The sequence below is a fragment of the Chrysemys picta genome, chromosome 12 (genome assembly GCF_011386835.1).
Source record: "Chrysemys picta bellii isolate R12L10 chromosome 12, ASM1138683v2, whole genome shotgun sequence".
Classification (NCBI taxonomy): domain Eukaryota; kingdom Metazoa; phylum Chordata; order Testudines; family Emydidae; genus Chrysemys; species Chrysemys picta.
Genome location: NC_088802.1, coordinates 13821818 through 13889772, shown reverse-complemented (window position 1 = coordinate 13889772; position 67955 = coordinate 13821818). Strand labels below are relative to the sequence as shown.

Sequence of the window (67955 nt, the reverse complement as noted above, 5' to 3'; positions counted from 1 at the left end):
AGAGAATGTTCAGTAACATCAGCTGAAGGCACTGCCCTCACTCTGCCCCTTCCCCCTCACTGTTGGCAGGTTGTCTCTGCACAGCAGTATGGTGAGGATAAGCACATTAGCATTTGTGAGGTGCTCAAACAGTGCAGTGATAGGGGCCAGGTAAGGACCTGGAATTGCTGGAAGTGCAGCTGTTTCCTGTCACATCAGATAAAAAGGGTTTTCTGCTATCTAGCAGTACCTGCTGCACCGAGTGTGAGCAGAGTAGCTCCGAGTGAGTTAGCCATGCAGCATCCACACCGTGAGGTGGAGGGATTGCAGGTTGGGGTGACAGAGGCGGCCATGGTCTTGTGAGATCAGGTCCAGCCAAAGCGGGAGTGGAATCGGAGCATCTACCGATAACTCCAGCAGCGTGGTGTACCAGTGTTGCCTGGGCCATGCTGGGGTGACCAGAATCATATGTGCTCTGTCCCTGCATACCTTGAGCAGGACTTTGTGGACTAGAGGGAACTGAGGGAAGGCGTAGAACAGCTGGTCCTTCCACGGGATCAGGAAGGCGTCTGACAGCGAACCCGGGGAACTTCCCTAGAGAGAACAAAACATTTGGCACTTCCGATTGCTGCGTGAGGCAAACAGGGTCAACCTGGGGAAACCCCCACCTCAGGAAGATGGAGTGAATGACATCTGGACGAATCGACCACTTGTGAGACTGGAAGGACCTGCTGAGGCAATCTGCCAGTGTGTTCTGGACCCCCAGGAGAAAGGACGCCACCTGATGGATAGAGTGGGCTATACAGAACTCCCACAGTCAAATGGCTTCCCGACAGAGGGGGGACAACCGGGCTCCCCCTTGCTTGTTGATCTAGAACATAGCCACGGTGTTGTCTGTGAGGACCACCACGCAACGTCCATGTAGACGCTCCCAGAATGCCTGACACGCCAGGGGTCCGCCATCAGTTCTTGTACATTGATGTATAAAGATAGCTCAGCTGCAGTCCATAGACCCTGTGTTTGGAGGTCTCCGAGGTGGGCGCCCCATCCTAGGGATGAAGCATCTGTGACCAGGGTCAAGGATGGTTGAGGGGAGTGAAATAGGACCCCTTCGCATACTGTGCTGGGATCCAACCACCAGCAGAGAGAGGTTAGGACCGTTTCCAGGACGGTGACCACTACACTCAAGCTGTCCCGACCTGGACGATATACTGTTGACAGCCAGGCCTGAAGTGGGCGGAGCCGCAGTCTGGCATGCCTGGTCCCATACATGCAAGAGGCCATGTGCCCCAGAAGGCTCAGGCACGTTTTCACCATTAAGGTTGGGATACTTTGAAGGCTGCAGATGAGGTTCACCAACGACTGGAAGTGGACCTCTGGTAGGAGAGCTCGGGCCAGTCTGGAATCTAAGACTGCCCCAATGAACGCTATTCTCTGGGTTGGCTCCAGAGTCGACTTTTCGATGCTGAGCAGGAGGCCCAGCTGATGGCTATTGTAAGTAGAATGTGGGACTGTACTTGTTCCCTGGTGCGACCCCAGATAAGCCAATCATCGAGATACGGAAATATTTGGATCCACTGCCGACGAAGGGAGGCTGCCACGACAGCCATACATTTGGTGAATACTCTGGGGGCCATGGAAAGGCCAAAAGGAAGGACCGTGAACTGATAGTGTTTATGGTTGACCACAAATTGAAGGAAACGTCTGTGCACCGGATGAATCTCTATGTGGAAGCCCATGTCCTTCATGTCAAAGGCGGCGTACCAGTCTCCAGGATCCATAGAAGGAATAATGGTCTCCAGTGATACCATATGGAACTTCAACTTTACCATGAATTTGTTGAGTCTGCACAGCTCCAGGATAGGCCAAAGCTCACCCTTTGCCTTGGGGATTAGGAAGTAATGGGAGTAAAACCCCTACCCTTTAGCTCCCTTGGAATCTCCTCGATTGCTCCCATGGTCCAGAGCGTTTGGGCCTCCTGTATAAGGAGATGCTCGTGAGAGGGGTCCCTGAAGAGAGACGGGGAGGGAGGATGGGAGGGAGGTGAGAAAGAAAATTGGAGAAAATATCCCTTTTCCACCGTGCGAAGAACCCAACGGTCTGTAGTTATGAGAGACCACGCATGGTGGAAATGGGAGAGATGATTCCGGAATGGAGGGGAAGGATCCTGGATGGTGATTGGTACACCGTCCTTGGGCGCACTTTCAAAAGTTTTGTTTGGGCCCCGCCGGTGGCTTGGGTGGGCCTTGGTTCTGACCGGGCTGATGGCCAGTGGATTTTTTCCTGCCACCTGGCCCGCGCCTCCTATAAAAATTCTGCCTCGGCAAAGAGCGGGGTAGGACTGCGGGTTAAAGGGTCTACGCTGGGTGACCGGTGTGTGCATTCCTAAGGAGCTCATTATAGCCCTGAAAAAAGAACAGGAGTACTTGTGGCACCTTAGAGACTAACAAATTTATTAGAGCATAAGCTTTCGTGGACTACAGCCCACTTCTTCGGATGCATATGATATATATATATGCATCCGAAGAAGTGGGCTGTAGTCCATGAAAGCTTACGCTCTAAGAAATTTGTTAGTCTCTAAGGTGCCACAAGTACTCCTGTTCTTTTTGTGGATACAGACTAACACGGCTGCTACTCTGAAACCTGTCATTATAGCCCTGGAATCTTTGAGGCTCTGGAGCCTAGAGTCCATTTTGTCTGAGAACAGGCCTTGCCCTTCAAATGGAAGGTCCTGCAGGGTTTGCTGCAGTTCTGGTGGCAGGCCCGACATCTAAAGCCACGATATGTGGCACATGGCTATGCCCGATGCAAGGGTCCTGGCAGCAGAGTCTGCAGCATCTAAGGACGACTGTAAGGAGGTCCCCTCCACTAGGGCCCCAAACTCATCCCTGGACTATGGAGGCACTAACTCTTTGAATTTTAACATGGAATTCCATGAATTATAGTCAAAGTGGTTCAGGAGCGCCTGCTGGTTTGCGACCCTGAGCTGCAGCTCCCCGGAGGAGTAAATCTTGCGCCCGAACAAATTGAGATGCCTGAAATCCTTCAATTTGGGCGCCGGAGCCTGCTGCCCATGCTGCTCCCTTTTGTTCACCTAGGCCACCACTAGTGAACATAGCTGAGGGTAAGTGTATAGGTACTCATACTCCTTGGAGGGAACAAAGTATTTCCCCTCCACTCCTCTAGCCATTGGAGGGATGGAAGCAGGTGTCTGCCAGATTGTTTGGCAGTGGTCTGGATAGTACGTATGAGGGGCAAAGCCACTCAGGACGGAGCCTACACTGATAGGATGTCCACCACTGGGTCCTCCAACTCTACCACTTCCTCCACTTGGAGGTTCATATTACGTGCCACCCTATGTAGGAGGTTTTGGTGGGCATGAAGGTCTGTTGGAGGAGGACCCGAGATTGTTGTCCCCACCACTGCCTCATCTGGAGAAGACAAGGAGGATGCCACGGGGGCTAGAGGGTCTGGTGGCACCTCCTGTTGTGATGGGTCCTGCTGCCCAGGGTCTGGAGCTTGCCCAGAGGTCAGGGCTGCAGTTTCCATACCACCTGGAGCAGGACAGCTTATGGTGGCCTTTGGCACCCGAGGTTCTGAGTGGGCTGAGCAGGAGGCCCCTATCAGGATGCCCTTGGCTTGGTGGTACGCCCACGGGGTCCAAAAGGACCATTGTGCAGGTCCTTGACTGGGATCATGGCTCTCCTCCTGCCAATGTCCAGCATCACCCTCGCCGTGGGCAGGAGCAGAGTAGCCTGGACATGAGCTCCCCTCAGACTGTGACGAGCGTGAGGCAAAATGTGAGGGCCAAGGCGGTGCTGAACGCGACTTCGTCGACTCTCCAGGACGTGGTGGAAATCAGTACCGGGTCGCCGGTGAGCAGTGCCGCCGAGACGCTGGGAAGCGGTGCCAGGACCGAGACCAGTGCTGAGGTCTGGCTCAGTACTGAGATCCAGACCTTGACTGCGACGACTACTGTCTGCAGGAGCGGTGCTGGGATCAGCTCCGGGAGGGAGATCGGCACTATGAGTGGTGCTGGGAGCGACGTCGGGAATCCGATCGGTACCATGAGTCAGAGCCATGTCGTGAGCCAGAGCAGTGCCATGAATATGACCGACAACACGAGTATGAGCAGTGCCATGAGGGAGAATGGCATTGGGACTGCGAGCGTCATCAGGACTGCGAACGGCGTTGGGAGCAGGATCGAATCCGGGACCGGTGCCATGCTTTCGCCAGAGGAGTTGTCAGATGGATCAGGGTTGGCTTGCCCCTGGACGGTACCACAGGGGCCGGAGGTGGTGCCGCAGTCTGCGGTGATGCTGATTCCATCAGGGCAATGAGGTCTCGCACCGCTGCGAAGGTTTCCGGCATCGATGGAAGCCAGGGCTTGACCACGGTACGCGTCGGGGAGCCTGTGTGCACCGGATTCAATGGCTTCTCCCTCGGTGCCGGAGCCAATGGTGCCAACATCGGCACTTGCACCCTAAGTCATTCTGTAACTGGACACGACTCCGAGGTTGGCCTCAGGGGTGCCGGCGACTGCTAAGGCAGATCAGTCATCTCTGGCCTGTGGTGCCGCTTCTGGCTAGGCAAGAGAGATCGGCATCAGACCAATTGCATCGGTTGTGGTGCCAGAGAGGTCTGGTGCCGTGGGTCTCTGTTAGAGTCTATCTGCGGTGCAGTACCTCCTGATGTTGCTGGGGCGCCGCGCACCGAAGCGCCCGGTGCCGGGTCTCAGCGCACCACTAAAAGCCACCTCCATTAGGAGCAGCTTCAACTGAAAGGCCCGCTCCTTTTTGGTCCAGGGCCAGAACGCTTTACAAATCTTACACTTGTCAGTCTGGTGAGACTCCCCTAGGCACTTCAAGCAGGAGTCGTGGGGGTTGCCTGTTGGCATAGGCTTGCAGCAAGCTGAACAAGGCTTAAAGCTCGGAGCCTTGGCATGAGCCCAAGAGGCAGGCAGGGAGGAAGGGGAAAGACCCCTTCCAACCCACTATTCTAACTCTGTGTACACAACAACTGTAACTATAACTATACCAACAACTATAACTACACTAACTATAATAACTATATGTAAGCAGAGTCAGGATGAGCTCTACCCTGACATCTGGTGGTGAATTATGGCGAGGGTGGAAAAGAACTTCAGGGGCTGATCTTGTTTGCATAGGCACACCCACCCACCTAGCCTGGGACAATAGCAACTGAAAGCGGTTACTTTGGCTGGTGTGGGATCCCCAGTTTCTCCGTTATTGGGGCAGGAAGAATAAAGTGTTGTTACCCTGATTATGTGAATTAAGGCCAGTGGAACTGTTGTATGACAGAGGGACTCACCATTAACTAAGTAGCACTCGCTAGACAAGGGGCATGGGTTACAAAACCCAGTGAATTAAGATAGAGAGAAGGAGGGAGAGTGGGGCTGGGGCTGGGGCTGGGGCTACGGCTACCCCTGCCCCTGCCCTTCTGAGGGTCTGGAATACTAATTGCACTACTCTCCACGGTTGAATAGGAGAGCTAATTTTATTTCCATTAGGAATCTAGCTAGAGATTGCTGAGCTGAATTCACTTTGGGCCAATAGTTTACCAGTACTGAGGCTCCCCTACTACAAGCTGAAATCGCTGAGTGCTGTGTTAACTAGTGGGGGAGCCTGAAGATATATTGCTAAGCAGCTGGCAGAGTGGAGCAGTTTGCGGACGGTTGGAGTGGCCCACCGAACAGTGAGCGAGTGGAGTAGAGCAGTTTGCGGGGGCGGCTGGAGGAGTGGCACAGTGCGGCTGGTAGAGCGGAGCCATTCGTGGTGAAGGCTGCAGCAGAACTCCACAGAGAGGCAGGGCAGTCAGCCTCGGACTACGTAAGGTGCCCCTTAACACCCCGTGTGCCCCCTCCCATTTTCACCCAGGCTGGGGTGGGGTAAAACTCTGCAGATAAACTTTTGAACTCTGGGGCAGCACTGACTAGGGGCAGAGACTTTTGGGTTGTTGGACTTTGGGGTGATTGGACTTAAGACCCTGAGGGGAAAAGGACACTGCCAAACTTACTTGGAGGTGGGTCTTTTGCTCATGGTTTGTGTTATGAATCCTGTTTGTGGTGTTTCCCCAACATAATGCCGCATTGTTTCCCTCCTTTATTAAAAGGCTTTTGCTACACTCAGACTCCGTGCTTGTGAGAGGGAAAGTATTGTCTCCTAGAGGTGCCCGGGGGGAGGTATGTAATTGTCCAGGTCACTGGGTGGGGGCTCGAGCCAGTTTTGCATTGCGTTATTGAAACGGAACCCCTAGATACTGAACCCTGCCCTTGTTGCTGCCAACTCAGAGTGGCAGAAGGGTTTCATATACAATATATAGGAAAAAGAGACACTAGGGAAAGTGGAGAACAGCAAAGCCGCGCTCCACAGTTCCAACGATCGTCACAGGCAGTAAGAAGGAACTGAGGGGGCGCTGGGTCAGCAGGGGTATATATCCAGGGCTATAAAGGCACCACTCCAGGGGGCTCCACAGCTAACCCACCAGGTGTTGCGAGGGTAAAAATTTCTCCAATGATCATGCACATGGCGTGCATGCACCTAATTGGAATCGATATGAGCAACACATCTTGAAGAAGAACCATGCTCTGAAGTGTCCCTAGCCTCTGTTTGCCAGAAGCTGGGAATGGGTGACAGGGGCTGGATGACTTGAAGATTCCCTGTTCTGTTCATTCCCTCTGAAACACCTGGCATTGGCCACTGTCAGATGACAGGATACTGGGCTGGATGGATTATTGGTCTGACCCAGTATGGCCATTCTTATGTTCATGAGACTCATTATAAAATCATGAATGTTGGCAACACTTTTGACACGGAGGCTTTGTTAAACTGAGCCAGAGGAGCCTTAGCGTACGTCAGAATCGGGCCACTGAAATATTGATTAAGCAATTTTTGGCCTGTGAATTGAATATCCCTAGACTTGGAAGGATTCGACTTTATTGGTAGATGTCAGTAAATGTTGATTTCACTGTACACAGACAAACCATGGAAAAATATTTCCATTGATAATAACCAAAATTTACAAATAGGCCCAGTAAGAAAAATGCTGCTTGAGAACTTACTATAATTTAATTTAAGGATATTGACTTAGTATATTTTGACATGTGAGGCTGAATTTGTGTTTTAACGGTTACAAAGTTTTAACTTTTTGAATCTCCGTGTCTACTGTCATAAACTAATTATTGTCTGACTAAAATAGTGTCTGAATACCCCCCCCAATTTCCCACAACTGTGAACAATAATATTGATAAAAACTGAAACCGTGAAAGTTTAAATAGATAAATACAAAAATATTTTTACAAATAAATATTAATCTTATCTGTCAAAATTACATATTAAATCAAATGAATTCTGCCAAGCCTAAATATGACTCCTTAGACACGCAGTTCTGTCAGCTCATCAAGACAAGGGGAAGCTGATGTCCATGTGAAGCCCCAGTGACTCCCCCACACACACACAAGCAGAGGGGGCTGATTGCAGGATCAGAGCCTTATTGCTACATTTCTCACCAAAGCTATGGTTACCATATTTAAAAAAAAAAAAAGAGGACACTCCACGGGCCCTGGCCCTGCCCCTTTCCCACCCCCGGCCCCACCCCAACTCCATCCCTACTCCGCCCATTCCCCCAAAGTCCCCGCCCTAACTCCCCCTCCTCCCTCCCAGCCACGCGAAAAGGACTGCCCAAGCGCTACCGGCTTCACAGTTTGCCGGCAGCCGTCAGACCCTGCGCCCCCAGCCGGCGCTTCCCCAGCACAGCTGGAGCCCGGGAGGGGAAGAGCCCAGCCGGGGGCGCAGGGTCTGGAGGCTGCCCGGCAAACCCGTGAAGCCGGTAGCGCTCGGGCTTTGGGCAGCCCCTATGCCTCCGGACCCTGCGCCCCCAGCTGGGCACTTTCCCTCCCGGGCTCCAGCTGCTCTGCTCCTCCCCTGACTCTTTGGCTCTGTTTAAGAGCCAAGCTGCCCGAGCCAGCACTACCGGCTTCGGGCAGCCCCCTTGCCTCCAGACCCTGCGCCGCCGGAGCAGAGCAGCTGGAGCCCGGGAAGGGAAGTGCCCGGCTGGCGACTCGGGGTCCAGAGGCACGGGGGGCTGCCCGAAGCCGGTAGCGCTGGCTCTGGCAGCTTGGCTCTTAAACAGAGCTGAAGTCTGAGTCAGGGGAGGAGCAGAGGAGCCGCGGGAGAGGAAGTGCCCGTCCGGTATTTTTCCCGGACATGTTCAGCTTTTTGGCAATTCCCCCCGGATGGGGGTTTGATTGCCGAAAAAACGGACGTATGGTAACCCTACGTGACTGGTGCCCGGGGCTGGGGGCGCAGCTCCAGCCCAAGAGGGACGCAAATCCGGACAGTGCCGGCTCCCTGCAACGCGCTGGCGTCCACAACCCCCCCGGGGGCGCCCCCCAGCCCTGCGATGGCTGCCGAGCGGTGCCCAGAGACACCCCCCACCCAAAGGACAGGGGCCCGCGCCCCCCCTCCCCCGACGGCTTGCTGCCTCACGGGGCAGGTTGGTCGCGTCGCAGGGGCCGCTGGGAGTTGTAGTTCTCGGCCGCTCCCCTCTCCCGGCTCTCCCTGGAGCGTGAGGCCCAGCCGGACTACAGCCCCCAGCATGCCCTGGGCAGGAGCCGAGTGTTGTACCGAGATGATGTCACAGCGGGCGACCCACACACACAGATTCGGAGATCCTAGCCTCCCTATTTCCCCGGACATGTCTGGCTTTTTGGCAATTCCCCCCGGACGGGGATTTGGGGACCAAAAAGCCGGACATGTCCGGGGAAATCCGGACGTATGGTAACCCTATTTGCCAAAGCCTCCAGGGCTGGAACATTCCGGGTGATCTGGCTTAGGGTTACCATATTTCAGCAAGCAAAAAAGAGGACGGGAGGAGCCCCGCCCTAGCCCCGCCCTGCCCTAGCCCCGCCCCTGCCCCACCCACTTCCCGCCCCCCTCAGAACCCCCAACCCTCCCCCCCGCTCCTTGTCCCCTGACTGCCCCCTCCTGAGACCCTCCCTCCATCCTAACTGGCCCCCTAGGACCCTACCCCCTACCTGTACCCTGACTGCTCCAACCCTTATCCACACCCCCACCCCCAGACTCCCCCCCCAGAACTCCCAACCCATCTAAACCCCTCTGCTCCCTGTCCCATTGACTGCTCCAATCCCTCTCCCCACTCCTGCCCCCTAAACAGCCCCCCCACAACTCCCAACCCCCCCCTCGCTCCTTGTCCCCTGACTGCCCCATCCTGGGACCCCTGCTCCTAACTGCCCTCCAGAACCCCATCCCCTACTTAAGCCTCCCTGTTCCTTATCCCCTAACTGCCCCTTCCTAAGACCCCCCGGACCCTACCCCCTACCTGTACCCTGACTGCCCAAAACCTTATCCACATCCCCCCCAGAAAGCCCCCCCGAACTTCTGACCCCCCCATCTCTTGACTGCCCCTTTCAGAACCTCCCTGCCCTTCTCCGACCCCCTGGCTCCCTTGTTGTTGGCCTTCGGTTCGCCTAAGGTCTCTGTGAGCTTGCTCAGGAACTGCCTGAGCCCTTAGTCCTGGCACGCTGGGGAGTGGGGGAGGAGGAGCAGGGGAGGAGCTCCAGACTGCCGGAGGCGATCTGCGAATGCAGGGAGGGAGGGAGTGAGCTCTGCTGCATGGGGGAGGAGGGACTCTCTCTGGCTGTCGGAGCCCCATGTAAGTGGCACCATCCAGCCGGCTGCCCTGTTAGCCATGCGCGCTCTGCATGGGGGGGGGGGGGGGAGTCTGAACATTTACAAATTCCCCCCGGACGCTATTTTTAGCTCAAAAATCCGGACATGTCCGGGGGAATCCGGACGAATGGTAACCCTAGTCTACACTATAGTCACTAGAGTGGCACAGCTACAACACTACAGCTGTGTCCCTGAAGTGCTGTAGTGTAGATGCTTCCTACGTTGACAGAAGTGGTTTTTCCATCGCTCTAGTTAATCCCCCTTTCTGAGAGGCTGTAGCCAGGTCACCAGAGGAATTCCATTGTCAGCACCGGGGTTAGGTCTATCTAGCTGTGGCACTCAGCGCACACAATGTTTCACAGCCCTGAGTGACATCATTAGGTTGATCTAAGTGTTAAGTGTAGAGCAGGCCTAAGAGGGGTTTCCCTGGAGCTGGCTGAAAACACAGAGTCTGAGGGACTGGCTGGCAGCTTGGGGTGCTTGAGGCAGAAAGCCAAGAGAAGCAGTTGTGAGTGTGATCCCGGGAGGAAACTGTGAGACAGAGCTGGCTTCAGGCACAGGGTTCCCTGGAAAGGCAGACATGGAGTTCTGAGTAAGGAAACTGCCGGCTGCTGTTTGTTTGTCCCGTGTTCAGGGCACAGGAATGTGTGGACATTGTTTGTAACTAATAAAGATTGCACCAAAAAAATACCTAACTCCTATAATCAATTTCTCCTCCCAGTGGAAGAACCTAGCAAGGCCCCAAACACTGGCTAACTGCTGAGGACAAAGGAGCGATGGTACAACCCAAGTCACAATCTAGACCTGTGGCAGCAAATGCGTTGTTGGGAAACATTTGCGGGAGTTCCAGCAGCAAAGAGCCTGTGCAGAGGAGCAGATTGCTGCTAACTGCGGACTTGAGCATGTCCAGCTTTGTGTGCCGAGCAGTCCCCATTGTCCCTTCTCTCAGGTGCAGGGAGATGCCCCCAGCCAAGGGTCCCTGCATGCCAGACTTGGAGGGGGAGCACTGGAGGGGGAGCATAACCCTGACAGGAGGAGACTGACGCTGGGAAGAAGGGTCCTGCACCTAGAGCCTGAAGGCATGTGGCCACCAGTAGAGCATGTGTCCAACCTGCAGCATCCCTGCAGCACAGCCAGGGCCTGGGCAGGAGGCCTGGGACATGTGAGAGACAGACTGTGAACTGCCCTGACATTCCAGAGACGCTGGTTGTGGTTCTCCCATGCCCACAGAGCAGGGTGATGTGTTTTCCTTTCACCTTTGCCATTTTTTTCCTTGATTTTTTTTTATTACTTGCTGTTTAATAAATTGTATTTGTTCTGAACTCTATGCAATGGTCAGGGAAGAGGTCAGGGAAGCTTCCAGAGTGGAGAGAGTACCCTGGACTGGGGACACCCTAGCCCCTGTCCTGAGTGACCATGACAAGGTTGGGGGTTGAGCCCCACAGGAATCCTGGGCCCAGCCTTGTTGGGGTTACAAGAACTCTGCCACACAGAACAGTGGAAGGGGAGACCTCGAGGTTAGGCAGGTCTCTGGGTAAAGGGAGTGGAAGCGAGGTCTCAGATCCTTTTGCTAGCCAATTCCACCGGAGTGGTGTATAAGCCAGGGAAGTTCCCCACAATAGCGGGACTGTTCCCCCACTTTCTTATGTGCACATCGAATGTTTTTTACTAAAATTAAGTAAGTATTTTAGGCAAAAGTGTCAGAGCGGCCACCAGCGAGAGCTGTTGGCTGTATTCTGAGGCCACCAAAAAATTGGTGGTGAGAACCCCTGGGATAGATAATTGATTTGTGATGATCCCTTCTGACAGTAAAATCTATGATTCTAACAGAAGCCAGACACACAGAGGCCAAGCACAGTGTGGGGATATCACTAGGACCCAGGAGCAGCTGGGTGGCAGCGATCCCTGGGGTCAGTCTCGGCAGCAGGAAGTGACTCGTAGCCGCTGCGGGGACTCTGGCTCCAGGCTCCTGGCGAGATCCCCGAGCCCCGGCGGCTGATGCTGGGAGCCCGGAGCCCTGGCTGCAGCCGGGAGAGGGGAATCTCCAGCAGGGCCCTTCCCGCTGCTCCCCAGGAGCCTCTCCCAGGGCAGAGCCCCCAGCCCGGCCAGGCCCCTTCCCGGCCCGGCCCCTGCCCCAGGGGGGCCCGCTCGGAGGGAAGGTAAGAGACCCGCCCCCCCCCCCCCCCGGGCTGCAGGGGGAGGTTTGGCCCCAGGCTGCTCCCAGCGGAGCCTGGCTGCGATTCCCTCCCTGGGCCCAGGAAAGCTGCCGCCAGCTCCCGGTGTGTGCGGGGCGGGGGGAGCCACACCTGAGGGAGGGGGCGGGATAGAAGGGGGTGAGAGCCAGAAGGGGGCAGACGAGGGACAGGGGGCATCGGCAAGAGGGGAGAACAGGGAGGCGTGAGGGGGCAGGAGGCGGGTGAAGGGGGATCCAGGGCAGGATGGGGTGGGGGGGACGGGGCAGAGGTTGCACTGAAGGGAGGATGGGGCAATGCCTGGGAATCAGGCTGTGGCAGGAGGGGGATTATGACACTGAGGGAAAGAGGCGGGAATAGAGGGAAAATGTAAGTGGGGGTCACTCCAAGGGAAAGGGGGGATGTGTGTGGGGGGAGGCTGGAGGGAGACTGCAAGAGCAAGAGGAGACCCATCTGGGGAAGGGAGAGCCATGGGGCAGGAATAAGACAGAGGGGTGGGGAGCGATACAGTAGCAGCTCCCCACCCCATGAGGTAAGGGAGGGTGAGGGGGCTGCCCTGCCCAGCAGCCAGTGGGGATTTGTTCCCCTACAAATGGCCAAACCAACAGTGGGGGCTGGGCAGGGTGACCATTCGTCCCAAATTGGGCAGGACAGTCCCAAAATGCAGAGTTCAAGTCCCAGTCCCTGGGCTGAATGACTCCAGGACACCATTTGTCCCGATTCCCTGTGCCAGGGCTGTGCGCCTGCCCAAAGCTCGGGGCAGAGCCAGCCTGTTCCCTGTGGGTGGGGCTGAGATGGGTCTTAGCCCCGCTTGGCCACAAGGCCCTGCCCCTGCTCCTTCTGTTTCCCCTTCCTTTCCAAGGTCCTGCCCGCTAGCCAGGCCAGAAGCTAGTTCCGGGCCATAATAAGCATCACCAAGGCTGCAGTGGGGAACCCAGACCCTTCAGCTGCCCTGGGCAGCGTGCCCTGTGGGGTGGGTACACAGGGCAGGGACTGCTCTCAGGCACCCCAGCTCCCTGCGCAGGGGAGGTGGAGGCCTGGGATTCCCCACAGTGGTCCAAGCTCCCTGGGAAGCTCTTAGCCCATTCTGGCCTGGCCAGGGGGCGGGGCCTCAGGGGAAAGAGGCGTATTGGGGGTGGGACCTTGGGGACAGGGGGTGAGGCCATGGAGGGGGCGGGGCTTCTGCATGTGTCCTGCTTTTGCTTTTTGAAAGGTGATCAACCTAGGGGTAGGGGGCAAGTAGGAGACTTCCCCTGAAGGGCTGAGAATTTACAAGGCAAATGTCCACCCAGAACCCCTCCCTTGCCCCACACACACCCTGCTCCCAATTTCATATTTGTGTTTAAAGACAATCTCATCATTTGGGGGGGTCTGACTCCTGGGCTAACAGGACTGAACAGAGGCTGGTCTGATTTCAGAGCAGGATTTGGTGTCCAACCAGAGACACTGTGAGCCGCAAGGAGTGGAATTGGGGTTTGGTTCGGGTTCAGTGGCAGTCAGTGTGTTCATTTCCAGTTCAAGACACCCCAAAATGGTTCTATTACCAGGTAGTGCCCCAGAAGGGGGAGGCGGTGTTTGAGAGCGAGCTAACCCAGGGTTGTGAGTTCAATCCTTGAGGGGTCCACTTAGGGATCTGGGGCAAAATTGGTCCTGCTAGTGAAGGCAGGGGGCTGGACTTGATGACCTTTCGAGTTCCCTTCCAGTTCTATGAGATAGGTATACCTCCATATATTATGTGGCTTGCTTCAGTGTGGGGAACTGAATTTGGGGCATGGGGCCTGCCTCAGGTGGGATAATTGGAGGGAGGAACAGCCCCAAGGGGTGGGGGTGGGTGAGAGGAGGCCTGTATAAGGGGAAGAAGAATTCAGCAGCTTTTTTCCTTGGGCTTGAAGAGTTAGTGTGGACTGCCCCCTTCTCTTCTCCTACTGGGACAGGCCGTTTTGGTAGCAATCACATGCCTGGTGTTGTTTAGTTGTCTTGTTTTATAATGAGTGAGATCAGAGTAAGTTTTATTTTATTTTGTCAAATATTGAGCTGAAAAATTGCTGAAGCTTTATTTTAACTAGTAGACTCCCCCTCTCCCCCCGCAAATTCGACTCAGATTCTGGTTGACTGAGTAAGAGAAAAATTAAGGTTCAAGTCTGGTTCCAGTTCCATTAAAAAATATGGGTTCAAACTGGTTCTCTGGTTCTATTCCAGTGTGAGTCCTGGTGGGCAAATGAAATCTGCAGCTGCTGAACTGTGCCTGGGATCTGCGGGGGCAGCCCAGGGAGGCCCAGTCATGGGGGGGCACCTCTGGTTACTGCTAAGGCAGAGGAGGCTGGTGTCTGTCTGTCTCTCTCTGCTCATGATATTCGAGCCCCGGAGTTATTTGAGCTTCCTGGGTCCCCTGATGATGCCTCCTCCCTTGTGATCCTGGAGCCCAGACTGAACAGCTGCTGCTCCCCCAGTGGGGTCTGTGCTGGGGAGTGACCTTCATTAAAGTCCTCTCTGTGCCCAGCCAAGATGGGGACTTCCCCTGGTGGCTGCAACTAGCCCCCTAGGGCAACCCTGGGCTTTTCCCACACCAACTCCTGAGCTGGAGCCTGCAGGGAGGAGAGAGAACTGAGGGAAAGGGCTGGGGCTGGGAAGCACAGTGACTCTGCACAAAGGGCCCCTTTCAGGGACCTGCTGGTGAGTTTGTACCGGAGGGGGAGGGGGTTCCCCATGAGTCTGTGGGTCCCCAAGCTGCTGCCCCCCAGTGACACAGCCAGGCTCACCCTGGAGAGGAAACACCCATGGAAACAGGACAGCCACCAGTTCTCCCAGGCAGAGGTGGGAGGGAAGGAGACAGGAAGGGGAGGGGTGAGACCGAAAGGAGCAGCAGGAGCAAGAAGTGGGGAGGGAGGTTCCCAGCTCCCAGCCCTGCCGGGATCCATTCCGTGATCCCCCGGGGCCGACTGACTCTCCTGGGAACAAGGGGAGGAACGGAAAGAGGAAAAGCCAGTTCCTATCCTGGCCGAGTCACCATGCTGCTGGGGGGATGCGCTGCCCTCGGGGCCAATGTCAGGGGGGATCCCCCAAAGTGGCTCCTTTGATTCTGCTCTTTTCTAGACTTTGTCTTAGAGACTCTGTCCCTGGGAGGGTTTTAAAAGTGTCTCAGGGGGTTCAGTGCTGGTGGGAGGGCCCGGGTCTGTGTTGTAATAAAGTGACTGAGGGTTTTCCTAGCACAGCAGAGTCCAGAGCGTCTGTCTGCAGGGAGAGAGCCTGGGGGGAATCGGGGTGTGAAATGGACTCAAGCCCCTTCTGAAACCTCTCCCATCGTCCTTCTCGCCTTGACAGGCTGAGGAATCACGTCCACCTTTCGCTTCAGATCATCCCATCTTCCAGGAGACAGAGAAGGGAAATGGCTGTGATGGAGCCAGCTCAGGAAGGGGATTTTCAGGGAGTTGCAGGAGGGGATGCTGTAGGGGGGGGAGGGGCAGGAAAGACACAGCGTGTGATATACCCTCTGGGACACATTGAAACTGGGCCTGATTTTCTAAAATAGGCCGACTGGCAGGGGGAACATTTCCCCATTTCTGAAACAGGAAACACCCCCATGAGCAGGGCTGGGAAAACTGACCAGACTCCCAGTGCTGGAGCCTAAACTCACTACCCAGATGCTGCTGTAAAATATGACGGGAAACTGTGGGGATTCCTGTCCTGGCTCAGAGTTCTGCTTCCCGTGTCAGCCTGTGGCTGGTAGATGTGTGGTAAATGAGAAGACCCTTCCCTGCTCCATCTGCTGTGGGGCGACAAAGAGCTCACACCTTCTCACCACCCCCTGAAGCCTCCTGGCTGCTCAGATTAGGGTGGAGGAAGGAATCTGCTTTTCTGGACCTGCTCCCCTGTGACTAGTGGGATTGTGGCTGGGGCAGCAGGAGCTGAGTGGGGGACTCTTGTTGTTTCAGATGCCGGTGACCTTCGAGGATGTGGCTGTGTATTTCACCCAGGGGCAGGGGGCTCTGCTGGACCGCGCTCAGAGAGCCCTTTACAGGGACGTCATGCAGGAGAACTATGAGATGGTGACCTCACTGGGTAAGGGATTCCTGGCCCCTTGGTTATTAGAAGGTTATGGGGTCTGCGTGTCTGACTCTGGTCAGATTCTTCCATGGTCCGTTAGATTTGAGGAGGAGGGTCACATAGTCCACAGCTCCACTGTGAGAGACTTTCATCTCCATCTGCAATTCGAGGGAACAGAAGAGTTAGAAGCCTAATGGACAGGTTAATTCATCCCCATCTCTCCAGCCTTCAAGGGGCCAGAAGCAGGAGATAGTCCTGCTTGTATTATTTCTTCTTCACACACCGTTCACTGGCCCTCTTGGGACTAGCTCCATCCCTGGGGAGGGCTCTCAATGCTGCAGGCTCAGGGGGTGCTAGCACAGTTTTTACAGTGGGGGTGCTGAGAGCCATTGAACCAAACTGTAAACCCTGGATATAATGGAAACCACTTCAAGCCAGGAGGTGCGGCAGCTCCCCCAGCACGGCTAGTTCCAGCACCTATGTGCTGGTTTGGAAATAGGCAGGAGTTTAACACCAGAGCTGGGTGTGCCAGAAAGTCCCCCAGAGCGCATCTACCCTGAGAACTCCTAGTGAGGGTGTGACAACACCCCACCCCCACCCCCAGATATCTGCTGCTCCCAAAGGGTCTGAGTTACCACAGTCCCTTTTAGGGTCAGGTAAAACTCAGGGAATGTTTCCTGTGACAAATACTCTGTAAGACTCCTGACCTTGCCTGATTTCATCCCCTGCGCAGGATTCCCCATTCCCAAACCTGACCTGATCGCCCAGCTGGAGCGAGGGGAAAAGCCATGGATCCCGGATCTCCAGGCCACCGAAGAAAGGAAGAGCCCAAGAGGCACCCACACAGGTGAGGAATCAGGGAAACTGAGATATAAACATATGGTGATTGAAGGAAAAATCTGGGACTCTCAAAAATGAGCTGTGAGTGAGAGCCCTCACTTCCACCCCATCTCACCCAGGTGAGGGCTGCAGTCAGCAGGTGTTGTATCATGAAGGCAAAATCAGTCACAGCTTCCCACCCATCCTGTTACCTGTCGGGAATTTCCTCCCTGTTTTTACTTCCCTGGGAGTGTTTGGGTGGGATTTGGCAGCAGAATCCAGTGTCTCCATCTCCCCCACAGTCACTGTGTTGTGTTTTCCCTCTTTGCTATTCCCCTTTCTGTCCTTTCTCCCCGGCACAGGCAGTGACTCCTGTCTGGATTCTCTCTCTCCCAGCAGGTGATAGGACAGTGAGTGAGAGCAAGGAGGAGAATCAGCAGCAGGACGGTCCTGGGAAAGTGAAAACACAGGGGACATTTTTGAGAGCTGAAGGGAATTTTTCCCAGTGCTTGGAACAGGGAAATGCCTGGGGAGATCGACACAGATCAGAGATGCAGCTGGAAAACTATCCCGAGAAGAAACTAGATGAATCCATTCAAGGTGGTGGAGGATGCAAGGATCCCAAGGAAGCCACAGTCCAGCAGAAAAGTCACAATGAAGAGAAACCCTACAAATGTTTTGACTGTGGAAAAAGATTCCGTTTTAGTGCATTCCTTATTAGACATCGGAGAACCCACACAGGAGAGAAGCCCCATAAATGCCTGGACTGTGGGAAAAGTTTTGGTGAGAAGTCAAACTTTATTATGCACCAGAGACTGCACACAGGAGAGAGACCCTATAAATGCCTTGAGTGTGGAAAAAGATTTAGTCAGAGGTCACAGCTTATGGCACATCACAGAACCCACACAGGAGAGAAGCCGTATAAATGCTTAGACTGTGGGAAAAGCTTCAGTAGGAATCCTTATTTAACTATACACCAGAGACTGCACACAGGAGAGAGACCTTATAAATGCCTCGAGTGTGGGAAAGGTTTTATTGGAAGTTCATCCCTTACTAAACATGGAAGAATCCACATCGGAGAAAGACCCTTTCAATGCTATGAGTGTGGGAAAGATTTCATTCTTTGGTCACACCTTATTAAGCATCAGAAAACCCACACAGGTGACAAACCCTATAAATGCCTTGATTGTGGGAAAAGTTTCATTGACAAAACAAAACTTACTAGTCATCAGAGAATCCACACAGAAGAGAGACCGCATAAATGCTTGGACTGTGGGAAAAGCTTTATTGAGAAGTCACTACTTATTATACACCAGAGAGTGCACACAAGGGAGACATCTTTTAAATGCCATGAGTGTGGGGAAAGTTTTAGTCAGTGGTCACTCCATATGGCACATCAGAGACTGCACATGGGAGAGAGACCCTATGGATGCCTTGAGTGTGGAAAAAGTTTTAGCAAAAGTTCATACCTTACTAAACATGGGAGAATCCACACAGGAGAAAAACCCTATAAATGCTTTGAGTGTGGAAAAAGTTTTAGCCAAAGTTCATACCTTACTAAACATGGGAGAATCCACACAGGAGAAAAACCCTATAAATGCCTTGAGTGTGGGAAAAGTTTCCATTTCCAATCAGGCCTTAATATACATCAGAAAACCCACACAGGCGAGAAACCCCATAAATGCTTAGACTGTGGGAAAACTTTCAGTCAGCACTCACACCTTACTCAACATAGGAGAATCCACACGGGAGAGAAACCCCATAAATGCCTGGAATGTGGAAAAACTTTTGTTCAGCGCTCACACCTTATTAAACATGGAAGAATCCACATGGGGGAGAGACCTTATAAATGCCTTAAGTGTGGGAAAAGCTTCAGTAAAAGCTCAGCGATTACCAAACATCAGAGAATGCACAATGATGTAAGAGATCCTAGAAATAGCTTGACTGCAGGAAAAGTTTCAATTTGACTTCACACATCAGTGATCAACACAACAGAGAGACCTTGAATGTGAGGGAGGCTTCATTTGATGCTCCAGGAGTATCAGGCATCAGCAAATCCGCACAGTGAAGAAACCTCTTAGATGTTCTCAGTGTGGAAAATGCTCCAAGTGGAGCTAACACCATGTTGGACATCAGAGACTCCTCCACACAGCAGGGCCATTCTCTGAGTGCCCTGATGAGGGCTGGCCATGGTGACAAATCCATTTCCTCGTTCCCACACACATCAGGGGCATTTGGCTCTCAAGGATCCAGCTGCCCATCACTGCGGTGAGGATCCAGCAGCAGCCGAGCATCAGCTGGTCAGTGACCCTCTGGCTCTGCCTGGTCTCAGCAAACCCCAGGCAGAGGAGGAGACGCCCTGATCAGCCCCTCCCCCCTGCTGCAGCCCTGGCTGCTGAGCTGATGGGCCACAGGTGGGGGAAGGGAGAGAGAGAAACTCCTCCAGCCGCTCCCTCTGCCTGGCTGAAGTTCCCTCCTCTCCCTTCCCCTCCCAGCTGGGATCCCCCTGCCATGGAGATGAGGAGAAGGACACTTGGGCCAGGCCCCACCTTCACTCTAGACCCCTGTCCCCATCCACCATCTTCCACCAGCCCCTGGGCTGGGCTCCCCCACTGACCTGGAGCTGTCCCCTGCAGGACGAGTGTCCCTGGGGGCTGCTAACTCCTCCACTCCCCGAATCCCCCAGGGCTTCAAATCAAATATTGAGGGACCAGGGCGATGGGTTTTGGGAAGGGAACTGGGGATTGAATGGTTGGGGCTAGTGGAGCTGGGAAGCAGGAGGAGCTGGGTGCTGAGGTATTGAGTGTTTGAGGATCATGGGATAAGAGGCGAGCGAGAGCCAAAGGGGTAGCGAGGTGCTGCTTCTCATCACTCACCTCCTCGGCCCCTTCTACCTGCCTCCTCTGCATTCAGACAGCACCATTATCAGAGCCTGGTTTCCACAGGGCCTTTTCTTGGAAGCCTGGATTTCCCACCTCTGCTACTGCAGTATCAGCCTCTGAGAGGGAAGCAATGTTTCCTATGGATAGAGCCCTGGCCTGGGACTCAGGAGACATAAGCTCTATTCCCAACTCTGCCAGCAGCTTGCGGGTTGACTTTAGAGAAATCTCTGCCTTACAGTGAGGGAAAAAATTGGGCGTGATAATATCAGCTTCCGAGTATCTGTCCAAGGCAGGGGAAGTGGTTGGGATTAGCTAGTGCGTCTCCTTTGTTCCTCCTCCCCTTTTTCTAGTCTAGACTGACCCTGAGCAGTTTATTCCAACCCCCATGAGCAAACTGATTGTTAGAGTCACTAAGTGCCCCCTATGGATTGATATTGTCTCATTCCCAGACATACTGCTCCAGGTTATACTGAAAAGCATTTAATTATTTTGTGCTGTTTCTCCCTTATATACCAGCATTCAATAGATTCTAAAAGAGCTGGAGCAGGGACAGTAAAATAACGTGGTGTTTTACCTTCTCTGTTTTTTGAGAGGGATGGGGTGAGTCCAGGGGATTCCCTCCGGCCCGCATCAACCTCACACGTCTTCTCTGACAGAGCAGCCTCTGCCCAAACCGTGGAGAGTTTATCGTTTTCCTTTTCTACCCCTTCACCTTCATGTGTGTCATTTACCTCAGTGTGCTTTGCCCACCATGCTTAGGAATCAGGGTTTGATTTTTTTGATCCTCAATCAGATCCTTGAGGGCTGGCGAAGAAAATGCCACATTCCTGAAGGGGGAATTCAAATGACCCTCAAAGCATAGTTTCAGCTTCAATCCCAGCCTCCATCTATTGGTAAAGTGACATCTGGAGTTTTTCCAGCCAAATCCAGATCATTTGTAGATATGACGTTTTTGGTTAGATTTGTCTTTTTTTCCTTTTTCTTTTATTATGATGATGCTAAAACTTTTATTAATAACACAGACAAATAATGAGGCTGTGGTGAAAAAAGCAGGTTTAGTCTGTTCAGAAGGAAATGTGTAAATTTGTTCTCCAGATTTTGAGTTTTAAGATTCTCTGGGATTTCACTTTATGAATGGGAAAGTGGTTTGTAGCCCATTCTGCATTGTGGGTTTTTGTCTCTTTCCCAAAGGCTGTTCTGTCACATATCTGATATTAGATTAGTTTGAGAGAATGGAGCTCAGATTTATTGAGGACTTCAAAAGACAAATGATCGTTTGCCAAAATAGCCCTTTCTGATTTTCTTTTCACGTTTCCCTAGCCTTTGTCATGAGATTTTCTTGTTCTTTGAACAATGACAATGTTTAGTACCTATCAACAAAAACACTGAGGGCGAGTGCTGGATATGCCCTCCAAGAGGTAGAGCCTGAAACAGGGAAGGAAGTTACTGCCTGATCCCTGCAGAGATTTGAGATATGCTCAGGATGGGGAGAGGGTGGGTGGGTGGGTGGCCAGGCCTTGAAAGGGCACTGTTTGCTCTTGTGATCCAGAGAGCTGAGTCTGAGAACTGTGAACTCACTGCACATCTCCCAGAGAGCGAGGAAACGTCCTACGAGTGCTGGGTGAAGTCATCCTTGAACTCTGAAGGGCTACCAGTGATGCCCCAAGAGGACTGATGGGGAGAGGAGTCCCCGTCTCCCCATTGCTGAGAGGAGGAGGCCGGGCAAATGCCTCTCTCATGGATTGTGAGTGTTTTTCTACCAACATGAACTTGTTCCTCTTTCCCTGGGGCACATGTACAGCTGGAGTAGCCACGTGCTGGACTGGGGCTGAAACTACCGTGCTGAGCTGGGACTTGGATGGTGGTGGGGATTTAGCTTTTATTTCTTGCTTTGAAAAGAATAAAGTAGAATTTAGTTTCTCAAACTCACAGTGTCCCTTGTCTTGAATAATGTGGCGGGGGCGGGGGGTCTTTAATGGACACAGCAGCAGTCTGGGAAGCCTCTTGGAGGTGTTATTTTGCCATCCCTGCGCTCCACATACTACAGGATCCGGCTGTGACATTTTCCCAGGGTGCCCTGGACTGTGAATCTCCTTGTTACCCCCCGCCCCCCATGCCTCAGTGTGAGGGGGAAGTGCTTCTGCTTAACTGGGTGTCAGTTCCCTGCCACCCCCAGCCTTTTATCTCCCCACCCAAACTCCCCAGGGCTCTGCCAGTCCTTATGTTGCTTTGCAGGTTACCACTAGGCGCAACCTTGTCCTTGAGCTCCTCTAACATGTCCTTCTGTAGCATCCAGCCCCTTTCCACTGGACATTTAGAAATTCCCAGGTAAACTGTCCCCAAAAGGACAATACGAGCTTGTTTCATTCAATTGAGGATCAGCGCCAATATAACATCACAGCACTGAGATACAGTTTTAGTGAAAACAAACAGGAGTTTATCATCAAGCAATAAGACCAACTGGTTACACATCAATCACAAGCTATACCAGGAGCTTGACTTTAACAGGTAAAATCCATGGCTAAAGCATTCTCCCAGGGTCACCAGTTACCATCGCTGAGATCCCCCTTTTCATGAATGCAAAACATGCTCACCTGTTTGCTTCCTCAGGGATTGCAGTGTGTGGTTCTTGTCCCCCAGGTATAGTCCAGTAAACTGCTGAAGTGTACCTCCCTCCCATTGATTTTTTTCCAGTGTGCTCTTTCTGTTGGTCCTATATGCAAACTGGGCTTCAACTGTGTACACCTACAAGTCTTAATTTACATATGAACCGTGGGAGGCAGATGACTAGATATCCCTTTGTCTGGTAAAACTTGTTTGTCAACCCTGCTTTGATTCAGACGTTAAAACATATTTTCCAGTATATAAACATAGTTCCTTAAAGATCATCTGCCCACACTTCTTGTAATGATCCCGAGGAACAGTGTGACATGAGCCTTTATTAGAGACCTCTCATGACCCATTATGGGTAAACAATATGAAAGCAATGCATTAGGTGTAGTGAGTTTGTCAGGCCTGATAGGCATTGCTGTCATAGAACGATGTTCGCTTTTCCAGTTGCCATTGAGGGGCTCTTAGGTCATGCCAGAGCTGCCAGTTCTTTAGGTTTTCAGACTCTTCTATGGGTCTGTGGGGAAAATTTGAAATCTGCAAGGGAAGTCCCCTCACTGGCATTTCCCATTTGCCTGTCTCCCATGGAAGAAGAGTCAATCTGCCTGGGGAGGCATTTTTTTGAACCTAGGTGGAGCAGTTGTGGGTAGGAATGATAATAGTGTGCTTTGTAAAAGGGCTGTGAGGCCTACTGATGAAAAGTGCTATCCGAGAACCAGGCAATATTCGGATTTATTTTTGGCGTAGCTCAGTTCAGTCTCCCAGATCCTAATGGAGAAGGCAGCAGCTCGTGACCCAGGATGAAAAAAAGGGAGAGATGGAGCGTGGCCTCATCTCTCTGAGCAGGGCCCAGGCCCCTCTGGACACAACAGCTACTGAATCAACTCCCCCCACTCCCCTCCCCTCCAGACCCCCATCCTGGAGGGATCAAGGGAAGTCCAGGCTGGATTAAGGCACATGCAACCTAGGAATGAGTCTGAGGCTCTGTTCATTGGCGAGGGGCGGGAGGGGGCCCTCAGGAGTCTGCCCCACAACAGGGGTAAGAAGGAGCTGTGTTTGCTACCCACTCAGGTTTGGTTTAGACTCACCCCCATTTCAGGCAGGAGGGTGGGAGGAACACGGCCAAAACTGAGTGAGTGATGTTGAGAGCTGGTCGGTGCCAGGGCTGAAATTGACTGAATGATGCTATAACCTCACAATGCCATTCACTCAACTTTGGACCCAGTGCCCCTCCCCCATTATGATGGGTGTTGTTTTGCCAGACGTTTGGCTGCGTGTGTGTGTTCTGTTAGCGTGCCGTCCCGGCTCTGCATAGGTAGCTGGCACAGCAGACCTCAACCAAACCACCCATTGACAACAAAATCTGTTAAGGTACGAAGGCACCCTGCCAGGTTTATTATCGACAAAGCACGGTCCTAGTATCCCGCAGACTCTACCGGACCACTAATGCGTGTATGCACATAACAACTGACCCAGCTCAGTCAGTGGCGGGACTTTCCACTGCCCCGTAGGCTGGATAAAGACACTTCCTCTGAGATACATTTTTATACACCAATACGAACAAGTTCCGTATTGCTCCTGATGTTACCAGGGTGCCAGCCTCTGACGTATGAGGGTGCCACCCATTGCCTTGTACATGTTGGTTCGATCAAAACATCCCTATTCATCATGCTGTCATCCTGACCTTATCTTTAGAATGGGTCAGTGTGTTCCTGCTATCTTTGGGGAATGTGCTGGTATCGAGGTGTTCTGGTACCACCTTTCTAGAATGTGTTTGGGTGCATGGCCTGTGCCTAGTACTTCTTAGGTATGTGGGTTTCTGTAATATCAGCCCTGTTCTTGCCAGATTCTGTGAGCAGGGCCTGCCTCTTGCTCACAACGTAACTTTGCTTTATAACAGCCAAGTTTTGACTGCTTTAGCTCAGGCCTCATACGAGGCCTCTGATACATGGGCCTATGTTTCAGGCCCTCTTCTCACTACATTCCTCCACTTTTTCTCTTTTTATGGAGAGGATGTTTACCCATGGTCCCGGAAAAGCATAATGCATGGACTGAAGATGACCTAGTGGGGTAAACACTGTTATGTGGTCACCTTACTTTGCCATCCATCCATCCATCCATCCATGTCCCATCTGTCCCTTGGTCTGCACATTCCTTCATACGATGGATGGACAGATTCTATTTTCCAGTTGATTGTAGTCCCTTATAGTGGGCCTGGGAATGTTAGGCCTGGGACCATGACTGAGGCATGTAGTATTATCATTGAGCTTTAGAGTCACACCTAAATAATGAATACACCTCTACCCCTATAAAACGCGACCCGATATAACACGAATTCGGATATAACGCGGTAAAGCAGCACTCCGGGGGGGGGACGGGGCTGCGCATTCTGGCGGATCAAAGCAAGTTCGATATAACGCGATTTCACCTATAACGCGGTAAGATTTTTTGGCTCCCGAGGACAGCGTTATATCGGGGTAGAGGTGTATATATGAAGCATATGGATATGGCATATATATTTGTAGCGTATATGGGTATATATGCATAGTATGTATGTGTACATATGACAGCACCTTATATCCAAGCATAACCATGTTTTTTTCCAATCTTATGTTGTACTCTGGGCCTTTTACTTTGGTGCCACAGGTAGCAACACACTCTCCTGTTAGGGCAATTGCAGTTATCACCTGTCTCATCATTAGTAGTAGGCTGAGTGTTTTGAAATACTGGGATAGGCGTTGTTCTAGTGTATTCCACAATATGATGTATATGAGAAGTAAAACAGAAATTTGAAGTAGTGGCGCTACAAATGAGGCCTTTATACATAAATGTCTTAGTTACTACACAGTGCTGCCCATTTATGTTATAGGTTACCCTTACTGCTGGTGGTCACCCTCTGGTAAGCTTTGCTGGGCAGGAACCAGGAACTGCTAGCTTCTCTGTTCCATGGATTGCATTGCTCTGTGATACACCAGTAGTTGATATAGATCCAGTTGTTTTTTATGGATGCTGTCTTTCAGATAACCTACTGAAGGGACAGTAACTCATTTAGCAAGTATTCCTGTGTCAGGATTTAGTATTGGTATCCAGACATTGAACAAGATTGTTTTGAATAACATGTGCCTCTGTTAGGATGCAGTGTCCCTGACCCAAATTATGACTGGTACTAACAGGCAATTTATTTACCCAAATTGTAGTTATTATGTAACTTGTTTGTTTGTTTACCACTTTGTTTTTTCCTTGCCTTCATGTTGTTTGCTAGCATTAGTTTGTTAATTTTTACCTGTGTGGTGGTGAAACACTTTAGCAATGTTATGCACATTGTAAGTGATGTACAACAATACAGCACTAACACAGTTGCTTTTACATAGTAGCCAAGTTTAACTTAACTGACAATGGTTTTTGGGTGATTGCCAACTTAATTGTCCATATATGGTAGATTGAGGTGTATTTGACCAGTCTCTTATTTATAAAGCACTTTGTTTTTCTTTTCTTGATGCTTGGGGGTTCCTTCACTGTATACTGATATCTTCTGGTGTCTTTGTGGTGTGATATCTTCTGGTGTCTGTCTTTGGTCTGTGGGATGCAACCTTAAACAGCTTAAGTTAGTTAACATAATAAGGTTGTTTGTTTGTTTGTTTCACATTTCTCTTGTTTTTAGTAACCCAAATTTAATACACAGATTAATTTACTGTGTTGACAATGTAATAGGGACCAAGTCTTTTATAACACAAGCTATACTTTTGCAATTGTTGTGTAGACATTCATTTTCACTTGAGGTGCATTACTAAGGCCTTCGCTACACTCGGGACTTCACAGCACTGCCGCTGCAGCGCTGTGAAGCGCGAATGTAGTCGCACCGCCAGCGCTGTGAGAGAGCTCTCGCAGTGCTGTATGTACTCCACCTCTCCGAGGGGAGTAGCTTGCAGCGCTGCGAGCGACCGTGCAGCGCTGCAGGCACTGATTACACTGGTGCTTTACAGCGCTGTACTCACTGCGCTCAGGGGGGTGTTTTTTCAGTGTAGCCAAGGCCTAATATTTTATGCTAAATGTAATGCTTAACGGCTAAAATAGATGCTCACAGTCTTCCATGAGAAGGTGTATTGCTTTCCCTTGCTGAACACTTTGTTTTAGCAAAAGAATTAGTAACATAATTTTTACTAAGCTTTTTAAAGTTAATTTGCTTGTGATGCCAATTTCACTTTTGTTAACTGTTTAGATGCACAAATGCTAGCAACCACTACTTCCCTTAAACATAGCTTAAAAGAGAACAAAAATTAAACCCAAATGAATTTTAAATACAGGTCAATGCAAATACTTTGAAGGTATTAAAGTTTTCTGACACTTGGTTGTGTTTGGGAGACAAATATGGAAGCATGTTGAAAAGGTGGAAACCTGTTGAAATTGTTTGGTTAGCTTTATGCATAAATTGTTATGTTTTAACATTTTTGCTATGACATTTTTATCACTATATTTAAAAGTACAAACAAGTTTATAAAAACCCAAACAAGAAATTAACATTTTGTTAATATTACCTTAACCTTAATATTGAGGTTTCCCCTTATATTTCTCTTTCTTTGAATAAAAAATAAAAATGAAAATGAAAAGCAAAACTGTGATTAATAAAAGAAAATTATTTTTGTTTGCAATTGCATTATTTGTTGAGGCAGAAATATATGTACATATATTTATAACGGAGACCTTGTTGAACTTTAAAAAAAATGGTAGTATGATGGTTATTCCCCAACCATAGTCTTAAAATAGTGTGGTACCACTTATATTTTTTTAAAAGGGTATAAATTTGACTTTTGTTGCAACAAAATAAAAAGTAGTCACATGACATTCACAACATACAACACAGGCAAACATACAGGACAAATTTACAATTAAAAACAAAGTGTGCCAGAATTCTATTTATAACTATACAAAATAAGGCAAACAAAAATAAAAAATAAACAAAAGGGTTAAACATATAAATAAGCGAGTTATTACCTATTTAAAACTTTTAATAAAAAATGATAAGTTATTTGCCACATTTTTTGTATTAATTTAGTAACTTAAGGCATTTTTATTACTTTATATCAAACTTTATTTTAAAACTCTGCTATCTGGAAATAAGGAAAGCCCATGTTTCAAATCTTAGTCAGTGATTAGAAGCAGAGTCTGCATTTCGTTTGCTTGGCATCCATATTTTCAAGAAAGTTTAGGAGTAATTCCAGCTGTGGCATTCCTGAAGGGTCAAAATAATGTACTGGATTTATTTAAAGTAAAAGTTTTTACCTTGTTTTCTCTTTGTTTGTTGTTTTTGTTCTATTTTCAATTGCTTTCTCTTTTGGAGGTTTCTGTAAAAACTATGACTTTTAACTTTTAAAACAAAGAGAGAGAGCCAAAGTGATGAGAGGCGGGGAAAGGAGGGGGTGAACAGCAACCTAGGAAGGTAGCTAGACCTGAGCCAAGAGAGATTAACTCTATCAAGGTATTTGAAAGTACAGGCAGCAAACTGAGAAAGCATATAAAGGAAAAAACTTAACCACTATGTAAAAATATTTGAGAAAGAAGGTTCTATTTTTAGATATGAGTGCGGAGTGTGGGTCCACAGGTCAATGTAGTTGGGAACCTGCACACCTGGGAACCACACCCCTGGTTTTTATCCTGGCTTTCAGAGGAGAGTGGGAGGTAGTTACCTGCTCTTGTAAAATCTGAATTTGTTCCCCCAGTGTCTGTTGCTTTTGTGTGCATGCCAAATGGATTGCAGGATTGCCCTTTTTTTGGTGCAGTTAACTGTCTTTGTGCAGCTCCATGTGTTAATGTATTAATTATAGGTGTTAACCAGCTTAATCTTGGTTTTTCACTTTGAAATTCTTTTTTATTTACTTCCCTGCCCCGAGTCGCAGTTCGTGTCTCCTAATGTGCTCTGTGAACCATTGCATTTTTAACTTCATCTGATTTACCAATTCAGTGACAGTATTGTTTGCTACTTTACCCTCCTGTGCACTTACTTGTCCCTTTCTGGAAAGCACCAATCTAGGTTTAGGTTTTACCGGAACCTGGCTTTTATCATACAGTGGTGGTTGCAATGCAGTGGACACCATTTCATCTTTTAATTTTGCTAGGGCCACCTTTTTCCATTTTTCTCCCCATTCTTCAGGCACAGGGGAGCTACCTGAAGCCTGCTGTTGACCACAAATATTTATAACAGGGGACGGCACATCTCTTTTTTGTAGGTTTTTTACAGCTGTTTCCAATGTTTTATTTTGTTCCTGTGCTTGCTGTCTCTGGACTGCTTGCTGCCCTGCAAGGGGAGAGGGAGCATTCCAGGACTTTGTGGCTTCTCTTAACTCTTTCTTGGTTTCTGTTACTTGCCCCGCCAATTTTGTGGCGTGTTGTCTTAACCATTTAACAGCCATGGCTATAGTATGTAATATGTAATAGTCTACATTTCAGTCTCTGCCCTAGCTTACAAATTCCATTACATGTTTCTTACCCATTATATTTTTCAAATCCATATGGACCTGTTTTGCTAGCAACCCAGTATGTCCATACCTTATTACACTCTGGGGATTTTTACGAAGGGGCTAAGGGGGTTCCCTAGCATGTAGTTTTCTGCCATGTTAGATCACAACTTCTACAGAGGACAGCTTGCGTACTTACCAGATTAGTGGTCGGAGTCACCAGTGTTGTGTTATCAGATGTTTGGCTGAGTGTGTGTGTTCTGTTAGCCTGCCATCCCAGCTCTGCGCAAGCAGCTGGCACAGCAGACCTCAAGCTAACTGCCTAATGACCACAAAATCCATTAAGGTACGAAGGCACCTAGCCTTATTATCGATGAAGCACGGTCCTAGTATCTCGCAGACTCTACTGGACCACTAATGCATGTATGCTCGTAACAATTGACCCAGCACAGTCAGTGGCGGGACTTTCCACTGCCCCCTAGGCAGGACAAAGACACTTCCTCTGAGATACATTTTTATACACCAATACGAACAAGTTCCATATTGCTTCTGACATTAAAAGGGTGCCACCCTCTGACGTATGAGGGGCCTTGTACATGTTGGTTTCATCAAAACATCCCTATTCATTATGTCGTCATCCTGGCCTTATCTTTAGGATGGATCAGTGTGTTTCTCCTAGCTTTGGGGAATGTGCTGGTATCGAGGTGTTCTGGTACCACCTTTCTAGAATGTGTTTGCATGCATGGTCGCTGCCTACTACTTCTTAGGTATGTGGGTTTCTGTAAGATCAGCCCTGTTCTTGCCAGATTCTGTGAGCAGGGCCTGCCTCTTGCTCTCAATTTAACATTGCTTTGTATCAGCCAAGTTCTGACTACTTTAGACCAAGCCTCATACCGGGCCTCTGATATATGGGCTTATGATTCAGGCTCTCTTCTTCCTACAACAGAGAGGGGGCACTGGGCCAAACCTGAGTGGGCAGAGCACCAGTTCCTGAACCAGACCAGCTGGAGCTTCGCTGCCCACATCCAGGTGTCTGACAGGGAGCTGCAATCAGCGCCCACACAGGGGAACCAGCTGGGAGAGGGACAGGGATGATTCTGGGGGCGGAGGGGAGTCAGATATGAGGGGGTTTGCCTAGAGCCCAGGGTTAATTTGGACCTACAACTAACCGGAAAAACCCAGTGGCAAAGCTCTGACAGCTCCCATGACCTGAATGAGGGGAGCAAAGCTGGTAGCTCCAGCCCAGGGCTGGTAGCCCATCAGTTTGGTGTGGACACAAGAGACCAGCTCTGACGAACTACTCCCTGTGCCAGTCTGTTACCAGAGCGAATCACACACAGAATGTCGCCAGCTCCCCATCACCCCTGGAATCTCTGGAACAACCCGAGTCTCCCTAGAAACCCCCCTTCTCCCCTCTCCCCAGGATCTGCATGCCTCCTTTCTGTTCCCATTGATCCTCTGGCTTCTATGCAGGATGTCTACATAGGGCTGAGAAAAGCTGCCTGTGCCCAGTGGAGGTGGGACCCCAGAAGGAAGGGTCTGGGGCAGGGTGGCTGCAGCGTGATGGGTTTATCACTAGGACCCAGGAGCTGAAGGATGCTTTGGAGCTCACATATGCCATGGAGTTGCCTGACCCCATAGGGTGATCAGACAGCAAGTGTGAAAAATCAGGACGGGGTTGAGGGGTAATAAGAGCCTATATAAGAAAAAGACCCCAAAATCAGGACTGTCCCTATAAAATCAGGACATCTGGTCACCCTATGACCCCATGACCCAGCAAATACTTTTCTGGTATAAAGGGTGGGAGTATAAAAAGGGGGGGAAAGGGCTCTGGCCACCTCCCCTCCCCCATCTCTACTCACAACAGCAAGATCTCTTGAAAGACAATAGGAGCATTATTGAGCAGGGGGGAGTGGTTCTAGCTGAAAGGCTTTCCAGTGAGCATGGATTGCTGAAAGCTCTTAGCTGGGAGAAATCCTTTTGCTTCTAAGGGGGCATCTACATGGCAAACCTAAGTCGACCTATATTAGGTTGACTTACAGCCACCTCAATAATTACTACAGTAGCCGATGTCCACACTACCCTCCTTGGGTCGCTGGGGCGTGTCCTGCCCAGGAGCGCTTCCATCGACCTAAGAGAGGCAGTGTGGGGAGCTGAAAGCCCAGTCTGTCATCTCCAGTGGCAGTTCCCTCCCAGGAGCCTGACTGCCCCACAAGTTCTGGGTGGATTACCCTCCCCACACTCCTTGTTCCCCCTAAAGAACAGGGGAAGCCACTTGGGGCTTCTCACCCCCACATTTCCTGCCGGGATTGGGGGAAAGCCACCTGGGGCTTCTCCCCCTTCCCCACACTGCTCCCCTCCCAGTTTGACACCAGACCATTGATAACTACTCAGAGTATGGTCTTTCAACCAGTTGTGCACCCACCTTATAGTAATTTCATCTAGATGAAGGAATTCCTCCCTGCTGGTCAGATCTTAGTCTAACCCAGCTGCCCCCTAGTTACTTCCCCCACAGTCGAAAAGCAGAAGTTGTCCCCGACATGTTCCCAGCACTTAGTGCACATTGGGTGCTACTCGAGTGGCCACGTGCCCGGTTTTCGACCGGAAAGTCTAGTGAAAAAGGGGACCTGACAGTGTCTGCTCAGATCTACTGACTGGACACCCAAAGTTCAGTTACTGCAGGGGGAGAGCCAAAGAGGCACTGGGTCTTCACCCACACCAGCCCCTACTCAGTCGGGGCTGCCTCCTACCTGCATTGGGCAGCTGCAGCTCCCAATCCTGGCTCCACAGGCAAGTTACTCCTGACCCGGGAAGGAACAAGGGGGTGGGAGAGGGAAGAGGAGTGGATGGGGGTGGAACCTTCGGGGGAAGAGGTGGGGCAGGGGTGGGATCTCAGGGGAAAGCGATGGGGCAGGGGAGGTTCTGGCACTCCTGCTGGAGTGTCTGGTTTTTAAAAATTACCAAGTTGGGAACCCATGTAGCTAGCTGAGACTCTGTGAAAAATATGAACAAACATACAAATATCACTTTCACAGTGGTAGACTTACTAGCTAGCAATAAATATATTACAATGATTTTGATGTGTATCTGGGTAAGGGGACTGTTGGCCCTTTACTGAAACTTAGTGGAGTTTTTTGGTTGGCCCTCTCCCAGTACCAAAAGCCAGGGGAAGGGCCAATGAGAAACCAAGGCCCTGAGACTGACAGTCCCCAGGGCCAATGGGGAGAGGTTAACGCTCTAAGTCAGCCTCATTGACAAGACAGGCAGGCCAATGAGGGAGTCAGGAGCCCGTCCTCTGTGTGAGCTGGAGCTGCCTGCCAGAGAAGGGCAGAGCTAAGGGGAGAGCAGCAGCCTGAGCTGGGCTGGAGGCAGAGCAGCAGTAGCCAGAAGCAGAGAGGCGCAGCCCAGGGAGCTGGGCTGGAGGCAGAGCAGCAGCAGTGCTGAGGCAGAGGGGAGCTGGGGCTGGAGCAGTCCAGAGCCGGGAGCTGTGAGCAGCTGGGGAGAGCAAGGGGGACTCTGGGCAGAAGGCCCGGTGCAGGGAGACGCCCCCAGCCAAGGGTGCTGGCAGGCCAAACTTGGAGGGGGAGCATAACTCCGACAGGAGAGGACTCATGCTGGGAAGAAGGGTCCTGCCACCTAGAGCCTGAGGGCGTGTGGCCACCGTCAGTGCACGTGTCTGACCTGCAGCATCCCTGCAGCACAGCCAGGGCCTGGGCAGGAGGCCTGGGACATGCTAGGAACAGACTGAACTGCTCTGGCTTTCCAGAGATGCTGTTTGTGGTTCATCCCACAGAGCGGGGTGACGTGTTTTCCTTTCACTGTTCCCATTTTTTCCTCTTTTTTTTTTTTTAATCACTTGCTGTTTAAAAAATTGTATTTGTTCTGAACTCTATGCAATGGTCAGAGAAAAGGTCAGGGAAGCATCCAGAGGGGAAAGAGCACCCCGGAGTGGGCCCATCCTCACCCCTGTCCTGAGTGGTCACAACAAGATTGGGAGTCGAGCCCCTCAGGAATCCTGGGCCCAGCCTAGGTGGGGTTACGAGGGTTCTGCCACACAGGAGAGTGGAAGGGGAGTCCTCAAGATGAGGCAGGATCTGGGTGAAGGGAGTGGGAATAAGGACTCAGATCCTTCTGCTATTCGATTCCACCCGGGGGGTGTATAAGCCAGGAAAATTCCTCACAATAGCAGGACTATTTCTCTGCTTACCTTAATTATTTTAGGAAAAAGTGTCAGAGCCGCCACCAGCAAGAGTTCCTGGCCGCATACTGAAGCCACCAAACATTTGGTTGTGAGAAGCCCTGGGCTAGATGATCGTGATGGTCCCTTCTGACCTTAAAGTCTATGAGTCTAACACAAGCCGGACACAGAGATGCTGCAGCGCGATGAGTTGATCGGTAGGACCCAGGAGCAGCTGGGAGGCGGCTCTGGGGGGAGCGATCGCTGGGCTCAGGCCCGGCAGCAGGAAGTGACTCGCAGCCGCTGCGGTGACTCTGGCTCCAGGCTCCAGGCGAGATCCCCGAGCCCCGGCGGCTGGTGCTGGGAGCCCGGAGCCCTGGCTGCAGCCGGGAGAGGGGAATCTCCAGCAGGGCCCTTCCCGCTGCTCCCCAGGAGCCTCTCCCAGGGCAGAGCCCCCAGCCCGGCCAGGCCCCTTCCCGGCCCGGCCCCTGCCCCAGGGGGCCCCGCTCGGAGGGAAGGTGAGAGACACCCGCCCCCCCCCGTCACCCCCGGGCTGCAGGGGGAGGTTTGGCCCCAGGCTGCTCCCAGCGGAGCTGGCTGCGATTCCCTGCCCGGGGCCCAGGAAAGCTGCCGCCAATTCCCTCTGTGTGCGGGGCGGGGGGAGCCAGCCCGGGCTGTGCTGGGGCTGGGACTGGGACAGCCACACGTGGGGGGACTGAGGGGGGTGGGAGCCGGGGTGCAGGGGGTAGAAGACCCCCAGATGGGGTGAGCCAACTGCAGTGGTTGCAAAAATAAGGGGGGTGGGGGCATAGGGGCTTTTCTTCCCCTCTTTGGCGGGATTTCAGCTCCCATTTCCCAGGGCCGTGTCCTTAAAGGCCCAGTGCATCGCAGAGCCTGGACAGGGACCCTCTCCTGTATAAGATGCTACTGAGCTGCTAAAAGAGACTCGATCCAGCGAAATATTTACAGACGCCCCCCCCCCCAACCCAACAACTATCATTGTCACACTTACTTACTTTTAGTGTTTAAAAGAATCTAGTTCACAGTTTCTATGTCTGTAAAGCCGCCCAGCGCTTCATAAATGTGTCTTAGCCAGGGTGCCTGTTCCCCTGCATTAGACTCCTTTTGGAATCCAGTCTGTGCAGTTTCACGCCTTTAAATTAGTTCCTTTTAAAAATATTATTTATATTACTCTGAGCTCTTCATCCTAAACTTCATTAACATTGTGCAGAGGGATATCATTGTGCCATGGAATTCATATTTCTTAGTAGCAAATAATCATGGGAAATATTAACAGTTGCTAGTAGCTTGACAATCACATCTCAGGGTGACGCTGTAACATTTCCTATTTCTATTGCACTATTGTAATTTGAGTTCAGTGCTGATTGATTTCATGGGCTGGTCTCAAAACTCCTTCAGTTTGCTTTGATGCACCAATGGGGCTTGCCTTAGCCAATTACTTTGTCTCTGTGTCCAGCACACTAGTGCTTTATCCCATGTCCCATTTGTGTGTAGAACTTGGTTCCCAAATACTCACTAATGGCCAGAAGTTTCAAGGTTGAAGGCACCTAGATACTTTGTAATATGCCACTAGTGGCCAAAATCCTTTTAAAAATCTGTCCCTAAGGGCCTTAGAGTGTCTTGTATAAAATGGTTATCAAAAGGAAATTTCTATGGTATTATTTACTAAGCACAGGTATACAACCCCAAGATCGATTGTCAACCCCAAGAACTCAAACCCCATGAGTTATGCACCCAAAAGTCTAGAATTTAAATACAGAAATCAAGACATTTTGTTTTTCTTTTATTATCTTGTTGTGTCTGAGCCTTTGGGGTGTACTAGCTTCATGCTTTTACAGCTACCCCTTCCAAAGGATCCATATATCTAGAATGGCCGTACAATCCTGTAACATTCAATGCCATTTTGCACTTCCGGGAACATGTGATATCCCCACCACCACTTGTAACTGAAAATTGATTTTAAAACCTTATGTGTGTGAGTAACCCCCCATCCTGCACACATAGAAGTGCACATCTTACTCTTCTGGGATTTCATTTATTGCATACATCAATGTTGATTTTTCTACTGCATTGTTTGTACTTCTAATGGCCTATTTAAAGTTCACAGCCTTTTAAGGATGCTACATTTTTTGTTCTGATACATTTCAGGGATGTTCTTCATTATGACAAATGTACTGATTTGTGCGGCCAAAGTCATTTTTTAAAATGAACTGTTCTGTTTCTCCTTTGCATTGATCAGGCAGGAGGACGCAGTGCTGACCTCACCTAGTTTACCTTTTGGTGAAACTAAAGTGCTTTGCCTCTTTTATGTTTTCACACTGGGATAGCGAATGCACATTAGTTACCCCCTGGTATAAACACCCATTGTCTTATAAACACAGACTATACTGCTGACTGGGATGTTAAATGACCCATTATTGTTCATGGGCTGAAAACTCTGATACTGATTGTGTGCCTGTTACTACTGCTCCTTTGCCAGGTGTTGCATTTGAATGTCTGCACCAATTTGTGGGGGCATCATGGAAAACAAGTTGAAGCATTTGAAACTAAAGGAACTAGCAGGGGATTCCACTTCCCCCCTCCCCCACACAATTTCTCTTATTTCTGTCCCTTTACTCATTGAGGGCTTGTCTGCAGGGTCTGACACTAAAGGTGTGAAGTTAATGCACCTAAGAGCTGGTATACACTATGGGGGGATCGATCTAAGTTACGCAACTTCAGTGACATGAATAACGTAGCTGTAGTCGATGTACTTAAATCTACTTTCTGTGGTGTCTTCAATGTGGTGTGTTGACAGGAGACGCTCTGCCGTCGATTCCCCTTGCGCGTCTCGTTGAGGTGGAGTACCGGAGTCGATTTATCACGTCTACACTAGACACGATAAATCAATCCCCACTGGATCGATTGCTGGCTGTCGATCCGGCCAGTAGTGTAGACAAGCCCTTAGTTCAAGCGCTTTAAACCCCTGTCTGGATGCTCTCATTCAGAAGTCAGGTGGCCTTAATTTTGACAGTGGCAGTCAGGGCAACCACAGACAAGTTCAGGAGACCTCCGCCCCAATACTATTAATTATCAGGCCTTTGATCTCTTCCTGAAAAATTTTAAAGTTTTGTATAGTCCAGGTGTAACCCACATTAGCTTTTTGAAGTCCAAAGAGAAGGATTGAAGTAGTTAGGCACTCATCTCCCCTTCCCTGAGTGTTGTCCTGGATAGAAACACCATTATGATTGTTCAAAGGTCTCAGTTTTGGCCTGACAAAATGTCAATAAATAGGTTAAGATTGAAATTTAAGGTGATCTCACTTGTTCTCTGTCTCCTGCACTAGTCAGGACATCATTGATGAGCAGCAGAATGAAGGCAAGATAGTTTCATGGTAAATCCTGCTGTATAGTGATTCCCTTTATAAGCAACATAGACAAAGTGGGAGCACTATTGTCCCATGAGAATGAACCGATCTACATTTTTCATCCTTTAAACTGTAAAGACTCTTCTTTGATCTCAGGCTCTCCCTGCTCGCTAAATGTTAGCTAAACTTTATCTCTTACTAACTAGAACTGTCAGGAAAATGTAACTTGTCTGTTACCCCTGTCTTACATTTGGATGGTCATATCGGTGAGTCTCTGACTTTGATAGTCACAAAGGTGTGAGGACACACCCTGACAGGCATAGTAAAAGTATTTTCAGCTCACATAAAACATTATGATGTTGTGTCTCAGCGTATGTGCAAAATGCAAGGCTGATCTCCTGGCTCAAAAGTATCCAGGGATAGGGTGGGGCAGTTACTAGACATGCTCTGTATTTGTTACCAAAGCTGTATAGGATGGTTTCATTGGAGACAAGCCACCTGGCAGGCGGCTCCTTCTTTACTCACCTGATAGCTGAGGCAGTCAGAGCTTGGACGGGAGATCTGTGTTTGTCAGCCCTGTTTCACAGAATCCCAGTCTTGGTGCTCTGGGACTGCTCTGAATGAAGCCAGGCCGGACTCTAGCGCAGTGCACCTCCCCTCGGGCACACTCTCAGCAGGGCAAGAAGCCTCCTCAGCTTCAGCACCTCCTGGGTCTGACATTGGAGCGTGTAGCACCCCTGTTCACACCGTGAGCTCCCCGCAGGGAGTCCATCTAACTGGAACACTTAGGGAAGCCTGACACCATGTCCCTTAAAGGGCCATACACCCCAGCTCCACAGTCAGCAGTGACTCTCAGCCAGCTTGGAAAACAGACGGGTTTGTTAATCGTTGGGAACACAGCATAGAACAGAGCTTGTAGCACAGAAATCAGGAGCCTTCAGCAAAGTCTATCTTGGGGGAGATCCAGAGTCCGGAGCCCTGGGCTCTCCCCGCTGAGTCCCAAACCAGGAAACTGACCCGCTTCCAGCCACCCAGCCTCAATCACGCCCAGCTGCCCTACTCCGTGATTTGTCTCTTTCCTGGGCAAACAGGTCACCTGGCCTCCCCCTCTCTCTTTGTTCTACAACACCTTTGCCTGGCTCCTTGCCGAGGATGGACTCTGGCCATCACTTGCCAGGATACAGAGTGTTCAGCCATTTTCTGTGCCCAGGCATCCAGTCTGCAGTCACCCCTGCCCTCTAGGGGTCTTCACAATGATTACGCACCCTTGGCCCACCACCTCAACACTTGAGTAACACATTGGGGAAACTGAGGCACACACAGTATTCGGAAAAAAACATTAAGAAAATTCCCACTTTGTCACACCCTGGGATATCTGTGGGCTGCTCAGCACAAGAGCATGCTTCTGGCTGCTGTGTGGGAAAGGTTTGCTGACAACGCTGAGAACTGTTTTGAAAGGAAGGAGACCCTGACGTTCTTCACATCTGATGAACCCAGGTGCTTCTGCTACACATGGCCACATTACAGAGACAGGGCTAGATTCACAATGGCACACAGGCATCCAAACCCCAGGCTAAACACATATATCTGGGATTTGGAGCCTAAATCCCAGTTTAGGCTCCACTGAGAGATACAAAACTCATGACGAAACCCCAGGTGCCAAAACTCAGCAGCAGCTATATTTTCAGAGTAAAAATTCCCTGAGGGACATTAGTGTCTGCCTCTGAGTATGCGCCCTGCTGCCTTCTCCGGGGCATCTGGACCTAGATATCGGTAACAGCTACCACTAGGAAATTGTGCTGGCAGCTGTTTGTGCTGTAACGCCAGCAGGAAAACCCGAAGATGGGGCAGACATAAGAGGTTTTGCCTACAGCTCAGTGATATGTTAACAGGGTGTCAAGGCTGCATCCCCACTCTGAACTTTAGGGTACAAATGTGGGGGCCTGCATGAAAACTTCTAAGCTTAACTACCAGCTTAGCTCTGGTCCGCTGCCACCACTCCCAAAGTGCTAATTCCCTTCCCTGGGTAGCCTTGAGAGACCCTTCACCAATTCCCTGGTGGATCAAGATCCAACCCCCTTGGATCTTAAAACAAGGAGAAATTAACCATCCTCCTCCTTTCTCCCACCAACTCCTGGTGGATCAAGATCCAACCCCCTTGGATCTAAAAACAAGGAGAAATTAACCATCCCCCTCCCTTCTCCCACCAACTCCAAGGAAAATCAATCAGGTTCTTAAAAAGAAGGCTTTTAATTAAAGAAAAAGGTAAAAATCATCTCTGTAAAATCAGGATGGAAATAACTTTACAGGATAATCAAACTTAAAGAGCCCAGAGGACCTCTAGCCTTAGGTTCAAAGTTACAGCAAACAGAGATAAACACTCTAGCAAAAAGGTACATTTACAAGTTGAGAAAACAGATAAAAACTAACACGCCTTGCCTGGCTGTTTACTTACAAGTTTGAAATATGAGAGACTTGTTCAGAAAGATTTGGAGAGCCTGGATTGATGTCTGGTCCCTCTCAGTCCCAAGAGCGAACAACCACCAAAACAAAGAGCACAAACAAAAGCCTTCCCCCCACCAAGATTTGAAAGTATCTTGTCCCCTTATTGGTCCTTTGGGTCAGTTGTCAGCCAGGTTACCTGAGCTTCTTAACCCTTTACAGGGAAAAGGATTTAGGAGTCTCTGGCCAGGAGGGATTTTATAGTATTGTACACAGGAGGGCTGTTACCCTTCCCTCTATAGTTATGACACAGGGCCTGACAAATAACCTCAGTGGCCTAGCAGGGACAACTCCATGAGCAGAACCCTGTCTGGGGCAGACATAAAGGGGTTTTGTCTAGAGCCCAGTGACAGGCTAATCTGGCCCTGTGAATCACCATAGGAGACTTGGTGGCAAAGCACTGGCAAGTGACACCTCCATGATCCGAGTTAAGGGAGCAGACCTTGTAGACCAGGCCCAAGGCTGGTAGCCAGCGAGCAATAGCCAAATTGCTGGTTGATCCAATCTCTTACCAGAGCAAATCACACACAGCATCACTGTCGCCGTGAAATGTGTCTCCTGATGTTCTGGGCAGCCTCTCTAGGACCAGGACTCCCTCACCCTAGAATCCCTGTTGATACTGGGGACTCTGAACAATCGTGGGTCTCCATAGAAATGCCCCTTCTCCCCACTCCCTGGGATCAGGATGTCTCCTTTCATTGTCCCATTGACTCAGTGACATTTATGGATGATGCCCCCGTAGAGCCGTGGCCTGGGGATGTGGAGGCTCTGAAGGGCAGGGAGATTTCAGTGGGATGGGTTTATTGGTAGGGCCCAGAAGGATCTGGAGTGGTGTGTCTTAGAGGTGAGTTCTTCTTCCAGGTCTTTTCTTCTTCTTCTTTTGTTCTTTCTGCTGGTCTCCTTCTTGGACCACAGTTTGTATAGTGAAACTTGAGTCCTGCTTAACTATACCTTAACCAATCATTTTACTAAAATTTTACTAGCCAATCCTAACATGTTGTACCAAAATTCTCTAACCAATCATACCCCACCCCCTTAATTAATTTACACCTACCAAAATCAATTATGTAACAAACAGAAACAATCAAAGAATCAGACAGAGGTCATCCACCCAAATAGTAGAGAAGTTGGGACCATAAAGACAAAACAATAAAGAAATGAGGATTTCACAACCACAACTATTGGTAAGTGGTTTCTTGACGGACAGAATGCTGTCCAACTAAGTTTTCTTTCACCATCTTAAGATCTGTTTCTTTATCTGGTGATAGTGGGGGCTATTGGGACAGGGTCTACTTTTTAACAGCCTGATGTTACATTGGTTTAATGTAATTTAGATGGAATGTGAGGACGTGACTTTCTGCTTCTTAGCTCATGGCTGCAGACAAAGGCCTTAGGCCTCACAGTATGGCTATAGGAAAAGGCCTTATCCTTAGTGGAGTCCCTCATTCCCAGCAACAGGAAGGGAATCACACTCGATGCAGTAACTGGGCATTGCAGTGCGTAATCCCCATTCACAGCAAAATCCTGGAGCCCTGGCTGCACACAGGAGAGGTGTATAGTGTAAGGCACAGGCAGTAACATTCCTGCTGTGCCCCTGGAGCCTCTCCCAGGGCAGAGCCCCCGCCTGGCCAGGCCCCTTCCCGGGCCCCAGCCCCTACTCCCAGGGATGGTTCCACTTGGAGGGAAGGTAAGAGAGACCCACCCATTCCCCACCACCCCTGGAAGTGATGCCCTTTGGTCACCCATGGGGTAGGAGAGCATGAGGCACTGCCCCACCCAACAGCCAGTGGGAACATTTTTCCAGGAACTGGTCAAACAAGCATTGGGGGTGAGCAGGGGACTAACTCCTCAGGGCTCAGAAACGACAAGGCAAATATCCACAGGCACCCCCTGCCCCTCCCAGGCAGACACCCCCTGCTCTTATTATTTGATTTAAACATTAAAAAAGACACACTCATGATTTTGGGGTCAGTCTCCTGAGTGTTTTGGGCTGCCCAGGGCCCTGGTCTGATATATGTGCAGGATTCAGATCTCAGCCACACTGGTGACAGACCAGAGTCACTGCTGGGTATGGCAGGGGGTGAGTGTGGATGGGCCAATGAGATCAGCCTCTGCCTGCGGTTACCAGCTTTGCCCGTTACTTTGGGGTACACTCATTTATTAGGGTTACTCTTCTGGGGCGGGGGGGGGTTCTCTACTTCTATCAATGTACTGCTTGTGTCACTTGTGTTCTCATACAGCGCTCTACTTCTCCCTGCTGCAATTCCCCTCCCAATGGAGCTATCCTGCAGGACCTAGGTTCCCCAGGGCTGGGTTCCTCCAGCCCCAGAATCAGATGAGCGCACACACACACACACACACACACACACACATATACATATTAACAGAGCACGTCTGACAGGATCTGGTTAATCAGCACTCCCAAGCTGACCCCTTATGTGTCCCTGGAATCAGCAGGCTGGGTTGAGCAGCACCTCCAATCTCCCACCCTCATATGCCCCAGGTTCAGCACGTCCCTGTCTCCACTTTCACGTTACAGTCGTTTTGGTAGTAACCCACTTGATGAGCAAACCCCACAGGATTTTTGGGTGCTGCAGGGATCTTTAGTTTAGGTACGAGGAGGAGCGTTGCTGCAGAGCAAATGGGGTAGCCAAAAACACCCACGGGAAGTTGGGGGGGGAGGGGAGAGGGAAGCAACCAGCTTAACCATGAAAGTTATTTATTGCCAGGTAATAACCATAGGGGAGCCAAACAAAACAGTTATAATATTAAATCTAACTTAAATTTGATTATAAAAGTCAGGTTGAGAAAACTATAACTGATCACACAAGTCATGGTAAGAAGGCTATACCGAGAGAGAGAGAGAGAGAGAGCTGGGTTCTCACCACTCCATGATGCTTGCATCGATCGGGGATCCCAGGTGATGGTGTTAGCTGAGGGTCTGGAGTGCTGGAGACAGGCAGAGCCCCCAGCACGATCAGTCAGGAGAAGATGAAGTCCCAATGGAACTGATGCAAATTTTGGATCCAGGCATCAGAGCACTTACTTGAGCGTGGGTAGGGGGTTTTGTAGGGAAACAACAATGGTTCAAGGGAGATCACTAGATTTGTTTATGTGTAAACTGATGGCTCAAGGGCGTATACCAAAATTGTTTTGTTCAAGCTAGACAATAGGAACTCACCATTCCTGGTTATGGGTGGTGTTCCTTCCAGGGAGCTCACAATGCAATTAGGCAGCGTCAGTATTTTGGATACCAATAAAGGATTTATTAAAGCTAATGTTAAAAAAAATTACATAACACACAGGTTAAGAATAGAGTGTGTGTACATCTGGGTATAGTGCTTAGATTATCCACACATACAAAGTTCATTTTAAAAGTCAAAGATAATGAAGTACATAATTAGCAATAACTCAAATTTAGGGGAATAAATTTAACCAAACTGTTTAAATATTAGAATCCAAACACTGGTTACATCACTCATGAAAAGTTATACAGAGAGTTGTTTGTCGAAAGCAAATATATCAATGTGTGTAAATTGTCTCTCAGTAATTGAGAATTTGCAGGCTTGGATTCATTAACATCTGGAGCAGAGATTCCCCCATGCTGCATTGCTTCCCTGTTTTTCTGGTCCCAGAGTTCAGTGCAGTTCTTGCCTTGGAATCTCTGGTCTCCAGTCTGTATGCTAGTGGAGGTGCCGCCCTGTCCCATCTTCTATGCAAATGAGGCTACGGGAGTTGCCTTAATCCTGTCACCCTTGTCTGGACGGGTTTAGGTTCGTCTCCCATGTCCTTTTCATTGCTTCCTTATCTGTCTTTCTTCTGACTTGGTTCAAGCAGAGGCTGGGGGGGGTCCTTGATTAGTCAGACAGGATGGATACTGTGCCCTGGTTAGGTAACACTGCCAGTCCCTGGGGGCTAGGGGCAGAGTCCAGGGCAACTCGTTAATCGGGTGTTGCCACCAGAGGGCTCTGGTTATTGCTAAGGGAGAGGAGGCGGTTGGTGTGTGTCTCTCTCTGCTCAGGATATTAGAGTTCTGGAGTTGAGCTCCCTGGGTCCGAAGCTGCTGCCTCCTGTATTTTGACTTGGGAGCCCAAACCTAGAAGCAGAGGAGAGACCTTTGTTAAATCCCCTCTGTGCCCAGCCCAGGTGGGAATTTGCTGCGGTGGCTGGAACCAGCCCCTGGGGCAGCGCTGGGTTCTGCCCACACCAGCCCCTGAGCCGCAGCCTGCAGGTGATGGAGAGACCTGGGGGTAAAGGGCTGGGACTGGGCAGGAAAGTGACTCTGCACAAAGGGCCCATTTCAGGGACTGGCTGGTGAGTTTGGCCTACATGGGGAGGGGTTTCCCTGTGTGTCTGCGAGTCCCAGAGCTCCTGCCCCCATGGACACAGCCAGGTTCAAACCCCTGTTAGCAGTGGCAGTGACTGAGCTGCCTAATGAGAGCAAAGGCCCAGGGCAATAGTGCAGTCGCTGGTTCTCCTAAGGGAAAAAGATAAAAAGGGAGAGAGGAGAGACTGGAAGGGGAAACCAGGAACAACAAAGGGGAGGGAGGCTCCCAGATCCCAGACCTGCCCGGATCCATTCCCTGCATCCCCCTGGGAACAAGGGGAGGAGCTGAGAGAGGAAAAGCCAGTTCCTGACTCGGCTGAACACTGCACTACTTGGGGGGGAAGGGGAGAGTTAGAGGGGTGACACGACAATGTCAGGGGCAATCCCCCAAGGTGGCTCCTTTGGTTCTGCTCTTTTTCCAGCATTGGTTTCAGAGACTCTCTTATGGGGAGAGTTTAAAAGTGCCCCGTGGGGTTTAGTTACGCTGGGAGGGCCCTGGCCTGGGTGTTAATGAACTAACTGGGTTTCTTTCCAGTGTGGAAGAGTCCAGAGCGTCTGTCTGCAGGGAGAGAGCCTGGGGGGAATCGGGCTGTGACATGCACTCAAGCTCCTTCTGAAACCTTCCCAATCGCCCTGACAGGCTGAGGAATCACATCCAGATTTCACTCAAGATCGTCCCGTCTTCCAGGGGACAGGGAAGGGAAATGGCTGTGATGGAGTCAGCTCAGGTAGGGGATTTTCAGGGAGCTGTTGGACAGGGGGAGGGAGAGGCAGGGAGGAGACAGGGTGTGATAAACCTGCTGATTTTCTGAGTAGGATGGGGCATACCACCATTTGTCAAAGAGGTCATAACCCTCCTGGGCAGTGCTGGGAACATTTTCCAGACTCCCAGTGCTGGAGCCTGAACCCAGTGGCCAGAGGCTGCTGTGAAATACGAAGGAAAGCTTTTGGGATTCCTGTCCCTTCCCTGGCTCAGTGCTCTGCTCTCTGTATCCGCCTGTGGCTGGCAAGTGTGCGGTAATTGGTAAATGAGAGGACCCTGCCCTGCTCCATCTGCTTTTGGGGGGACAAGGAAGTCTCACCTTCTCCCCGCCTCATGAAGACTCCTGGTGCTCTGAGCAGGGTGGGGGTGGGATTCTGTTACTAGGGTCCTCCCAGAGCTTCTAAGAAGTTTTTTTCTTTCTTCCTCTCCTGTGACTAGTGGGTTTGTGGCTGTGGCAGCAGGGGCTGAGTGGGGGTCTCTTGTTGTTTCAGTTGCCGGTGACCTTCGAGGAGGTGGCTGTGTATTTCACCCAGGGGCAGGGAGCTCTGCTGGACCCCAGTCAGAGAGCCCTCTACAGGGACGTCATGCAGGAGAACTATGAGATGGTGACCTCGCTGGGTAAGGGATTCCTGTCCCCTCTGTTATTAGAAGCCATGAGGTCTTCATTTCTGACTCTGCTCAGGTTCTCCCCTGGTCAGTTAGATTGGAGGGGAATGGGTTCCATAATGCGCAGCTGCCACATGAGAGAGACTTTCATTGGGACACAGGTGTCAAAAGCTAATGGACATGCGAAACCATGCCCACCCCTCCAGCATTTTGGGGGGGGCAGAAGTCATTCATTGTCCTGTCTGTATTGTTTCTTACTGACGCCCAAAATCCCTCTTCATTTCCCTTCTTGGGAATAGCTCCAGCCGTGGGGAAGACTCTGGACTCTGCAGATTTAGAAATAGGAAATGGTCTAACTCCAGAGCTGTGTGCGCATCAGCAAGGCCCAACAGCACATAGATCCTGGGAACTCCTTGTGAGGGCGTAGCAATTCCCCCCACCTCCCCAGACGTCTGCTTCTCCCAAGAGGGCTCAGTGATCATGTTCCCGTGCTGTTGGATTCCATGTTCCCCCAGCAGGTCATGGGGAGAGGTACCACTCACAGAATGCCCTTTGTGACAGACACTCTTCCAATCCTCCATGCGCCCTGACCTTGTCTCTTTTCACTCCCTGTGCAGGATTTCCCATTCCCAAACCTGAACTGATCTCCCACCTGGAACGAGGGGAAGAACTGTGGGTCCCGGATCTCCAGGTCTGTGAGGAAAGAGAGATCCTGAGAGGCAGTCGCACAGGTGAGGACTGAAACAGAAACCATCTGGTGAATGAAGGAAAAAGTTGAGAATTCCAAAAATATGCTGTGAGTAAGAGCCCTTAGTTCTTCCTCACCTCAGCCAGGGCTGTAGTCAACAGATACCATTCACGGCTTTCCACGCGTCCTGTTAGCTGCAGGAGTTTCCTTCCCAACTTTCCATCCCTGGGAGTGTTTGGGTGGGATCTGGAGGCAAAATCCAGTTGCTCAGTCTTCACAATGTTAGCATATTGGGTTTTCCCTTGGTGCTATTCCTCTTTCTCCCCAGCACAGTGACTCCTCTGTTGTCCCACAAACTTATACAGAATCGTTTTAGGGGTTAAGACAAAGATGCCACATTTATTATGATAACAATTTGATTTATGACCGATAACTAATATTTTAATTCTTATACACACACATTATACCTAATACCTATACACACACACACATACACACACACATTTACACACACACATTTATCAGATGTTCTGCAGCTGCTGCATAGTTACCAGTCCTGCTTGAGTCTGTGGCTTGAGTTTGCAGCTTGGGTTCGTAGCTTGTGGCGGCTAACTGGCCAGGAAAGCCGGGCACAAGGACGAGCTGGGTCTCTGTTGGGCATGCACCGATACCCTTCCATGTTGGCAGCAGAATGTTACCCTCCTTCAAAGTTTTCCATCTCACCCATCCTTTTTGTAGGCTTTAGTTTGAATCCAGAGTCTATAGGTCTTGTTGAGTCACGCTGCCTCTGGGTTTGGTGATTGATCACCCGTCAATTGCAGACATGACTTTCAGCCTGGGACCTGGCTTTGATCTTCCTTCTATTGTACCTTTTCTTTTTAGGGTGGATTTTTCTTACTTTGTTAGGGCTCTTATCTGCATCTTCAGCCATTGGTGTTTGAACTCTAATCAGGACAGGCTGGGGCTGGAGGTTGATTCCATCATCCATACATACCTCATTCACACATCTAAACTAAACTAATAAGATTACAGCAGGGTTTGCAAAAATGAAGGTTGCAGCAAGCCCTTACGAAATGAAGTAAGCTTTTTAAAATGGGGTTTGAATTACAATATGGCAAACAGTGAACAGAAGTTACAATATAGACAAGTATAACAAATGGTGAACAGAAGTTACAATACTGAAACAGTGCAAGTCTCAGTGATTTAAGCAGGAATTGGATTAATAGTAAAACTTACAAAGGCAGCTGACTGAACTGCTATGGCTCTTAACAAGTATCTGAACTGTTAATTAGCCAGTTATTGGGGTAACCAGTTTTATGAATGAAAATTGTTTCATTCATAAAACTTTATTTATAAAGTTACATTAATAAAGTGAACAATTAAAAACAATTTCATTTATCAGTCCTACACCTGTCTGGATTGTCTCTATCTCCCAACAGGTGATGAGACAGTGGATAAAAAGAAGGATGGGAATCATCATGAGGAAGTTCCTGGGCAAATGGAACCACAGGGGACCTTTGTGGGAAGAGCTGATGGGAGTTTATCCCAATGCTTGGAAGAGGGAGAAGCCTGGGGAAATTGGCACAAGTCAGAGAGGCGACTGAAAAACCACTCAAGGAAGAAAGTGGATGAATCTATTATATGTGGGGGAGGAGACAAGGATCCCACAGCCCAGCAGACCAATCCTAAGGAAGAGAAACCCTATCAGTGCCTCGAATGTGGAAAAGGGTACATTTTCAGATCGCCGCTTGTGACACATCAGACAATCCATACTGGAGGGAAACCCCTTCAATGCTTGGCCCATGGGGAAAGCTTCAATAACTGCTCAGATCTTAATAACCATGGGAAAAGCCACATGGGAGAGAAAACCTATCAATGCCTCGAGTGTGGAAACTGTTTGAATTGGAAGTCAGCATTAATTACACATCAGAGAATCCAGACAGGAGAGAGACCCCATAAGTGCTTAGACTGTGGAAAAAGTTTCATACGGAGGTCACACCTTGTTAAACATCAGGCATTCCATAAAGGAGAGAGACCCCACAAGTGCTTGGACTGTGGGAAAAGTTTCATACAGAGGTCAGACCTTACTAAACATCAGGCTATCCACACAGGAGAGAGACCACATAAGTGCTTGGACTGTGGGAAAAGTTTCATACAGAGGTCAAACCTTATTAAACATAAAGCAATCCACACAGGAGAGAGACCCCACAAGTGCTTGGACTGTGGGAAGAGTTTCATACAGAGGTCATACCTTGTTAAACATCAAGCAATCCACACAGGAGAGAGACCACATAAGTGTTTGAACTGTGGAAAAAATTTCATACGGAGGTCACACCTTGTTAAACATCAGGCAATCCACACAGGAGAGAGACCCCACAAGTGCTTGGAATGTGGGAAAAGTTTCAAACAGAGGTCACACCTTATTAAACATCAGGCAATCCACACAGGAGAGAGACCACATAAGTGCTTAGACTGTGGGAAAAGTTTCAGGAACAGATCAGCCCTTTCTAAACATCAGGCAATCCACACAGGAGAGAGACCCCACAAGTGCTTGGATTGTGGGAAAAGTTTCATACAGAGGTCAGACCTTATTAGACATCAGGCAATCCACACAGGAGAGAGACCCCATAAGTGCATGGACTGTGGGAAAAGTTTCATACAGAGGTCAAACCTCATTAAACATAAAGCAATCCACACAGGAGAAAGACCCCACAAGTGCTTGGACTGTGGGAAAAGTTTCATACAGAGGTCAAACCTTGTTAAACATCAAGCAATCCACACAGGAGAGAGACCACATAAGTGTTTGAACTATGGGAAAACTTTCATAACCAGATCAGCCCGTATTAAACATCAGGCAATCCACACAGGAGAGAGACCCCACAAGTGCTTAGTGTGTGGAAAAAATTTCATGCGGCGGTCACACCTTGTCAAACATCAGGCAATCCACACAGGAGAGAGATCCCACAAGTGCTTGGACTGTGGGAAAAGTTTCATACAGAGGTCAAACCTTGTTAAACATCAAGCAATCCACACAGGAGAGAGACCACATAAGTGTTTGAACTGTGGAAAAAATTTCATATGGAGGTCAGACCTTGTTAAACATCAGGCAATCCACACAGGAGAGAGACCCCACAAGTGCTTAGCCTGTGGAAAAAATTTCATACGGAGGTCACACCTTGTTAAACATCAGGCAATACACACAGGAGAGAGATCCCACAAGTGCTTGGACTGTGGGAAAAGTTTCATACAGAGGTCAAACCTTGTTAAACATCAGGCAATCCACACAGGAGAAAGACCACATAAGTGTTTGAACTGTGGAAAAAATTTCATACGGAGGTCAGACCTTGTTAAACATCAGGCAATCCACACAGGAGAGAGACCCCACAAGTGCTTGGATTGTGGGAAAAGTTTCATACAGAGGTCACACCTTATTAAACATAAAGCAATCCACACAGGAGAGAGACCCCACAAGTGCTTGGACTGTGGGAAAAGTTTCATACAGAGGTCACACCTTATTAAACATCAAGCAATCCACACAGGAGCTAAACTTCTGTGACACTGGGAGAGAAAGGGTTAAGCAACTTGCATGTAATAGACCCAGTTCAACATTCAGAGATATGTTAAAAAGTGTGTCCATGTTATATAAGCTTGAGCTTTGAAATGTAAACTTATGTTAAAGACCTGGAAGAAGATGGTAACTGTAGTAGTCTATAAAAAGCAACGAAGAATCTGTGGCAACTTATAGACTAACAGAAGTATTGGAGCATAAGCTTTTGTGGGTGAATACCCACTTTGTCAGATGCATGTGGTGGAAATTTCCAGAGGCAGGTAGAAATATGCAGGCAAGAATCAGTCTAGAGATAACGAGGTTAGTTCAATCAGGGAGGATGAGGCCATCTTCTAGCAGTTGAGGTGTGAACACCAAGGGAGGAGAAACTGCTTTTGTAGTTGCCTAGCCATTCACAGTCTTTGTTTAATCCTGAACTCATTAATGTCATTTGCAAATTAACTGAAGTTCAGCAGTTTCTCTTTGGAGTCTGGTCCTGAAGTTTTTTTGCTGCAGGATCCCCTTTAAATTTGCTATTGTGTGTCCAGGGAGGTTGAAATGTTCTCCTACAGGTTTTTGTATATTGCCATTCCTAATATCTGACTTGTGTCCATCTATTCTTTTATGTAGGGATTATCCAGTTTGGCCGATGTACATAGCAGGGGGGCATTGCTGGCACAAGATGGTGTATGTTACATTGGTGCATGTACAAGTGAATGAACCGGTGATGTTGTGGCTGATCTGGTTAGGTCCTGTGATGGTATCGCTGGTAGAAATATGTGGGGAGAGTTGGCATTGAGGTTTGTTGCATGGATTGGTTCCTGAGTTAGAGTTACCATAGTGCGGTGTGTGGTTGCTGGTGAGAATATGCTTAAGGTTGGCGGTTTGTCTGTGGGCGAGGACTAGCCTGTCTCCCAAGGCCTGTGAAAGTGAGGGATCTTTGTCCAGGATGAGTTGTAGATGATGATGCATTGGAGAGGTTTTAGCTGAGGATTGTAGGTGATGGCCAGTGGAGTTCTGTTGGTTTCTTTCTTGGGCTTGTCTTGCAGCAGGAGGCTTCTGGGTACATGTCTGGCTCTGTTGATTTGTTTCCTTATTTCCTCGTACGGGTATCCTAGTTTTGAGAATGCTTGGTGAAGATCTTGTAGGAGTTGGTCTGTGTCTGAGGGGTTGGAGCAAATGCGGTTATAGCTCAGAGCTTGGCTGTAGACGATGGATCATGTGGTGTGTCCGGGATGAAAGGTGGAGGCATGAAGGTAGGCATAGCGGTTGGTGGGGTGGGATGGTGTTAACGTGAGTGTCACTTATTTGTACCGTGGTGTCTAGGAAGTGGATCTGCCTTGTAGATTGGTCCAGGCTGAGGTTGATGGTGGGGTGGAAACTGTTGAAATCATGCTCCAATACTTCTGTTAGTCTTTAAGGTGCCACAGGACTCTTCGTCACATTTTACAGATCCAGACTAACACGGTTACCCCTCTGATACTTGTAGTAGTCTATATTTGCCTTTATCTTGTTAGAGGTTAACAATGGAACCAAACAGTTCCTGTCTAGGGCTGTATTCTGTTAATTCAGAGATCAAAAGGGAATAATAACATTTAGATGAAACTTGGGTGTAATAATGTCATTGCATGTCTCTTTAAAGTTTGTGGTAAACTGTCTATGAACTTCTTTATGGATAATTACCTTATGTTAATCCATGTGGTTAATTACTGGTGATGTTTAGGAAATAGAAGGTTACTTCAAAAGCCTAGTGAACAATAGTTCTCCCAAGGACTGCCTGCTGATGAGAAGCTGCAAAAATCTGTATAAAAACTCTTGGGACCTGATCCTTTTCTCTCCAATCTTGTTAAGCTTTATTCAGAGGAAGTTTGAGTCATAAGATGGAGATCTCCAGTCCCATCTGGACTGCCCTGATATGGAACATTTTTACATGGACTATAACCTCATGAAAGGATTCTGAAAAGGACTCTTTACAATTCTTAAGCACTATCTCTACAGTGAAACTGACCTAAGGACTCTATTCATGTCTGTATGTATAATCTTTTAACCAATACTCTCACTCTCTTTTTTTTCTTTTAATAAATCTTAGTTTAGTTAATAAGAATTGGCTGTAAACGTGTATTTGGGTAAGAACTGAAGCATTCATTAACTTGGTGAGTAATTCAGCAAACAGCAGAGGCTAACAGCGGGAGTTTGCCTGGGATCTGTCAGAGAGGAGGTACGCTAAGTGCTGCATCAGGGGGGCTGTGCTGGTGAGTATCTGAGTGTCTGTTGCAGGGGACAGTTTGTCAGTTTGACCATGTGCTTGAGTGTTTGATTGTTTGTTTGAACAGTGTGAATTGGAAGTGCTTTGTTCCGTGTCGGCGTGACTGTTATAAAAAGGCAGTCAGCAGCGAACCAGCTGAGCGGCGAACAGCGGAGGCTAGCAGAGGGAGTTTGCCTGGGAGTTCACCTCGGGAGAGCCCACTGAGGCTTGCATCTTGCGGGCTTCTGTGAATTGCTGCAAGAGCTGAGGAAGCTCTTAGAAGGAAGCAATTATGGAAGGTGAGCGTTCAGTTGTTTTAACCTGCACAAGTTGTGCCATGTTTGTCTTTCTTCCACAGGACAGAAGTGACAAAGTGCAAGCTGGTCTCCATATTGGAAGAGAAGGTTCGAGGTCTGGAGAAGCAAGTATCAACCGTGCGTTGCCTACGAGAAAATGAAGATTTCCTGGACAGACGTCAGGATATGCTTGTACGGGCACAACGTTCTGAAGATTCGGAGCAGGCTGCCCAGAGGGGACAGAGGGATGGTGAAGAAATTTGGCAGCATGTTACCTCCAGAAGAAGAAAGAGGAGCGTCCATGTACCAGCAATGGAGATACAGGTGAACAACTGTTTTCATGTTCTCTCCACAGGTACTAATGGACTAGATGATACCTCTGAGGAAAGGGAGCAGAAGGAGGCTCCACCGATTGGAAGGCATGAGATGCACTGTCCTAGGGATTGGGGTTCCAAAACCACCTCTGGAAGCAGAGAAAAGAACTGACAGAAGGGAACTGCAATGCATGACGGTTCGTTAGCAAGAGTCAGGCTTCGTTAGCAAGACTCAGGCTTCGTTAGCAAGAGTCAAGCTAACTGTAACCCTGATAACCCTGATAACGCGAGATTTATAGAAGCGAGGAATGTGTAAGGCGGGTGAGGAAGAACTATGTAATAAGTCATTATGACCTGGTATGTATAGATAAGGTGTAGGAGACCTTGTGTAGATAAGGTATAGAAAATATTGTATGTTGGCAGGAGTCAAAACAATTGAGAAATGAGATATCAAAGAGACAAAATGCAGCTGTCTGTCCCTCATTATTTCTGTGAATGAAAGGTATAAATGCTTGCTGTAATTAGTTACCAGAGAGAGATCTGCTTAGCTCTCTCCTCTGCACAATTGTGAGAGTTAATAAAGCTTCTGACTTGCTGTACCTAAACAAAAGAGTGAGAACTCAGTTTTTCTCCGACACACCGCTCCCAAGAGAAGGAAAAGGGTGGTGGTGGTCGGGGACTCCCTCCTCTGGGGGACTGAGTCATCTATCTGCTGCCCCAACCGAGAAAACCGAGAGGCCTGCTGCTTGCCATGAGCCTGGATTCACGATGTGATGGAGAGACTGCCGAGACTCATCAAGCCCTTGGATCGCTACCCCTTCCTGCTTCTCCACGTGGGCAGCAATGATACTGACAAGAATGACCTTGAGCAGATCACTGCAGACTACGTGGCTCTGGGAAGAAAGATAAAGGAGTTTGAGGCGCAAGTGGTGTTCTCGTCCATCCTCCCTGTGCAGGGAAAAGGTCTGGGTCGAATTGTGGAATTGTGAAAGTCAACGAATGGCTACGCAGGTGGTGTCGGAGAGAAGGCTTTGAATTCTTCGACCATGGGATGGTGTTCCAAGAAGGAGGAGTGCTAGGCAGAGATGGGCTCCACCTAACGAAGAGAGGGAAGAGCATCTTCGCAAGCAGGCTGGCTAACCTAGTGAGGAGGGCTTTAAACTAGGTTCACTGGGGTAAGGAGACCAAAGCCCTGAGGTAAGTGGGGAAATAGGATACTGGGAGGAAGCACAAGCAGGAAAGTGCAAGAGGGGAAGACTCCTCTCTCAGACTGAGAAAGTAGGACAATCAGTGAGCTATCTTAAGTGCCTATATACAAATGCAAGAAGCCTGGGAAACAAGCAGGGAGAACTGAAAGTCCTGGCACAGTCAAGGAATTATGATGTCATTGGAATAACAGAGACTTGGTGGGATAACTCACATGACTGGAGTACTGTCATGGATGGATATAAACTGTTCAGGAAGGACAGGCAAGGCAGAAAAGGTGGGGGAGTTGCATTGTATGCAAGAGAGGAATATGACTGCTCAGAGCTCCGATATGAAACTGCAGAAAAACCTGAGAGTCTCTGGATTAAGTTTAGAAGTATGAGCAACAAGGATGATGTCATGGTCGGAGTCTGCTATAGAGCACCAGACCAGGGGGATGAGGTGGACGAGGCTTTCTTCCAGCAACTAGCAGAAGTTACTAGATCACAGGCCCTGGTTCTCATGGGAGACTTTAATCACCTTGATATCTGCTGGGAGAGCAATATAGCGGTGTACAAACAATCCAGGAAGTTTTTGGAAAGTGTAGGAGACAATTTCCTGGTGCAAGTGCTGGAGGAACCAACTAGGGGCAGAGCTCTTCTAGACCTGCTGCTCACAAACCGGGAAGAATTAGTAGGGGAAACAAAAGTGGATGGGAATCTGGGAGGCAATGACCATGAGATGGTCGAGTTCAGGATCCTGACACAAGGAAGAAAGGAGAGCAGCAGAATACAGACCCTGGACTTCAGAAAAGCAGACATTGACTCCCTCAGGGAACTGATGGGCAGGGTCCCCTGGGAGACTAACATGAGGGGGAAAGTAACAGAGGGGTAGCCGTGTTAGTCTGAATCTGTAAAAAGCAACAGAGAGTCCTGTGGCACCTTTAAGACTAACAGAAGTATTGGAGCATAAGCTTTCCTGGGTGAATGCCCACTTCATCAGACACAAGATGAAGTGGGCATTCACCCATGAAAACTTACGCTCTAATACTTTAGTCTTAAAGGTGCCACAGACCCTCTGTTGCTTTTCATGAGGGGGAAAGGAGTCCAGGAGAGCTGGCTGTATTTTAAAGAATCCTTATTGAGGTTGCAGGAAAAAAAAACATCCTGATGTGTAGAAAGAATAGTAAATATGGCAGGCACTTGGCTCAATAGTGAAATCTTTGCTGATCTTAAATGCAAAAAAGAAGCTTACAAGAAGTGGAAGATTGGACAAATGACCAGGAAGGACTATAAAAATATTGCTCAGGCATGCAGGAGTGAAATCAGGAAGGCAAAATCACACTTGGAGTTGCAGCTAGCAAGAGATGTTAAGAATAACTCAAGGAAATTGTGGGCCCCTTACTGAATGAGGGAGGCAACCTAGTGACAGAGGATGTGGAAAAAGCTAATGTACTCAATGATTTTTTTGCCTCTGTCTTCACAAAAAAGGACAGCTCCCAGACTGCTGCACTGGGCAGCACAGTATGGGGAGAAGGTGACCAGCCCTCTGTGGAGAAAGAAGTGGTTCGGGACTATTTAGAAAAACTGGACGAGCACAAGTTCATGGTGCCGGATGCGCTGCATCCGAAGGTACTAAAGGTGTTGGCGGATGTGATTGCAGAGCCATTGGCCATTATCTTTGAAAACTCATGGTGATCGGGGGAGGTCCCGGATGACTGGAAAATGGCTAATGTAGTGTGCATCTTTTAAAAAGGGAAAGAGGAGGATCCGGGGAACTACAGGCCAGTCAGCCTCACCTCAGTCCCTGGAAAAATCATGGAACAGGTCCACAAGTAATCAGTTCTGAAGCACTTAGAGGAGAGGACAGTGATCAGGAACAGTCAGCATGGATTCACCAAGGGCAAGTCATGCCTGATTAACCTAATTGCCTTGTATGAGGAGATAACTGGGTCTGTGGATGAGGGGAAAGCAGTGAATGTGTTATTTCTTGACTTTAGCAAAGCTTTTGATATGGTCTCCCACAGTATTCTTGCCAGCAAGTTGAAGAAGTATGGGCTGGATGCATAGACTATACGGTGGATAGAAAGCTGGCTAGATCATCGGACTCAACGGGTATTGATCAACGGATCCGTATCTAGTTGGCAGCCCGTTTCAAGTGGAGTGCCCCAAGGGTCGGTCCAGGGGCCGGTTTTGTTCAATATCTTCATTAATGATCTGGAGGATGGGGTGGACTGCACTCTCAGCAAGTTTGCAGATGACAGCAAACTGGGAGGAGTGGTAGATACACTGGAGGGTAGGGATAGGATACAGAGGGACCTAGATAAATTAGAGGATTGGGTCAAAAGAAACCTGATGAGGTTCAACAAGGAGAAGTGCAGAGTCTTGCACTTAGGACGGAAGAATCCCATTCAGTGTTTCAGACTAGGGACCGAATGGCTAGGCAGCAGTTCTGCAGAAAAGGACCTAAGGGTTACAGTGAATGAGAAGCTGGATATGAGTCAACAGTGTGCCCTTGTTGCCAAGAAGGCTAATGGCATTTTGAGCTGTATAAGTATGGGCATTGCCAGCAGATTGAGGGATGTGATTATTCCCCTCTATTCGACATTGGTGAGACCTCATCTGGAGTACTGTGTCCAGTTTTGGGCCCCACACTACAAGAAGGATGTGGAAAAATTGGGAAGAGTCCAGCGGAGGGCAACAAAAATGATTAGGGTCTGGAGCACATGACTTATGAGTGGAGGCTGAGGGAACTGGGATTGTTTAGTCTGCAGAAGAGAAGTATGAGAGGGGATTTGATAGCTGCTTTCAACTACCTGAAAGAGGGCTCCAAAGAGGATGGATCCAGACTGTTCTCAGTGGTACCTGATGACAGAACAAGGAGTAATGGTCTCAAGCTGCTGTGGGGGAGGTTTAGGTTGGATATTAGAAAAATCTTTTTCATTAGGACGATGGTGAAGCACTGGAATGGGTTACCTAGGGAGGTGGTGGAATCTTCTTCCTTAGAGGTTTTAAAGGTCAGGCTTGACAAAGGCCTGGTTGGGATGATTTAGTTGGGATTTGGTCCTGTGCTGTGACGGGTTGGATCACAGAAACCCCCTTGGGAACTGCCACCCGATGTGCAAAGACTACCCCTGCTTCTGTTTTCCCTGCCAGCTCAGGACTCCAGCACCCTGTCTTGCTGAGCCAGACACTCCTGTCTGGCTCCAGACACAGACCCAGGGTCTGAATCACTTGTCCCAAAGCTGCAAGTTTACCTGAAAACAGCTCGCAGTAGCGTGCTTGTCTTTAGCACTCAGATGCCCAACTCCCAATGGGGTCTAAACCCAGATAAATCTGTTTTACCCTGCATAAAGCTTATGCAGGGCAAACTCATAAATTGTTCGCCCTCTATAACACTGATAGAGAGAGATGCACAGTTGTTTGCTCCCCCAGGTATTAATACATACTCTGAGTAAATTACTAAATAAAAAGTGATTTTATTAAATACAGACAGTAGGATTTAAGTGGTTCAAAGTAGTAACAGACAGAACAAAGTAAGTCACCAAGCAAAATAAAATAAAATGCGCAAATCTATGCCTAATCAAACTAAATACAGATAATCTCACCCTCAGAGATGTTTCAGTAAGTTTTTCTCAGACTGGACACCTTCCAGGCCTGGGCACAATTCTTTCCCCTGGTACAGCTCTTGTTGCAGCTCAGGTGGTAGCTAGGGGATTCTTCATGATGGCTTCTCTCCCCCTCTCTTCTCTTCCCCCCTTTATATATCTTTTGCATAAGGCGGGAACTCTTTGTCTCTCTGGGTTTCCACCCCCCCCTCACTGGAAAAGCACCAGGTTAAAGATGGATTCCAGTTCAGGTGACATGATCACATGTCACTGCAAGACTTCATTACTCATTTGCCAGCACACACATATACAGGAAGACTCACAGGTAAATACAGCCATCTGCAGACAATGGGAGTCATCAAGATTCCAAACCATCATTAATGGTCCACACTTTACACAATTACAATAGGCCCTCAGAGTTACATTTTATATTTCTAGTTTTAGCTACAAGAGTGGTACATTTATACAAATCAGATGATCATACTCAGTAGATTATAAGCTTTGTAATGATACCTTACAAGAGACCTTTTGCATGAAGCATATCCCAGTTACGTTACATTCACTTATTACCGTATTTTCTCTAAAACCAGCTCAGTTACATTATATTGACTTATTATCAAGTTTTTATAAGACCATATAGACTGCATAACGTCACAGGTCAGGCTTGACAAAGGCCTGGTTGGGATGATTTAGTTGGGATTTGGTCCAGCTTTGAGCAGGGTGTTGGGCTAGAAGACCTCCTGAGATCCCTTCCAACCCTGATATTCTATGATTATATGATACTTTGGGATTGGTAGAACTTTTTATAAAATGAACAATGTTTTCAGTAATCCCCATCATGTTTAACTGGGCTGTCTGGGAGGGAGCGCCGGGTTAGGTTGCTTCAAGGGAGCTGTGCTTTGGCCTGTGTAGCCCAGTAAGGTATTGTAAAAGCTGTCTTGTTGCTGGCTTGGTGAATCGAAGTGTTGGAATATCCACCAATTTTGAGGATTGACTGCCCCATTCTTTGCAGTTTGCCTTAAATGAGCAATCTCAGTATGACCCCAGCCCCCAAGATCATGGTCACAATTTCATATATGCCTTGCCTGTGAGAAAAGTTTCATTCAGCGATCGCACCTCATTAAACATCAGAGAATCCACCCAGGTGTGAGAGACCCTAGGAATGGCTTGACTGCAGGAAAAGATTCAATCCGAATTCACACATCAGTGATCTGCACAACAGAGAGACCTTGAATGCCGGGGAAGCTTCATTTGGTGTTCCCAGAGTATCAGGCATCTGCAAATCAACACAGGGAAGTGACTGCTGAGAGGTTCTCAGTGTGGGAAATGTTCCAAGTGGCGCAAACGCCCTGTTGGACATTACAGACTCCTTCTCACCACAGGGAAATTCTCTCAGGGCCCTGACTAGGGCTGGCCCTGGTGACAAACCTGTTTCCTCGTTCCCACACACATCAGGGGTATTTGGCTCCCAAACATCCAGCTGCCCATCACTGAGGTGAGGATCCAGCAGCAGCCAAGCATCAGCTGGTCAGTGACCCTCTGGCTCTGCCTCAGGGCCGGTGGAAGGATGTTTTACGCCCTAAGCGAAACTTCCACCTTGCGCACCACCCCCATCCTCGAGCCCCCATCCTGAGGCGCCCCCCCTGTGGCAGCTACCCTCCTCCGCCCTAAGGCACCCCCCGCCCACCCTAGCTCACCCCTGCTCCGCCTCCTCCCCGAGCACACCATCGCTGTTTCACTTCTCCCACCTCCCAGGTTTGTGGCATCAGTCAGCTTAGACACCGCAAGCCTGGGAAGTGGGAGAAGTGAACCAGTGATGGCGTGCTCAGGGAGGAGGTGGGGCAGGGGTGAGCTGGGGCGGGGAGTCCCCCTGCGTGCTGCCTCCCCCCTTTCTGCAGGCGGCCCTCGCCGCACTCCACTGCCCAAGCTCCCTGCATCTAAATGCCGGCCGCAACCATGGCGGCTGAAGATTTGGCCACCACGGTCGCTGCCGGAAAAATTGGTGCCCCCTAAATCCTGGTGCCCTAGGTGACCGCCTAGGTCACCTAAATGGTTGCACCGGTCCTGCTCTGCCGGGTCTAAGCAAACCCCACGCAGACGAGGAGAAGCCCCGATCAGCCCCTCCTCCCTGCTGCAGCCCTTGCTGCTGAGCTGATGGGCCACAGGTGCGGGGAGGGGGAGAGAAACTCCTCCAGATGCTCTCTGTGCCTGACTGAAGTTCCCCCCTCTCCCTTCCCCGCCTATCCGGGATCCCCCTACCATGGAAATGAGGACATGGACACTTGGGCCAGGCCCCACCTTCATTCTAGACACCTGTCCCCCCCATCTTCCACCATCCCCTGGGCTGGGCTCCCCCACTGACCTGGGGCTATTCCCTGCAGGGGGAGTGTCCCTGGGGGCTGGTAACTCCTCACCTCCCCAAATGCCCTATCGTGCTGGGCTTTGGGGGATCAAATATTGAGCGACCAGGCCGATGGGTTAGGGGGAAGAAACTGGGGATTGAATGGTTGGGACTGGGGGAGATGGGAAGCAGGAGGAGCTGGGTGCTGGGGTATTGAGTGTTTGGGGAGCATAGGATAAGAGGCGAGGGAGAGCACAGAAGTAGAGAACTGCTGCCTCTCCTCACTTACACCCTCTGCCTCCTCTCCCTGCCCCCGCTGCATTCAGACAGCACCACTGAGATGTGTTGATTCCCACAGAGCCTTTTGTGGGACACCTGGAGGTCTCACCTCTGCCTATGTAGCATCAGTATCTGAGTTTCTCTCTATGGTAGGAAATGTGGTCGGGATTAGCCAGGGCATCTCTATATCCCTCCTCCAGGTTTTTTGATGTAAACTGTATGACGCTGGTGGAGCAGGTGCCAGCTCGTGCCAGAGCCCTAGGCCAATTTACTTGTGTATTAGGATAGGGTAGACCAAAGTGATTGTTAAATGTATAAGTGTGTAGTTGGCGTTTAAACTTCATGACAACTAATAGGATGTTACTTGCATTTTTTTCACCTAGCTATATCTTGTTATAATGTAGTAGCAAACATTTGCATTGTGTATAACCCATCAAACAAGGAAGAAGCCTTGTGGAATGAAAATGAAGAACCTGAACAGAAAACAGCTAATTTCAAAGCAAGTGGGCGTTGTGTGTGAGACTCGGAGGTCAAAGACTCAAAATGCGTTCCTCACTCTCTGCCATGAGAGGAAAAGCCCACGTGTGTAGTGACCCTGTCAACCTGTTTTCTCTAAGGCCTGGTCTACACGACGGGTTTAGGTCGACTTTAGCAGCGTTAAACCGAATTAAGCCTGGACACGTCCACACAACGAAGCCCTTTCTTTCGACTTAAAGGGTCCTTTAAACCGGTTTCTTTACACCACCTGTGACGAGGGGATTAGCGATAAAACCGGTCTTTGCGGGTCGGAATTGGGGTAGTGTGGACGGAATTCGATGTTATTGGCCTCCGGGAGCTATCCCACAGTGCTTCATTGTGACCGCTCTGGACAGCACTCTCAATTCAGATGCACTGACCAGGTAGACAGGAAAAGACCCGCGAAGGTTTGAATTTCATTTCCTGTTTGCCCAGCGTGGAGAGCACAGGTGACCCCGCAGAGCTCATCAGCACAATTAACCGTGATGGAGTCCTCCCAGGATCGCAAAAGAGCTCCAGCATGGACCGAACAGGAGGTATGAGATCTGCTCGCCATATGGGGAGATGAAGCAGTGATAGCTGAACTCCGTAGCAGTAAAAGAAATGGCAAAGTATTAGAAAAGATCTCCAAGGCCATGAAGGACCGAGGCCATAACAGGGACACACAGCAGTGCCGCGTGAAAATTAAGGAGCTACGGCAAGCTTACCACAAAGCCAGAGAAGCAAACGGAAGGTCCGGGGCAGAGCCGCAAACTTGCCGCTACTACGCGGAGCTGCATGCGATCCTAGGGGGTGCAGCCACCACTACCCCAACCGTGTGCTATGACTCTCTCACTGGAGAAACACACAGGGAAGACGGTTCGGGGAACGAGGAAGATGAGGATGGAGGTACTGTAGGTAGCTCACAGCAGCAAGGAAGCGGAGAAACCGGTTTCCCCAACAGCCAGGATATGTTTGTGACCCTGGACCTGGAACCAGTAACCCCCGAACTCACCCAAGACCCTCAGGGCACACAGGAGATCTCTGGTGAGTGTAACTTTGTAACTATTTGTAAACATTACCAAAAAAAAGCAAGCGTGTTTAATGATTAATTTGCCCTGGCAATCGCGGCCAGTACATCTACTGGAAAAGTCTGTTAACGTGTATGGGGATGGAGCGGAAATCCTCCAGGGACATCTCCAGAAAGCTCTCCTGGTTGAAATGGGGTGATTTTATTAAGGGGACATTCAGAGGCGCCCGTTCCTGCTCTTCTGACCAGAAATGTTCCCCGCTGTTAACCACGCGGTGGGGGGAGGGGTGAAGTGATCATCCCAGAGAATCGTGTGTGTGTGTGTGGGTGGGGGGTGGTTTACTTGTGTTTGTGCCGCATGTTAACCGGCAAACCGCAGCCCCCTCCTTTTACATTGAAACCCCATTTTAAATGGACAACCCAATTCATCCTTGATATGGGAAATGCGCTGCTGTTTGCAACCTTTCCCGCATGTTAAGAAGGTTAAAAAAGCCAAAACACTGTGGCCTACCATGGCTGCCTGCAAGCCGAAATATGCGACCTTGTAATGAAAGAGTGTACCCATTGTTCTCTAAAATGTGTCTTTTTTAACCACCTCTCCCTTCTCCTCCGCCAGCTGCAAATGTTTCTCCTTCGCAGAGGCTCGTGAACATTAGAAAGAGAAAACGTAGGATGAGGGACGAGATGTTCACGGAGCTGCAGATGTCCGCCCACGCTGATAGAGCACAGCAGAATGCGTGGAGGCAGTCAATGTCGGAGATGAGAAAAGCCCAATATGAACGAGAGGAGAGGTGGCGGTCTGAATCGCGGGATGAACAGAGCAAGTGGCGGGCTGAAGACGATAGGTGGCGTCAGCTTGCAGACAGACGGCAAGAGGCAATGCTCCGTCTGCTGGAGCATCAAACTGATATGCTCGAGCGTATGGTTGAGTTGCAGGAAAGGCAGCAGGAGCAGAGACCGCCGCTACAGCCCCTGTTTAACCAACAGCCCTCCTCCCCAAGTTCCATAGCCTCCTCACCAAGACGCCCAAGAACACGGTGGGGGGGCCTCCGTCCACCCAGTCACTCCACCCCAGATGATCGCCCAAGCATCAGAAGGCTGGCCTTCAATAAGACTTAAAGTTTTAAAATGCAGTGTGTCCTTTTCCATCCCTCCTCCCCCACCCATCCCAGGCTACCTTGGCAATTATCCCCCTACCTCTGTAAGGAACTAATAAAGAATGCATGAATGTTAAAAAAAAATGACTTTATTGCCTCTGCAAGCGGGAGGGGAGGGTGGGGTGGGGTGGTTGGTTTACAGGGAAGTAGAGTGAACCGGGTCGGGGGGGGGGGTTTGGAGGGTTCATCAAGGAGAAACAAACAGAAGTTTCACACAGTAGCCTGGCCAGTCACAAAACTCGTTTTCAAAGCTTCTCTGATGCGCACCACGCCCTGCTGTGCTCCTCTAACCGCCCTGGTGTCTGGCTACGCGTAATCAGCGGCCAGGCGAGTTGCCTCAACCTCCCACCCCGCCATAAAGGTCTCCCCCTTACTCTCACAGATATTGTGGAGCGCACAGCAAGCAGCAATAACAATGGGGATATTCTTTTTGCTGAGGTCTGAGCGAGTCAGTAAGCTGCGCCAGCGCGCTTTTAAACGTCCAAATGCACATTCCACCACCATTCGGCACTTGCTCAGCCTGTAGTTGAACAGGTCCTGACTCCTGTCCAGGCTGCCTGTGTACGGCTTCATGAGCCATGGCATTAAGGGGTAGGCTGGGTCCCCAAGGATCACGATAGGCATTTCCACATCCCCAATGGTCACTTTCTGGTCCGGGAAGAAAGTCCCTTCCTCCAGCTTTCGAAACAGAGCAGAGTTCCTGAAGACGCGAGCATCATGTACCTTTCCCGGCCATCCCACGTTGATGTTGGTGAAACGTCCCTTAATGATCCACCAGGGCTTGCAGCAGCATTGAAAAGTACCCCTTGCGGTTTACATAGTCGGTGGCTTGGTGCTCCGGTGACAAGATAGGGATATGGGTTCCGTCTATGGCCCCGCCACAGTTTGGGAATCCCGTTTCAGCAAAACTATCCACTATTGACTGCACGTTGCCCAGAGTCACTACCCTTGCTATCACCAGGTCTTTCATTGCCCTGGCAAATTGGATCACAGCAGCCCCCACCGTAGATTTGCCCACTCCAAATTGATTCCCGACTGACCGGTAGCTGTCTGGCGTTGCAAGCTTCCACAGGGCTATCGCCACACGCTTCTCAACTGTGAGGGCTGCTCTCATCTTGGTATCCTGGCGTTTCAGGGCAGGGGAAAGCAAGTCACAAAGTTCCATGAAAGTGCCCTTACGCATGCGAAAGTTTTGCAGCCACTGGGAATCATCCCATACCTGCAGCACGATGCGGTCCCACCAGTTTGTGCTTGTTTCCCGGGCCCAGAATCGGCATTCCACGGCATCAACCTGCCCCAGTGACACCATGATTTCCACAATGCTGGGGCCTGTGCCTTGTGAGAGGTCTATGTCCATGTCAATTTCCTCATCACTCTCGTCGCCGCGCTGCAATCGCCTCCTCGCCTGGTCCGGGTTTCGCCTTGGCATGTCCTGGCTCTGCATATACTCCAGGACAATGCGCGTGGTGTTCATAGTGCTCATAATTGCCGCGGTGATCTGAGCGGGCTCCATGATCCCAGTGCTAGCTATGGCGCCTGGTCAGAAAAAAGGCGCGAAAGTAGTATCTGATGGACCAGGAGAAGGAGGGAGGGCGGGAGGGAGGGAGGGCCGAGTGACGACATGGCGTACAGGTACAGGAACAGGGAGAAACACAAACAACTGTCACACAGAATGGTCCCCCCAAAGATTAAACTGAAAACCCTGGGCTTAGCAGGCCATTGATTTCACGGAGGAAGGGGAAGCAAATGAATACAGAACAAATCTATTTTTTACATCTTAAGCTGGCAGCCGACGGTGCAGCATAAGTGATAGCCTCTCCAGTACGATGATGATGGATACCAATCATAAAATACCATCATCTGCCAAAAGGCAAGGGGCTGCTGCTGTGTAGCAATGCAGCCCCACGTCTGCCAGCCCCACGTCCGCCAGCACCCAGCATCGCCCTCGGCCACTTCTGGGTGCTTAGCAGACAATACTGGGCAATTGGCAGAAAATAGTATATTACGACTGGTAGCCATCATCATCGAAACAGTAGCATGTCTGCCCAGGTGGCCATGATTGACAGCCACACCAATACGACGATGACGGGTACCAGTCATAATATACCATCGCCTGGCAAGTGGCTGGTGCAATGCAGCCCTACGGCTGCCAGCCCCATGGCTATCACTCATGCTACACTGTCTACCGCCAAAAGGCAGTTAGCAGCTGCTGCTGTGTAGCAATGCAGTCCCACGTCTGCCGGCACCCAGAGGACATATGGTGACGGTGAGCTCAGCTGAGCTAAGCGGGCTCCATGCTTGCCGTGGTATGTTGTCTGCACAGGTAACCCAGGTAAAAAGGCGCGAATCTATTGTCTGCGTTGCTGTGACTAGGGGGGAGGGGCCTGACGACATGTACCCAGAACCACCCGCGACACTGTTTTGCATCATCCGGGCATTGGGATCTCAACCCAGAATTCAAAGAAAAGGCGCGAACCGCTTCTCGGCTCTCTGAGCTGTGGCGCAAACGTAGTATCTGACGGACTAGGGGAAGGAGGGAGGGCGGGCCGAGTGACGACATGGCGTACAGGCACAGGGAATTAAAATCAAGAACGGTGGCTGTGCATCAGGGAGAAACACAAACAACTGTCACACAGAATGGTCCCCACCAAAGATTAAACTGAAAACCCTGGGCTTAGCAGGCCGTTGATTTGACGGAGGGAGGGGGAAGCAAATGAATACAGAGCAAATCTATTTTTTACATCTTAAGACGACGGTGCAGCGTGACTGATAGCCCTCGGCATCTTTCTGGGTGCTTGGCAGCAAATACGGGGCGGCGTATGACGATGGTCTTCAGGCCTATTGCACAATCGGCAGCTCGGGGAAGACTTTGCTAACGTGCGATGACCCGACTTGTAATAGGACGGCTAATAGTCGTAATACACCATTTACTGCCAAAAGGCAAGCCCCACGGCTGCCAGCACCCAGATCGCCGATGAAGGCTACCAGTCTACTGCACCGTCTACCGCCAAAAGGCAGTTAGCAGCTGCTGCTGTGTAGCAATAACTCTCGCTTTCTTTTCTTAGCAGATTAACCTTTAGTTAGTTTACTGTATATTTGGCTACCTGAGTTGTCTTAGACTGGAAAGTCTGAGGGGACAGTCTGTGAGACTAGGGTAAGACTGGGATAGTGATGCAGGAGTTCACATTTGTCACTAGTTTCATGAAATCTAATTACAGAACACATTACCAGCTTGGGGTGTCTGCCTGGTTTTCTGCCAGTCTGCCCAGAGGTTGGCACTTATAGCTGTGAAACACTCCAGAGAGCGTGACAAACCAACCTGGAGCATCTTATCTATTTTGATCACCGCCGATTAGCCGAATGATCGTTAGTCCCTGATTTCCCCCTTTGGGGCCAGATTGTCTCATTCCCAGATAGTCTCACATTACTCTAGGCCCTGGTAAAAAACTTTGAGTGTTCGTACATTTTTTCCCTTATGGGCTAGAATCCAACATATACTAAAAAAAAATGGGAGCAGGGACAGTAAAATGTGGTGTTTTAGCTTCTGTGCTATTTCAGGTTGATGGGGTGAGTCCGAGGGAAACCCTCCTTCCCCCAACACCATCACCCTCCACTCTCCACACAGCAGCCTCTGTCCCAGCAATGGAGAGTTTTATCCTGGCCCTTTTCTACCCCTCCACCTCCCACAGAATCACTTTCCACCATGTCCCTGGCTCTCCATGCCTAGGGGTATGTCTACACTACGGGATTAATCCGAATTTATATAATTCGAATTTGGGAAACAGATTGTATAAAGTCGAAATGTATGCGGCCACACTAAGCACATTAATTCGGCGGTGTGCGTCCAAGTACCGGGGCTAGCATCGATTTCTGCAGCGTTGCACTGTGGGTAGCTATCCCATAGCTATCCCATAGTTCCCGCAGTCTCCTGCGCCCATTGGAATTCTGGGTTGAGATCCCAGTGCCTGATGGGACAAAAAACATCGTCGCAGGTGGTTCTGGGTACAGCCTCACCTCCTCCCTCCCTCTCTCCCTGCATGAAAGCAACGGATGGCAGACAACCATTTCGTGCCTTTTTTCTGTGTGAACACTGCAGACTCCATACCACAGCAAGCATGGAGCCCGTTCAGCTCAAGACAGCAGTCATGAACATTGTAAACACCTCGCGCGTTCTCGTGGAGTTTATGCTGAGCCAAGACCAGAAAAACTAGGCGAGGAGGCAGCGGCGGTGGCAGCGCAGCGACAAGCATGATGAGGACATGGACACGGACACGGACACAGAATTCTGTGAAACCACGGGCCCCGGTGCTTTGGAGATCATGTTGTTAATGGGGCAGGTTCTATCCATGGAACGCCGATTCTGGGCAAGGGAAACAAGCACAGACTGGTGGGACCGCATAGTGTTGCAGGTGTGGGATGATTCCCAGTGGCTGCGGAACTTTCCCATGCGTAAGGGCACTTTCATGGAACTTTGTGACTTGCTGTCCCCTGCCCTGAAACGCCAGAATACCAAGATGAGAGCAGCCCTCACAGTTGAGAAGCGCGTGGCGATAGCCCTGTGGAAGCTTGTAACGCCAGACAGCTACCGGTCAGTCGGGAATCAATTTGGAGTGGGCAAATCTACTGTGGGGGCTGCTGTGATGCAAGTAGCCAAAGCAATCACTCAGGTGCTGCTACGAAAGTTAGTGACTCTGGGAAATGTGCAGGCCATAGTGGATGGCTTTGCTGCAATGGGATTCCCTAACTGTGGTGGGGCGATAGATGGAACCCATATCCCTATCTTGGCACCGGAGCACCAAGCCACCGAGTACATAAACCGCAAGGGGTACTTTTCAATGGTGCTGCAAGCACTTGTGGATCACAAGGGACGTTTCACCAACATCAACGCGGGCTGGCCGGGAAGGGTTCATGACGCTCGCGTCTTCTGGAACACTACTCTATTTAAAGGGCTGCAGCAAGGGACTTACTTTCCGGACCAGAAAATAACCGTTGGGGATGTTGAAATGCCAATAGTTATACTTGGGGACCCAGCCTACCCCTTAATGCCATGGCTCATGAAGCCATACACAGGCAGCCTGGACAGGAGTCAGGAGCTGTTCAACTACAGGCTGAGCAAGTGCAGAATGGTGGTAGAATGTGTATTTGGCCGTTTAAAAGGTCGCTTGCGTTCATTATTGATTCGCTCTGACCTCAGCCAAAGAAATCTCCCCATTGTTGTTTCTGCTTGCTGCGTGCTCCACAATCTCTGTGAAAGTAAGGGGGAGACCTTTATGGCGGGGTGGAAGTCTCAGGCAAATCGCCTGGCTGCTGATTACGTGTAGCCAGACACCAGGGCGATTAGAAGAGCACACCAGGAAGCGCTGTGCATCAGAGAAGCTTTCAAAACCAGTTTCATGACTGGCCAGGCTACAGTGTGAAATATCTGTTTGTTTCTCCTTCATGAAAACCTGCCCCCTTTATTGACTCATTTTCTGTAAGGAACCCACCCTCCCCCTTCCCCCAGCTTGCTTTCAAACCAAATAAAGTCATTATCATTTAAAAATCATTTATTCTTTATTAATAGATTAGAAAAAGAGGGAGGGAACCCAGGTTGGATTTGGGAGGAGGATCCGTGGGAAGGAAAAGGCCACTAAAAAAAGGTTAAAAAAATGACAGCCTTTTGCTTGGGCTGTCTACTGGGGTGGAATGGGAAGGTGTACGGAGCCTCCCCCCCTCCGCGTTCTTACACGTCTGGGTGAGGAGGATATGGAACATGGGGAGGGGGGTACAGGGGCTGTAGCGGCAGTCTGTTTTCCTGCAGCCATTCCTGAAGCTCCACCAGACGCCGGAGCATGTCTGTTTGCTCACGCAGCAGCCCCAGCGTTGCATCCTGCCTCCTCTGATCTTCCTGCCGCCACCTCTCATCTCGAGCATCTCTCCTTTCCTCATGTTGGTCCCTCCTGTCCTCACGTTGGTCCCTCATGTCCTCACATTGGTCCCTCCTGTCCTCACGTTCACTGGCTTCTTTCCTATACTTTGAAACTGTTTCCTTCCACTCATTCAGATGAGCTCTGTCACTGCGGCTGGATTCCATAATTTCTGAAAACATCTCGTCTCGCGTCTTCTTCTTACGACGCCTTATCTGTGATAGCCTTCGGGATGGAGGAGGGAGGCTTGAGGCATTTGCAGCTGCTGTAGGGAGGGGAAAGAAGAGAGAATTGTTTAAAAAGATACATTTTGCAGAACAATGCTTATACTCTTTCACGGTGACCAATACTATTCACATTACATAGCACATGTGATTTCTGTGCAAGGTCGCATTTTGCCTCTTAATACTGAGTGCCTGTGGCTTTGCTGCTAGA

The 67955-nt window shown here is 49.7% G+C and overlaps 2 protein-coding genes across 15 annotated transcripts; both read left to right on the top strand.

Moving 5' to 3' along the window:
- The first annotated feature begins 11583 nt into the window (after positions 1-11583).
- LOC122172715 (zinc finger protein OZF-like) lies at positions 11584-21551 on the top strand. Of its 7 annotated transcripts, none has more exons than XM_065564922.1 (4): positions 11584-11848; positions 15814-15940; positions 16659-16772; positions 17144-21551. In XM_065564922.1, the coding sequence occupies exons 2-4, from the start codon at positions 15814-15816 to the stop codon at positions 18709-18711; spliced, it is 1809 nt and encodes a 602-aa protein (XP_065420994.1). In that variant the 5' UTR covers positions 11584-11848; the 3' UTR covers positions 18712-21551. The 7 variants fall into 7 exon arrangements, with proteins under 7 accessions (XP_065420994.1, XP_065420992.1, XP_065420995.1 ...); XM_065564920.1 differs by having other exon boundaries at positions 11585-11848; positions 17141-21551; XM_065564923.1 differs by having other exon boundaries at positions 11585-11848; positions 17107-21551.
- Positions 21552-33117: 11566 nt separating this feature from the next.
- LOC122172716 (zinc finger protein 850-like) lies at positions 33118-52130 on the top strand. 8 transcript variants are annotated; one of them, XM_065564862.1, is made up of 5 exons: positions 33118-33383; positions 43702-43789; positions 44316-44442; positions 45048-45161; positions 46558-52130. In XM_065564862.1, exons 2-5 carry the CDS (start codon positions 43766-43768, stop codon positions 48672-48674), a joined length of 2382 nt encoding a protein of 793 aa, XP_065420934.1. In that variant the 5' UTR covers positions 33118-33383; positions 43702-43765; the 3' UTR covers positions 48675-52130. The 8 variants fall into 8 exon arrangements, 6 of the variants coding, with proteins under 6 accessions (XP_065420934.1, XP_065420931.1, XP_065420935.1 ...); XM_065564859.1 differs by having other exon boundaries at positions 43597-43789; XR_010592073.1 differs by lacking the exon at positions 33118-33383 and having other exon boundaries at positions 33578-43789; positions 46558-50694; positions 51269-52130.
- The last annotated feature ends 15825 nt before the right edge of the window (positions 52131-67955 follow it).

What these genes read in the sequence shown, in the direction of transcription:
- LOC122172715 (XM_065564918.1), top strand. An exon ending in TGAGATGGTGACCTCACTGG is followed by an intron (nt 15,941 to 16,658) that starts GTAAGGGATTCC and finishes TCCCCTGCGCAG; the next exon opens with GATTCCCCATTCCCAAACCT. An exon ending in CCCAAGAGGCACCCACACAG is followed by an intron (nt 16,773 to 17,140) that starts GTGAGGAATCAG and finishes TCTCTCTCCCAG; the next exon opens with CAGGTGATAGGACAGTGAGT.
- LOC122172716 (XM_065564862.1), top strand. Translation starts at nt 43,766, where the DNA reads ATGGCTGTGATGGAGTCAGCTCAG. An exon ending in TGAGATGGTGACCTCGCTGG is followed by an intron (nt 44,443 to 45,047) that starts GTAAGGGATTCC and finishes CTCCCTGTGCAG; the next exon opens with GATTTCCCATTCCCAAACCT. An exon ending in CCTGAGAGGCAGTCGCACAG is followed by an intron (nt 45,162 to 46,557) that starts GTGAGGACTGAA and finishes ATCTCCCAACAG; the next exon opens with GTGATGAGACAGTGGATAAA.